The following is a 72089-nucleotide window of genomic DNA, read 5'->3' as shown; positions in this document are numbered from 1 at the left end:
TAGATTTTGTTGACTACAATGTCAATTGGTTACACAAAACTTCCAACCATGAACGTTTTAATAAAGATTTCGTTTTCGTAAATGCCATAATGTGCGTCTCGATTTTCGTAATCGGTACTCTTAACATGAGTTAGAACAGATACGTTTAGGACATTGCTAAGACCGCTGCAAAGAAGTTGGGCTCTCTCTACCATACTAGAATGTTACTTAAGCCTCAGAGTGTTCTGTACCACTACAAGGCCACCATTCGCCCATGTATGGAGTATTGATGTCACATCTATGTTGGTGCTTCTCTACTAGTCTCTCCTTCTTAGACAGGGTTAAAAAAAGAGTCGCCAACCTAATAAAACCCGGACTATCAGCTAGGCTTCAACGACTATCCCATCGACGAAATGTCGCACCCCTCTACCTGTGTTGCATAGGGGACCATATTAGAGAGAGAGAGAGAGAGAGAGAGAGAGAGAGAGAGAGAGAGAGACGGATGGAGACATGTATATAACAGAGACGGCGGACATGTATATTGATGAGGGCGAGAAGAGAGACATTTATACATTTTACAATTCTTTAGATGTTTCTTCTTTTACCACAGATATGTAGAGAGGAGGGTTATCAGTTCTTATGACACAGGAGGGAACTGTCATTACTTATGAGAGAGGGAGACACATTTCGTAGATGGTTTATACACAAAGTGCATTATAACGATGAGTGGACACAATGTTCATATAAAGGATGTCTCACATTACCTTTAATTGTTAAAGAATGACACAACACGAAGACGCAGTTACAAAATATGATGTGTTCTTTTATTACATTCGGTCGGTTGCAATTATGTACGTATTTTTTAAATTCTAGCACATTTTAGTCTATTTCTATATAACCACTTAGCTAAGAAAGATCAGCCCCCCCCCCAAAAAAAACTGCTTTAGTCAGCCCTTTTCAACTGACTTCATAATTTTATTATTTATTTATTTTTATATCAGACTTTCTCCGATCTTCCTGGCATTTACTTTTTGGATGTAGGGTATTCCTCCTATGATTCACGTCAGCTGCTTCATCCAGCCATTCTTATGCCGTAAATCGAGGTCTGATTTTACCTCTCTCGAAATCGAAGATTCTTTCGTCCAAAAGTGTCCCGATCGTTTCTTTCGCCTAGTTGTTCTACTAATTATGGCTTTGTTTCATTTTGTAACTATCTTATATTTTTGGGACATACTCAAAGCTCATTTACTTAAATCTTTGTGGTTGGCTTCCAATTCTATGGCTGACTGGGATAGCTCCGTATATTTATATCAGATCAACCTCTGCGTTCCATGTTTAAAAAGGATGTGTCCTCTATAGTATCAGACCTGACGGAATCGTTAATTGTAGGTATAGACCGTTTACTACCCTCGAAAATATTCCAGCAAAAACCTAACAGCTTGCCGTGGTTCTCTCCAGAATGTGCTGCTGCCATTGCGCACAGAAATTACTTTTTCCATTGCTTCCCACGTAATAGATGTACTGAGACTAAAGCCGCTTTAAGGACTGCCAGCAACCACTGTAACAAAGTAATAAAGAACGCAAGAGAGTTGTATGCTCAGTCCGTAAAGTCCAACTTAGCTGACCAGCGGCTTGGTTCCACCAGTTTTGGCAAATAGCAAACAGAATTCTGTGTTCTATCCCAACTCTCATAAATGGACCTGAGGTCATCTCGTCAGCACCAGACAAAGCCAAACTCTTTGCCAAGAACTTTGCAGCTAATTCTACCCTTTGCGACCAAAGCCGCCAACCTCCAATATTTCATCCTGTATCAGAAAACATGCTATATGATATACAAATATATGTACGTGATGTTTCCAAGCTAATCAAACACCTTGATTCCAGTAAAGCAACTGGCCCTGACGGTATTCCAATTATAGTACTCAAAAATCTTCAACCTGAACTAGCGCCCATACTTACAAAACTGTTTAAACGTTGTCTTAAGGAAAATTGCCTCCCATCACTTTGGAAAATTTCATCAGTATGCCCTGTATTTAAGAATTTAGGTGATCGATCATCTCCCTCTCAGTACAGGCCAATAAGTCTCCTTTGCGTCATGAGTAAGTTGCTGGAATCTGTGTTAAATAGAGTAATACTCAACCATCTCAGTAAAAATAACCTTCTTAGTGACACGCAATATGGTTTCCGTTCTGCTAGATCTACAGCAGATGTGCTTACAGTTATATCTCACAGGATTAGTGAATCTCTCGTCGGAGGCTACCTTTCTAGGGCAATTGCTCCTGACATATCAAAGGCCTTTGATAGAGTATGGTATGAAGGTTTACTTTACAAGATCCCCAGTTACTGTATAGCTGAAATGTCTTCTCAATTATTAAATCATTTCTCTCTGATAGGTCCATAAGAGTAGCGGTTGATGGGCAGAAATCAGAAGCTCACATTATTAATGCTAGAGTCCCTCAGTGGTCCATCCTGGGCCCAACTCTTTTCCTGATCTACATTAATGATCTTCCAAATCACATCCTTACATCATTCGTAGACATTTATGCTGATGACACTACTATCTGTGGTAGCACATCAAAGACAGTAAACGACCAAGTTCTCTCTGATTCTCTCTCCTTTGATCTTCAGCAAGTTGGTCAATGGGGAATGAGGTGGCTTGTTACTTTTAATGCATCCAAAACCAAGCTTTTATCTTTACATCATCAACGTTCTGAACCCCATCTGACATCAATTAAAATGAATGGCTCTCGTCTTGGGGAAGCCTAATGGTTTGACAAGCTTCTGGGCTTGACCTTTACTCCTGATACATTTAATACATTAATCTACTCCTGATACATTAAATACATTAAATACATTAAATCCGTTGCCAAGGCCGCTGGAAAAATGGTGGGATCCTTCTATCGATCCAGTAGATATCTCACTGCTGATGCAATTCTCTATCTATATAAGAGCCAGATACGTCCAGAGATGGAGTACTGTTGCCACATCTGGGCAGGAGCTGCTAGAAAGGACTTGTCCTGCCTTGATAGAGTTCAAAATACACTTCTTAACCTCGTAAGGGATGTCCTTTTCTCTTCCCTGCAGCCTCTTTCTCATAGAAGAGATGTTGCGTGTTTGTCTCTGCTTTATCGTTATTTTCATGGCAAAGGCTCGGCTGAGCTCCAATCTATGGTCCCCCCTCGCCAGACTCTTACAAGAAACATCCGTCTTGCAAAAAACACTATCACTAATTCCCCCCACTCTTTATCTGTGTCTAAACCTAAACGTAGATTCCATGAACAAAGCTTCTTTCTTAGGACTGCAAGCCTGTGGAATTGTCTTCCGTTTTCCTGCTTTCCAGCTGACTACAATATGGTTATCTTCAAGTCTAACGTAAACAAGTTTTTGATGAACCGTTCCATATAAGTAAACAAATTTACCGAAATTCCATTATTATCTATTACTATATTGTCCAATTTCTACTGTACACTCTCTACCCCTTATCCTCGAGTGGCCTTATCTACTGTACACTCTCTACCCCTTATCCTCGAGTGGCCTCTTGACCTTTATAAGTGGTGATGCCAATGTAAAAAAATTATTAAGATATACCTGTTCATCACACTGATTCGCTCGGATTTCATTGCTTGGACCCTTGCAACTTGATGAAGAGAACATCACCCTTAACTAAATAACCCCCATCCCTTGCGCCAGAAGTCCTATTTGAGCATTAAATTCTAACTATGGTTAGATTTCTGTGATTTTTCTTTTTTTTCATCAGAGCGTCCAAGATCCAGAAGAAATATCCCGCATTCATGCATCTCTAAAAAATATAAGGTTATATCTTCCTACGTACTTACGGCATATTTTACTTTTCTCTCACCCCATAATTCTATAAGTGATTTGCCTGTGGTACTGACTATCATAGTCCTTTTGGTAGCCTAAGGATTTTTCTTATCCTCCACCGCCTGCATTTTTAATATATTGAGCCAAGACTTATCACTCTGCTTGGAGCCATTACGTGCGGCCTGCTTTTATAAGCATCCGGTTTCGCAGGATCAATTATTTTTTCGAACAGGGCATTTCTAATGCTTATCTGACAGCCTACACATCTTGCGAAAAAAATTTTATGGACATTAAAAACATACAAAAAGAAAATATAAAAAAAACTCCCTTTCGGCTTATCACATCTGAAAAAAACTCTCCAAAATACCCGTTTACGTAATTTTCTATTTTGCCCCTCTCTAAAATTCTAACTTATTTCTAGGCCAATCATCTGTCTCCGTATCATTTGATTTTCCTATGACTTGGTTCTTTCCATTTTAATGGATTTACCTACTTATGACTTTGAGTTTCTGATGGTAAAATACAATAACATTATACATACAAAACATGTAAAAAAATACATTATACATTTAACTTAAAAAAATCTGTTACAACAACAAATTCCAATAAAATCCGTCTAAAGAAATGGTTTTAAAAAAAAACAAATAAATCACACGAAAAGCTGAAAATTTCAACTGTGAACACAAAAATGCCTTTTTCACAAAAGTACATATCTTCTCATAAAAGTATAGGCGACTTTTGAGTTTGATTGAACAACGTATAAACAATTCCGAATTGACACAAATTTTACAAATGACAATAATGACTCAAATTTCTCTGCTTGTGTGTATGTGTGTATTTTTAAAACAAAACAATTCTTTATCAATGAATTACGCCGAATGTCATAGTATTTTGCTGTTTTACGCAAATGTACCTTGTAACATTCGTATTTGTTTTCGTGTGTTTTTGTTTCTTATTTTTTCTTTGCGGCGTATCGACATTTTTCTTGCGAGAGTGTATACATTTTTATTGTGTATGTGCTGTATTTTGTCTCTCTGTGATTATGTGTGTGTGTGTTTTTTTTCTTAATTATTATTATTTTTATTTCGTCTAGCATATTTTTCTTGTTTTTTTCATTGGACCCTTACGTTGTGTTTCGTGGTAAACCAAGATTGTTTTTTTTTATTCTTGCAGAATAAAATGTGGTCACGGTACCAGAACGCAATATATTGCATTGGGGATATTCATATTTATGAGGGGAATACATAGAAGAAAGGAGAACGACATTTATACATTTTGCTGTCTGTGGTTCTTATAACATATATTTAGAGAGGAGAGAGAGGTGGTGATCAGTTTTTTTAACACAGAGAAGAGGACTGTCATTACTTATCATAGAGAGGGGGACACAATGTTCATATAAATTATCTTTAATTGTTAAAGAATGACACAACACGAAGACGCAGTTACAAAATATGATGTGTTCTTTTATTACATTCGGTCAGTTGCAATTATGATGACATCCTGCAATTAAAAAGTTGACTACATGATTAAAACTTTCTAACCCTTCGCTTCTAAAGGGGGACCCTCTTCTGACCAATATCAGCTCTGTCTTCCGTCTGTCTTACTCTTCTTCGACTCTAGCTCCTATATTGAGAATTCCTTTCTGCCATGATGTTATACGCATCTCTAAAACGTGCCGGACCTCGTGGAGAACTCAGGTGGTCTAAAAATACTTTGTTTGGCACGTTTCCAAACCACTTTTGCAGACAATGAATTTTCTCTAACCTATTTTCCGACCTAACTTATTTTTCAGCATATTTAAATTTGATATTGTTCGACTTCTAACTGACCCTACTTTCATTCAGTTTTCACAAAAAAGAATTGAATAATTAAATTTCTTTTCAAACAACATATCTAAACTATTTTATGTGAAAACTCAACAATGCGAAAATTCCATTTCTAACCCTATTTCTGAACCTTGCTTACGAGGTTCGAATCTCGGTCTATCTAATCTCATTTTTACTTATCTAATGCTTTTCTTACTTACAATAATAGTTATAATAGTTTCTACCCTGGGACTGGTAGATTTTTGAATTCACTTCCGGTTTCCTGCTTCCCCGACTGTACTGACATACGGAAGTTCAAGTGTAACGTAAACAGATATCTTACTGCTCGACTCCATGCATCTCTCTTTCGGGCAGTCCGTCGATTTCGATGATGACGCGGAGGTCGGTTAGTGTCCGTGTCGAAGGTGCGACGTGAGTCCGATCAGATCCGAAACCGCGGCCGCAGATGTGATACCTGATGGCAGGGAATCCGGGTAATGGCGACCGTAGTCGCGCTCTCCCTCTTGGGCAGTCCATCGATTTCGACGATGACGCAGTAAGAGCACGACCATCATACTCCAATCGCCTGAATGCAGAGATCACGCTGCGGCTTCCAGTCCATCAAACTTGCCGGTACGCCCTCACTCCATCGCCACAGGACTTTCACTTCTCTCCCAGCCTAGGCAAAGTAGGAATACGCAGCTTGCACAGTACTACTAGCACCCTCTCCGCTGAAAGCAAAAATACAGAGGCACATCCGATGGCTGAGGCAGACCCGAATCGAATTGTACATCACCCTCGTTGACTACGTCGGTACTGCGGTGCTGGTTCATCCGCTGCGCAATCCGTTGGGATTCCTTCCTCATCCGCCAAGAGCATCGTTGAGCAGGCTTGGATTTTTGTGACCCTAAAAAGGGGGGGACTAGTGGGTACTACACCTTGCCCAAGGGTGACCTAGCACTGCAACGACTAAGGGTTAGTGAAATTCTCCCCAAATCCAGGGCCTCGTTGCCGGATGTAGTTTTACGTCATACTCAGGACTACTCCCTACCTAATTTGTAGGGGTACTCCCTACATAGTACCCCTACAAATTATGTCCTAGATAGTAACCCTCTACATTAAAGTGGACTGTGCATTGTTTGGGGTAAAAATACTATAAAACAGTACCACGTCGTGTTCGTCGTCATCTTTTGGCATAAGATTGTTATAGCTTTATTAAGTTGGTTAGTGATGCTGTGTTTTTTAAAAGTATTAAATTCAAAATTAACATAACTAAAAATTTAAATGAAATTTTAACACACACACACGAATATATATATATATATATATATATATATATATATATATATATATATATATATATATATATATATATATAATGGGTTTAGAAATTCCATCAAGAGAAAGATGTATATTTAAATAAGCGGGTGGTCACCAACAATGTGTATTTTTTAACATTATTTTATTATTCTGTGTCTTGGTTTTTCATTGAGAATTATTTTTAGATCATTGTAATAATGTTTTTAAATAATTGAGATCATTTTTTAACGCGTTTCAGGCGTTCTATGAAGAGTCCTCTTCCGAAATTATTTAAAATGCTTATAATATATTCGAAATGTGTTAAGGATGTAAAAATAGCATTTTCGTAGTTCATTTGAAATGTTTCCAAGAGGTGGAAACGTGTAAGTGTCTATTATTCATTGGAATGTTCAATTTTTATTACTGTTTTATTGGGCTGTGGTCACTCCTGTCTTGGGTTTCTCTCTCTCCAGTGTTGTTGGTTTCGAGGTATAGTAGGGTTGGTATTGTTCAGTGTGTTGTATTAGAGATAGGGGTGTTATGTCTGTGTGTGGTTGTATGCGCGCGCATGTGTGTTTTAATGTGTCGGTTCTGATTTATGTGTGGGTGTGGATATGTATATGGATGTGCATGCGAGTGTGCCTTGCATTTCATGTTTTTGTATGTTGATATTAGGCTCTGTTTAGTTCAGGAGTGAATCTTGTTATGAAGTTTTTTTCTTGTGTAAGTAAATAAAAATAATTGTCTGTTTGGAAGATTGGAATTATTTTGAATAATACCAACCCTACTTAACCCTACTTAACCTCGAAACCAACAACACTTGGAAACACCTAGGACCATAGTGTAATATCTGTTCCAACACCTCGCTCCCCCTTCAGTCAGTGGAGGAGAAATCTCTCATGACTGAGACTACTATCATCCCTTCTATCATCCCCCTTCCATACCTATACCCCTCCAACTGGCCCCTCCCCTCTGGGGAACGAGATCTTCCCCACACTAGGAACCGATCCTGGGTCTTTTTTTTAATAGACAATTAATTCACTTCTTGTTTAAAAAATAATTACATTTGCATTCAATGAACGAGTTTTATTTTATTAAGTTTAATAGTTATCAGCAATACAATTATAACAAGAAACATAAGCAAAAACATCTACTAATTCAAAAGTGTAACATCTTTCAACGTTAATCCTATTTCTAATATCATCACTAATATTTTTCAACGTTAATGATATTTATAAAATGCTTACGTATATTTTCAACGTTAATGCTATTTATAATATGCTCACTAATATTTTTCAACATTAATGCTATTTATAATATGCTTACAGATATTTTTAAACGTTAATACTATTCCTAATATGCTCACTAATATTTTTAACCGTTAATGCTATTTATGATATAATCACTTATATTTTTCACGTTAATGCTATTTATAAGATGTTTACAGATATGTTCATCGTTAATGCTATTTATAATATGCCCACTAAAATTTTTCAACTTTAATGTAATTTCTAATATGCTAACTAATATTTTTCAACGTTAATGCTATTTATAATATGCTTACATATATTTTTCAACGTTAATGCTATTTATAATATGGTCACTAATATTTTTCTATGTTAATGCAATTTATAATATGCTTATAAATATTTTTAAACGTTAATGCAATTTATAAGATGCTCACTAATATTTTTCAACGTTAATGCTATTTATAATATGCTTACAGATATTTTTCAACGTTAATACTATTTATAAGATGCTCACTAATATTTTTCACCGTTAATGCAATTTATAATATCCTTACAGATATTTTTCAACGTTAATGCTATTTATAATATGCTCACTAATGTTTTCAACGTTAATGCTATTTATAATATGCTTACAGGTATTTTTAAACGTTAATGCTATTTATAATACGCTCACAAATATTTTTCAACCTTACTGCAATTTCAAAGGTGCTTATTACCATTTTTTGTACGTTAACGCAATTTCTAATATGCTTACGAAAATATTCAACGTTAATTGTATTTTTAATATGCTCACAAATATTTTTCAACGTTAATGCTATTTTTAATGTGCTTACCAATATGTTTCAACCGTAATGCTATTGCTAATATGCTACCTATCATTGACTAATAGTTTAGCTAGTACCAGTATTTTTCTAATATTTTCCTAACAGTAATGCTACGACTAATATCTTACTAATAGTTTGAACCGAAATGATATAATATTGAAGAACATATATATACATCATTACATTTGATTTCGTCTCTGAGTTTTGATTATGAAGAGAATTATACTTAATCAAATGCAATGGCAGAAAATATAACAAAGCCAAATATTCCTGAGATCTCGTTAATATACGTTTGGTTGTTATTTCGGCAAAAACTATCTCTCTTTTATTTACGCCCGCTTGCAAAAATGCTTCAATTTATCATATGCTTTCAAACTAAGAAAGAAAGCTGATCAGATGCGTTTTATTTTAGAATGCAACTTTTCAGTCGATGTAATCTCAGATCTATTCGAGTTGAGCAGTGTACTAGGCAGGTCCCATTTGATTTTATTAGTGAGATACTCAAGTCAATCAGCGAAAGAATTTTACGTTTCTGAATTTCTTAAGTTGGGAATTTATAATTTTTATAATTTGGATGGTTGGTTGTTTTTGTTTTACGGCATATCAACCTTTTTCAGGTTATTTAATGCCGAATCTAGTTATTTTGAGGAACGATTTTTAATGGAGTATATTTGTTTTTTAAGTCGGATTCTATTTAACCCATAGTTGGGACCCTAACAGGAACTACCACTCCGGGTCAGAGTGGACCTGGGAGAAATGGCAATTAAAGGGTGGCTCCACACTCCCCAAGGCCCGCAGGGTGGGGCCTCACCATCAGATATAGTTTTAGGTCATATCCAGGAACTTTATAATTTGGATTCTTCGGATTAATGTTCTCATCTTGAGTTTTTATTTCACAATGTTTCGGCCGATGTAATTTCCGACTTTCTTCATGTGTATCAGGGCGTACTCAGAAACCTTCACGGGATTTTAAACGGACCCCAAAATTTGATTAATTTGGATAACAATCTTTTTGTTCTTTCAGGCATGAAAGGATGGTAGTCTTAAATAATTCACAATTGCATGCTCAGTTTGGCCTTGAAAATTTAACCTTCAACCTCCAAAAAAGTTGCACTTAGAACTAAACGTTTCTTAGCGCGTTATCCACAAAGACTCGTAGGATAACGGATTAAGTAATACCAAACAAAACAAACAAACAAAAAACAGTTCCACGTAAACGTCTTTTGGAGGTTGCCGGTTAAATACCTAGTGCAGACAACACAAAGAATGCAATTGCATATCATTTATGACTTCGACCACGTCAAGGCTAAGGAAACAAGAGCAGTTCTACTCTTTTGATTACTATTTCCATCCAAAGTTTAGTGCACACTCTAGAGTTTGACAGAATTATAAACGAGTTCGACAACATACATTTGACCAAGACCGGAGGTTAAATTGACTGAAACTTTGCTCAAGATGAGAATAGCATTTTGAACAGTTCAAATAATACATTTTGTATCAGTATATATAATATATAATAATACATTTTTGTATTCAGCAAACGAAGATTTTTGCACTCTTTTTACGGCGATGCTTTCGACAACTTTATGTATCTGTCTGATATTTGTATAGAAACAAAATTTAGAAAATCTACTTCAATAATTTAAAAGTGTATTCTAATGGGAAATTTACCGGAGATTTGTTTGCGAATCTCTAATCCCATGCCTAAAACTACATCTTATGTTTTATAACATTTAAAACTATATCTCATGTTTTATAAAATTAAAATCATACGTATAAAATTGTCAGAGGAAGATAATAGAAGTAGTTCGGAATGTCTCCCTACCTTTTATTTACTGAATATCTACGTTTTCTAATCGCTAAGTGACCCATGAGGACAAAAGTTACTTAAAACCTCATACTCTTGATATCTGATTTGAATAAAATGGAAAGCATTATATATATAAGTTAAATCGCCTGTCTGTGTGCGAGTGTTTCTATGTGCGTGTACATTTCGCTATCAAACTACTCTGTCAATTTTAAGTCTACAGACTCGAGATTTGACATAAAGGGTATTAAGATTTGGGAAAATCTTGTTAATCGGTTTTCGACCAGAAATTTGGCTGTTAAGAGGTCAAGGTTCAACGATTTCACCATTGAAATGTTTACCAAACTTCTCCGTCAATTTTGGGTCTAAACACTTTTAATTTTTAGATGTAGGTTACTTGGACATGGATCCAACTTTTTAAGTTGATTTGAGCCCCAAACAATAAATTCTAAAAAGGTAATAATTAGAGTCAAAATGAAAAAATTGACCTCTGCGGTCTCTACCTAATTAATCAGCCAATTTTTGGTCTAAACATTTGAAAATTTACATAAAGGGTATTCAGACATGCAGCAGGCTTTTTAATCAGTTTTTGAGCCAAAATATAGCTGTCAAGAGGTTTGAAAGAGTTGATCTTTGCAGACCCTACCGAACTCCTCCGCTAATTTTTGGGTATAAACTCTTGAAATTTTATATGTAGGTTACCTGGACATGAGTCAAAATTTGTAATATATATACATATGCACATAAAGTTATGAGCAATACATAGGGCCCGAGCAAAGTCGGGCTGAACTGCTTATATATATATATATATATATATATATATATATATATATATATATATATATATATATATATATATATATAACACTTCCAATATTTCAGTTTCTTCCAACTATATTAGGGTCAGAACGCGAGGAGACGATTAGTAAACACACGGAATACACTTTTCCCCGATGTTACTATTACTTCGAAAACAAAATGTACATTCACAATTCTACTTTTTATCCTAGTCTTTGTCGAACAATATCTGTATTAATTCCAGTTGTTGCATTTTTCATTTTTACAAGAATAAATTGATTAAAAATTTATTATTTAAAAAAAAAAATTCTGCCAAGTAGTCTTATAAACGTAATCTACTTTCATCAATGAATTCCAGCATAAATTGGAATCGTAAGAGCGTAAACATCACACGACGATTTCATATGTTAAAGTCAACCATGATCGGGTAGAACTTTGAAGTAATTTTTTTTTATTATTCTTAACTAGCCTGAGTGCCTGACGTTGCCCGGTTGTTTGGATGTGTGTGTTGAGCAAAAATAAAAAATAAAAAAAGTTGTTGTAGGCAGGCTCGAACCCGTGACGCGAAAGCAGAAAATAACGTGGTGTGTGTAAGTGTATTGGTTGAGCAAAAAAAAAAAATAGGAAAAATTAAATAGGAGTTGTAAGCAAGTTTGAACCCGTAACGCGCTAAAGGAAAAAGAAGGTGACCCTCCCCCCCCAAAAAAAACCTCTCTTACTGATGTGCCTACCGTGGCAGTCCAAATAACGCATTTTGACCGACGTCTTGAACGCAAGGGTGTAAAAAATATGTCAGCGAAAAGAACGACCCTCCCTGTAGAAAAGTGCCTAGTTGATGGTGAACGAATTAATGTTTTTAGACAATTTTTCGATATTTGTCGTCTGAAGAGTCGAGCTTCAAAATGATACCGATCTCGTGAAGATTTCTCCCATCTGTCGAAAGTTTAAGAAGGCAGACATACAAACATACATACATACATTTAAACAAACAAGTGAGATATTATTACATTTAATGTTCATAATTTTTTTAAAATTTAGAATGCATCCATTGTACAACGAATTCAAGTACTTAACAATTGTGTCCCGTCATGGCTGATGACACGAGAACAATCTACCGTGATTTTAATGCAGGATTAAGTTAGATTTACATTTAGATTTAAAAGTTAAAAACAATGTACTCGCAAAAATATGGATATTGCATCAGCTGAAACGTCGTGAAAGTAACATGAAAGAGAAAATAGTAATACGTGTTGTTTAAATCATTTCCAGAATAACGCGTTATATATAAAGTGCTATCGTGCCTTTGGACAGAAATACAGATTCACATTTGTCTTTTTCATAGACACATTAACGGAAGTGGAATATTTCTGTAAAGAAAAGAAAAAAAAACAAGAAAAAATAGAAAACAAAACAAGAAACAAAAAACAAAAAAACAAAAACAAACAAGCAAAATCAACAAATCGATAGAATAACCAAAAGCTATCCCCGGAGAGGTTTGGTAAATATTGGCACTAAAGTTTAACAGTTATTTCCAGAAAAAAACCTCTTTGTCCATAAAATAGAATTGAGTTTTTCAGTATGGTTCTTAAGTACAAATCATAAAGAATTCTCAAAGAAGTTAATCAAATCGAGGAAACAAAAAACTGAACTTTTAAATAATCAATAATATGTTGTTTTTTTATATTAAATATAAAGACTATATGATTTTCTAAATTGTGAAATTATAAATCGGAGCGATTTCACCCGTAACTCACACACACACACACACACCCACACACACACCCACGCGCGCGCGCACATACACACACACACACACACACACACACACACACACACACACACACACACACACACACACACACACACTAGCAGGCTTCCTGGCGTTGTCCGGTCGTAAAATACGCTTGAAAATAATATTATGCTGATTTCGTATTTATTATTATAGAGCCAATTCTCTATTGGTTATTATATTGTACCCAATACATAATAGTAGCCGCTCGGCGTAACTCGGTCGTAAAATACATTCCTCGCCCTCGAATGATAAACGGGAATCTCATAGAACAAATACTCTTATATATAGTGCCCAATATATCGTAGTGATTTCAAAAGTAAAGAAAACCCTTATTTAGATGCTATTAGCTAGAATCGAAACCAAAAACAGCTAATATTTAGCCTGATTTTGAACATTCTGATCTAAATAAAACTCATATAAATACTTAAATAACTGGCTCTATTCGTGCATGATTAAAAAAAAAATTAATTCTCATGGATAACGACACCAACATTTCACTACTCCATAGTCTATTTTAGACAAACGATGCGAGAAAATGCCAATTACATTTGTTGGAAATTATTTATTACTTAGATGCGAACTTTTGAAGTACATTTTACTCCTTTTTTCGATTGAATATGAGGCGATGAATGTCATAACTCGGTAAGCGCCATTGCGGCAAAATATCAAGTTAGTATATCATTTTATTCCCCATAGTCTCCTCTAACACGTACAAGAGTAGTTATGATCGAATTCAGTAGAACTCAATCAATGTATAATATAATCACCAAACAAAACGTTGATAGTGTTTTTCTCCATTTTTTATTTGTGGCGCTTACCGAGTTATGACATTTAGCGCTTCATATAAAACATGGCAAAAGAAAAAGTATAAACATGTCATGAACGCATTGAAATATGAAAATTTATAAAAAAAAAACACAGACAAAATATTTGTTTTAGCAAAAATGCGAATTAAAAGAAAATGCAAAACAATATTGGATGAATTTCAACTTTTTCTCTACCTGACTGGTGAACTTTTTATTAACTTATCAAACGGCCCTTTAAAATCGGTTCTATTTTAATATTCTTTGAATGTATATGCTTGAGATGGTTAAAACCAATTCCTGGCGAATAAAAGTGCTTTTGGAATATATCATGAATTTTGTTCCCTGAATAAATATCACACGATACTAAATAAAGATTCTTAATCGTATAATATTGAGCTATGACATAAAAATGTGTGTTAAATAAGTTATATCAGCTCTCTATCTCATTATATACCTGTAGACCTTGCTTGTTTTCTTCAACGATCGGGCGATTCAATCTTTAAAAAAAGGATGACGGATTTATATATGTGTGCGTGAGTCACAGGCTAAGAAATGAAGGTTGATGGTTGTTTGTTTTTAATTCTAGCTGATGCCATCAATGTCTGTCACACACACACACACACACACACACACACACACACACACACACACACACACACACACACACACACACACACATATATATATGACTACTTTATTCAATCACATAAACTGATATGCGAAAATATAATTTTATGCGTAAATTTTCAGTATTTACTTCAACAGTGCTCAATACATAGGTAGAGCTAGGTAGGACGTTATAAAAAGTTGTTTAATTGCATATATTTTTATAACTTACTTTATATATATACACATTTATATATATATTTATATAAATATTTATGTATATATATACTTTTGAGCTCACTAAAATATATCAAATCTATATATCTATAAAAACAGAGATGTGTGTGCCACAGACGATTTCTGATTGGTTAATCCAATAATCACATCTCCTAAAAACTATGGTTCCTACGCTCTTACCTTTACCATAAAATATTATGGCTTTATTTATTGTCCATCTTGGAAGGGTTTAATTTTTTCATAACTTGTTATTTACAAATTAAAAAAATACGAAACTTACACAATCTAACAATCCAACCTACGACATCACGACCGCCATTCTGGTGCTAACCGCAGACACGTACACACAACACGAAAACAATGTTTTGAAAATCTAGCAAAAATTAATTTTCCTGAAATTTTTCAATAATTAAAAATAAATTATGCCGGCTGATAAAATTTTAAAACTTTTTTTTAAAGCTAGAAAGATAAAATTTAAAAATACTTATTTTTATATAAAACGCGCGTTCACTCGTGGTCTTTTCATTTCGGGTTTGTATTACTGTACACATAGATTCGAAAAAGTTGTCAAAAAACAAATATATAACAAATAAATGTTATTAAAGGCAAGATAAGTTACTTTTCTATCAAACTGGATATATTTTTCGTTTTTTTATTTAATGTAACATATTTATTCAGCTCGAAAAACGGGTTTGTATTACTGTACACATAGATTCGAAAAAGTGGATAAGATACGAAACAATATGCATAATATAAACACAGCACAAAAACACGCGCACATACGCACACACACTCACGTCCACTACCGTCCTTGGCTACGTCACGTTGTTATGACAATACGATAAACACACAGTAAATTTGATTTTCTTCATTTCTACGCAAATATTACGCAAACATAAATCATATAGAATATCTGTATGAATATAATTACACGTAATAGTAAAATACAGATGATCATCGTATAAGAGAACCGAAAAAAAAAAACTAATAGGGAATTAATTAAAAACGATAAAAAATATGCACATTAGCTAGATCTTTAGTAGATGAATGCAATTCCACGACTCATAAATTACAAAGTTGTATTTTCTTTTTAAATAAATAGAAAAAAGGGGTGTTGATAAGACTATCAATACACACAAAAAATATAGATTTATTTTTGGGTAAAGTTCCCCCGGGTTTTCCTTTCACTTCAGTAAATAATGGTCTTTTGTTATATATATGGCGTACTATTATCCTTATATATATGATGTTTATGTTTATATATATATATATATATATATATATATATATATATATATATATATATATATATATATATATAAGTGATAGTGTCTGTGTATGTCTCTGCGTCTGTGTGCATTTCCCTACGCTAAAACTCTGTCAATTTTAAGCCTACAGATTCGAAATTTGATATACAGGGTACTGAGATTTGGGAAAATCGATGTGATAGGTTTTCGACAGAAATTTGGCGATTAAGTGGTCAATATTCAACAATTTGACCTTTGAGAACTCTACCAAACTCCTCCTAAAATTTAGGGTCTAAACACGTGATATTTTATATATAGATTCCTTGGACATGGATCTAACTTATTAACTTTACTCGATCCCTAAACAATAAATGTTAAGAGGTCATAATAGGGGTCAAAGTTTAAAAAAATTGACCGTTTTTTTTTTCTCAGCATACACTTCAAAACACCTGGGTAACGCCGGGCACCGATTGCTAGTTCAATATAATAATAGAAAGAGAATTGTCTCTATGATAATAAATACGTGATCTACTTGAATTTAAATATTATATTAAAGCACATTTTACGACCGGGCAGCGCCAGGCGACCTGCTAGTATATATATATATATATATATATGTATATATATATATATATATATATTGCTTTAAAAATTGATGAAAAAGTGAAATGAAAATTGGGTTTATTTTCTCGTTTATTTTTGATGAAAGATGGGAATTCTCTTCTGGAGGCCTTTGCAAAATTTCTTAAATCTATTATAAACAAAAATGTCCGTTTTGAGAAAAGCCGAAACAATCGAATAAATATGCTATTTAAAACAAATTCAGGGCATTAATTTAATTTACACGCACACACACACACACACAACACACACACACACACAACACACACACACACACACACACACACACACACGCATGCACACACACGCACACACACACACATATATAGTTATTTTTTACCGCAGGCAATACATAATTTCACAAGGTGATACTGTGATAGGAGCCATATTTATAAGGAGAAATTTTGTGTATTGATTTGGGCAGTAAGATGTTTGTTCTCATTACATTTCAATTTCTGCAGAATTGTTCTTCCTAACGTAAGTAATAAAGTGTAAGAAGATACCGTAAAAATCTTTTAACAAATTAGGATCTCCAAAGTGTAGAGGTGGGATTTTGCTGCCAGTCAGGTTGATCAGGGTATTTTTGCTGAGATGGGCACAAATGAAGTAATTTTGTCGAAGCACATTTTGTTGAAGTTATTATAAAGAAGACACAAGGATATAACACTGCGGATATGCGACAGGAAACTGTTCAAAAGCTTGAGGCTAATAGTTGATGTACCAATCTAGATGTAGCAATTTTTAACCATCTGTTTCTGTACAGTTTTTTAATAATAATTTTTTTTACATAGGCATCACCACATTATCAAGACCAAGAGGCCACTCAAGGATAAGGGTTAAAGAGTGTACAGTAGAAATTGGACAATATAGTAATCATTAGTAATGAAAATTTGGTAAATTTGATAACTTATATGGAACGGCTCATCAAGAACTTATTTACGTTAGACTTGAAGACAACCATATTGTAGTCGGCTGGAAAGCAGGAAAACGGAAGACAATTCCACAGGCGTGCAGTTCTAAGAAAGAAGCTTTGTTCATGGAATCTACGTTTAGGTTTAGGCAGAGATAATGAGTGGGGGGAATTATTGATAGTGTTTACAGCTAGACGAGTGTTTCTTGTGAAAGTTTGGCGAGTGGAGACCATAGATTGAAGCTCAGTCGAACATTTCCATGAAAATAACGATACATCAGAGACAAACTCGCAACATCTCTTCTGTGAGATAGAGGTTGCAAGGAGGAGAAAAGGACATCTCCTACGAGGCTACGAAGTCTATTTTGAACTCTATCAAGGCAGGCCAAGTCCTTTCTAGCAGCTCCTGCCCAGATGTGGCAACAGTATTCCATCCTTGGACGTGCCTGGCTCTTATATAGATAGAGAATAGCATCAGCAGTGAGATATCTACTGGATCGATAGAAAGATCCCACCATTTTTCCAGCGGCCTTGGGAACAGATTTGATGTACATGTTCCATTTAAGATCAGGAGTAATGGTCAAGCCAAGAAGCTTGTCAAAACTTGAGGCCTCCTCAAGACGAGAGCCATTCATTTCAATTGATGCCAGATGTGGATCAGAATGTTGATGATGTAAAGAGAGAAGCTTGGTTTTAGATGCATTAAAAGTAACCAGCCACTCCTTACCCTATTGTACTACGTGCTCAAGATCAGAGGAGAGAGAATTGGAGAGAACTTGGTCATTTACTGTCTTAGATGTACTACCATAAATGGTAGTGTCGTCAGCATAGATGTCTACAAATGATGTAAGGATGTGATTTGAAAGATCATTAATATAGATCAGGAAAAGAGTTGGGCCCAGGATGGATCCCTGAGGGACACCGGCATTAATACTGTGAGCTTCTGATTTTTGCCCCTCAACTACTACTCTTATGAACCTATCAGAAAGAAATGATTTAATAATTGAGAAGATATTTCCAGCAATACCATAGCTAGAGATCTTATGAAGTAAACCTTTATGCCATACTCTATCAAAGGCCTTAGATATGTTAAGAGCAATTGCCCTAGAAAGGTAGCCTCCGTCGAGAGATTTGCTAATCCTATGAGATATAACTGTAAGGACATCAGCTGTAGATCTAGCAGAATGGAAACCATATTGAGTGTCACTAAGAAGGTTATTTTTGTTGAGATGGTTGATTACTTCTGTATTTAACACAGATTCCAGCAACTTACTCATGACGCACAGGAGACTTATTGGCCTGTACTGAGAGGGGGATGAGCGATCACCTGAATTCTTAAATACAGGGCATACTGATGAAATTTTCCAGGGAGATGGGAAACTATTCTCCTTAAGACAACGTTTAAACAGTTTTGTAAGTATGGGCGTTAGTTCAGGTTGAAGTTTTTTGAGTACTATAATTGGAATACCGTCAGGGCCAGTTGCTTTACTGGAATCAAGGTTTTTGATTAGCTTGGCAACATCACGTACAGATATACGTATATCACATAGCGTGTTTTCTGATACAGGAGGAAATATTGGGGGTTGGCAGCCTTGATCGCAATGGGTAGAATTAGCTGCAAAGTTCTTGACAAAGAGTTTGGCTTTGTCTGATGCTGACGAGATTACCTCAGGTCCATTGATAATAGTTGGGATGGAGCACACGCTTCTGTTCAGGATTCTGTTTGCTATTTGCTAAAACTGGTGGGAACCAAGCCGCTGTTCAGCTACTTTGGACTAAACAGATTGAGCATACAACTCTCTTGCATTCTTTATTACTTTCTTACAATGGTTGCTGGCAGTCCTGAAAGCGGCTTTAGTTTTCATACATCTATTACGTTGGAAACAGTGGAAAAAGTGATTTCTGTGCGCAATGGCAGCAGCACATTCTGGAGAGAACCATGGTAGGCTGTTAGGTTTTTGCTGAAACTTTTTCGAGGGTATGAAACGGTCTATACCTCCCATTAACCATTCCGTCAGGTCTAATACTATAGAGGACACATCCTTTTTAAACATGGAATGCAGAGGTAGATCAGATATAAATGTACGAAAGCTATCCCAGTCAGCCTTAGTGTATCGATATACTGTACGATGGAGAGGTACATCTGGGGACTTATTATTATTATTAAATATATTGTTATACTACTTTATACCCCTCGCACACACACACACACACACACACACACACACACACACACACACACACACACACACACACACATATATATATATATAATGTTACGTTTGAGTATGTATATATGCTGAGTGGCCATACTGTCGTATGTATGTAACGAAGGGTTCATTTGAATGTGTGTACGTGTCACTAAATGTCTGACCCACCTCTCTGTCTGAGATGTGACCCACCTCTCTGTCTATAAGTTCACCCAACTGACCTTTAGAAAAACTTCGGCTCGTGTCGTCCAAATCTCCGAGAGGCGGTGACATCACATTCCTGATATGCTGAAAACGAATAACACCGGACGCTTGAATTCTATTCTACTGAAGATTAATTTCACAAAATATACTACAGACTTTTTACAATATATTGTTCAGTTCTTAGCAAGTTTTAAAAGTCTCAAATCTTTAGTCTTCACAGACGGCACTCAGACAGGTAGGGGTAGGGGCGTGATCAGTCATTGGGAACGGCGAGATTCCACGCAATCTGTGCCCCTTGGAATCAAACGGGTTAACATTATACAGTGGGAGGGTGTCGGAGTTATGACACGCAGTTTTGGGATATCCGCCGTTGCCCGGGATCTATTTAAGCTATCGCAGCATAGTTATCCGGTCCTCCTCAGGTCCCTCGGAAGTCGGATCCTCCCGAATTGGGAGCAAAATGCTCCCCTAGGTCAATTAGGGCACAAATGGTGGTTCTTCACTAATTGAACCCTAGCTTATCCTGTTGCATCAAAGTGGGTGTTCTTAACATTATCTTTGTGTATAATTAATTGTTTCCTTTCCACCCTGCTATGATCATCAGTAGTGTCTCTTTTAGTGCGTATGTGTGTATGCGTGTTTACATATAACACGAATACATAAACGTGCTATACCTGGTTCTGCTGCTACCTTTTCTGGGAGGTTCTTCTATCATCTTGAGGCAGTTGATTCTCTTAACAAAAAGACGCATGCAAGATACTTAAAACGATAGTTATGTTTTTATATTTATGTATTCATTTCTAGGCATGGCATCCAGCAGAGGAGTGTTCAACGACTTTACTTGGGTGGCTAGTTCTTACACATCCCCTGTTTGAGACGCTACCCTCTCCTTTGAGAGGAGACCCTTTTCAGATTATCTTCTTCTATTGACGTTCTCAATCCAACTCATTTGTTAAACAATGTCCAAACGATCTACTTTCCATTTTTTTATACAAAGCGTAATTACATAATAATGTTTGATTATCATAAAAAGCTTTACATCATCCGATCAGTAAAAATGTTGATTGGAAATCATTCTGATGTCGCTTAGGTAAAACTTCCAACTTTAATTATTTTCTAATTAATTATGGCAAGTCAAATGTTTCATTCTCTCAACGGAAATAGTACAATTTTAAATACATGTCTAACATGGATATCAGTTTGAATTCGAAGAATATTTACCTGCCATTGATTTTCCAGTAATAAAACAGAATACCTTTTTCTTAAAAAAATTGCTACGCTACATTTTTCCATAAATAAATATAGATGCGACATGTTCCTCACACTGAAAGAATATTAAGTTGACAAAAGAAATTAATATTACAGAAAGTGTAAACATTTTTTCTTTCATAGTATTAATCCTAAGAGACATTTATTATTTTAAAAAATATTAACAGTAAATTTTACAGATTAAAGTAGAAAGCACCGTGGAATTTACACGAAATTCCGCTAATTCATATAAAATGCCTCTTTGCGTATATATTGTGAGAAAAAGAGATATATGTCACACTTTCTAATGGTCAATATGGTAGGCGGCTGACCATTTCCGCTATCAAAATTGCTGCCCTGTTTTATGCTGAAGCGTTTCGACGTCTATGTTAAGCGAACTTAGCACTTGGAAATCTGGCTGGGTGCCAAGTCAGGAATCAAATTTTATGAGCAATGTAGAATACCGGCTTCTTTTCTTTAACCAAGCTTCTCTATTCGCCTCATTTCGTTACAGAATAATTCAAGAAAATTTAAACAATTAGAGTGTTCCAAATAAAATATTTGATTCCAATTACTGAGGTAAGTTTTGCATTATCCATTAATCTTTCCCATATACACTAGTTGAATGTACTCTATGCTGACTACTCTTAACGGAATGCAGTCATGCGAACCTTCTTCCGGGCCAACTCAAGTCCAATGCTAACAAGTTATTCGATTAGGTACTCAAAATTTGTCCGCTTCAGCCATCGTCTTCAAACCCCATATATATATATATATATATATATATATATATATATATATATATATATATATATATAGTAAGTTATGAAAATATATATGGCAATTAAGCTACACAGAATATTTCGCATATAACTCTCGTGAATATTCGTCAGGCTTATGCGAGAAGTTGTGGTTATCGCGTATTTTTATATATACGCACATGCTATTGAATTTTCTAGTTAGCCAACCGGCTTCCTAATTGCCACCGCGCCCATCATAATCAGCTAATGGGCGGGCACTTACAAGACAACGGTACAGTTTACCTCAGATTCATCACTTCTCTTTGTGTGTTTCATGATAAGGGTAGATATCCTTTTGTTATAGAAAGCTGACTTATTTTCAACTTAGATATAGTTAGATATGTTATTTTGTGTTTAAGTCTATATTTCGGATATTTTGTTGTTTTTTATTATATATATATATATATATATATAATTATTATTGAATATGTATTATATATATATATATGCAATACCCATATATATATATATGCAATACTCATATATATATATATATATATATATATATATATATATATATAGTAAAATCCAAATATTCAGTACTCAAAATTAAGAAACAGGAAGTGGACTCACTTCACCTGAGTATGAAGCGGAAGTCACTAAGCATGAAACGAAATACGAAACTAGATGGAAGCACTTGTTTTATAATGAAACAATAAAATATATTTAACTTTAATTTTTTACTTTTTTATAAATATTTTTTTAATATATTTAAAATATATTATATAGGAAATATTAATAAAAACCTCCAATACATTATCTATGACAACATTCCCTTTATTCATTTGTAGAAACTCGTGTTTATACAAATGAGTTGTTTGTGATAACACAATAAGTTTTTATAAAAACTTTCATATATTATTTATGACAAAATTCTGTGATGAAATTTGTGAAAGACATAGATATAATATTTTAAAAAGAAACCATTTATAGATATGTAAATAAAAAATTCTCATAAGTTTTTTTCATGATAACACAAGTATTAAAACAAAAAATATATATTTATATAAATGTAAAAAATGAAAGTTGATGTTTTACTGTTTAATAATAGCACAAGAAGTTTTAAAACTAAAATAATATTTTGAAATAAATTCTTTCTACATAGTTTCTATTTTCGTTTCATTTTTAGTGACTTTCGTTCCATTCCATATTTAAATAAAACGAATCCACTTCCAACGTCTTAACTTTGGATATTGAATTTTTTCACTAAACTATATATATATATATATATATATATATATATATATATATATATATATATATATATATATATATATATGCGTATGCATGTATTATGTATATATGCATGTTAATAGCAATATATGTAACTAGCAGGACCCGTAAACCGGCGTTGCCCAGTGGAAGCATGCCCCTCCTTCGTAAAAAATTAAACTACCGTTGTTGTTGTTGGTGGCCAATCGCCAACGTCATAATGTTAAAAACGGCTTTCGAAATAGACACCCCAATAGCCCCATATTGAAAACGTCGTATGGAATAGACACGCCCAACCTCGCCATTAAAGAATGGCTTTCGGAATAGACACCCGATTTTATGAGAATGGGGGGATTGTTAAAGTTTGTCAACATAGCTACCCGCAAAGACTATAAACAAAAAAGAAATTGAGGGATGGCAGTGTCGTGCGGAGAGAAGTAGACTTTTCTATTGTGGGTGCGTAGAACAGTTAATTACAGTGCATAACACTTGTTATTATATCTGGAAAACTACTTGTCCCCGCTAAAGGGAAAAGAGATGGTTTTATAGTTTAACACCTATAGAAGTCGTCAGTTTAAAGGAAAATTTGTAGGTGGAGCTAAGGTAAAATTTACCAAAAAATGTTTATGTGTGAACAGTGTCAAAAATGAATCCTGAAAAGAGAATTAAACAAAAAAAAAACAATTACAGTAAAACAACAAATATATAACAAATAAGCCTATCCGTAGGCAATGTAATAGAGGGACAATTTGTACTTTAGCGGTGAAAATTATTTGACAGACAAAAAATAATAAAAGTTGGCCTAAATGTAGTCAGATACAAACTGAATCAAAGTTAATAAAAATGAGAATGTGTCTTGATGTAATTCAGGCTTTGTGTGTATAAATGTGTTTTATATAATAAAAAATAATTTTTGTGATTTGTTGTCAGCAAACGAAGCACCCGCAGTAGTATTAAATAATAAAAAAGCAGGAAAATAGAATCCAAAACTCCCCCGAAAAACAAAGGAAAATACCCCACCCATAAGCATGATCCTGTAAACGTTTTGAAGACTCTCCAAAATCGAAAAATAATTTTTTGTTTTGTTTTTGCCTAATCACCTCAATTTAGGTGCCACTTTGATGTAGGGGCTACTGCATCTATGTTTTATTAACAGATTCATTCATATTTTCATCTCATAAATTCGGACGCCTCATCAAACGATATATTTTTTTTTATTAAATCCAAACATTAAAGGAAAAAAGCTGGAACTGATTGTTTTTGTTAATGACAACCGTTTTAAAAACGCTACCATAACATGTACTGTTTAATTAAAAAAAAAGAAAAGAAATAGTTGCCGAAGCTTATTTTGTAGATGTTTTCATATAAAAGAAAATATTGTTGATTCGTCATTTTTTTTTAGAACGGTACCTCTGTCTTATCAAAAAACCGTTGATTTTATGAAATAATTTTACATAATCACTTGAATTCAAGTTAAACATACAAAAGTCAAGTACCATGGTCCAATTGTTCTCTACAAAGAAACATTCATTTCGAGCGCGCATTTGTCTTTATTATATACATCTGAAGTTGATTTTATAGGCTGGTCTTTTCTGCTAGTGCAGTAATAAAACACGTTTGATGTGACATTAGCTTGCATAAACGTGTTACCTTTGGTCTATATCGGATTTCCTTGTATAATCGGAATTTTTCGATTATCGATAATCGATGCTTATCGGACACATTCAAATACAAATTCTAAGTAAAAACATTCGTAGACACATGTTTCATTGTGAGGTTTTAGTATGTGTGAAATTTAAAAAATCGACATAGTAGTTTCCGAGTACATAGGGAATGAACTCATAAAAAACACAAATAATATTTCAATTTCAAAGATATCTCGGTTGCTTTATGATTTGAGTCGAATTGAAGAGGTGATTTATTTGTAATCCAAATCGTACATCAAGTGGCTTCACGTCTTGTCTTGAGCGATTTTCGATAAGAATATAAAGAGATTAGCATGGTTTGTTTAGACTCTTCACAAAAGTGTTTTAGAGAGCTTTAGAATGATGCTTAATTTTTGATGATGAATTAGTTTTAGCGTTTGTTACTAACTAATCCGTATTAGGCATTAAATTAATAAGTGGAATATGCCATCGTGTTATTTTACTAGTATTTGTTCTTTTGCTCTCCAGTCTGTTACAAAAACTACAGCAAACCAGTTTCTTGTTTGCTCGACTTTTCCAACATGCATAACATTTAATACGCAAAAGAAAAATATATTTCTAAACAGTTGCCCACTTAGGATATCTCACGCCTTATGAACAATATTCCCTGTTTGTGGCGAAAAAAAAACAGTACGAAGTGAGAATTAATGAATAGGATTCTGAACTCATATGCATATGTAATAGACAATCAATTAGTGACATTTGTTTTAAGAATGTTAGGCGCTGTGCTATCTAGTTTGGACGGAGTAGTTTACTGGGGGAGCTTTATTCTAGTGTATAACTATCTCTCACAAAGATAACGTAATCCCTGAAGGAATAATATTAGTACTAAACAGATACTATATAATTCTTCCCCCCTCCCCCCAAAACTGTAATGCCTAGGAGGATGCTATTACGAGGAACACACATAGACTACACTGCTCCCACCAAAGGAGAATCTCACGTCTGCAAGGGTGGTATCATGACGAACACCAAAGGTGGGCGTAATACTCGAGGCCATGGTCATCTGAAAGCAGAACACATACTACACACTATCTTCTTCAATAGGGTGTAATTTGTGTGAGGATAGTCACGACAACAGAACAATCCCGTCTTCTCAACAGAAGAGTATAAAGTGAATCTTGGCTTTATTTTCAACATCCGCGTAACTCTTGTTTCCCTTATTTTGCCCTTTAGTCCTCACATTTCACAAGCGATGTTTCTGTCAAAAAGGGAAATGTTGCTGTTTACTAGGTCAAAATCTATTCTATCTTACACTTATCGCTGGCAAGTCTTTGATCTTGAAGTAGTATTTTTATTTATTTGTTAACTTTTCATCTCCAGTAGCTTCATGTTTTGTCTGGAGCGATTTCTATAAATATCATCCAAAAGGAGGTAATATCTGGACGTATAATATCAAGATAACAGAAGAACTACGACACTACACTCCTTGAATTGGAGGCATTATCGTAATACATCAGTCTGAAATAGTATAGTACTTTGAACATTAAAATATGTTACTTCTATTAATATTCTATAGTACTATCATAATTTCGCCCTCAGACATACATATACCAAATCTCCATTAGTAATAGAAGTACAACAGAACATTAATGGAAGTAGTAACGTAGTTTCGTCTTCCAACAGATGCCTACTTCCCATTAGTCGGAAACGTCAGATTATCGCCTAATTATACAACCTTTGCCCATTTCATCGGGAGTTGAGCTAAAAGGTAAGACAAAAAATGACAATACTATATATATATAGAGCACTTTTAATTTGTGTTCATATTTTTTTGCTCCTGAAAAAGCCCATAGTAATCCCATTTTTGTTTATATATATATATATATATATATATATATATATATATATACACATATATATATATATATATATATATATATATATATATATATAATTCTCTTAACGGGAAAAGCATGTGAGAAACATTTACCTTTGCTGTAGTTACGGAAAACCCATTTTTCTTTCACTTCAAAAATGCTCTATTGTCAAAAGTGTGTTTATTCATAAAATCTGAAGAAATGCTGGATTCGGAAAATTTTCAAACGATATAATGTTTGAAATTGTTCGACTGGACATGGGAGCAATTATAACGTTAAATGAAATACACTTTTTGTTGCCATCAACACCCTTTTTGAAGTCTTGATTTTGCTTCCACAGTATATTAATGCTCAATTATGGAATATGATAATTTTGTAGCTTACTCCTTAAGTCAACTCTTTTTGGCTTAAAACTCATTGGCATATGAAGACTTACTGAGATACACGAACACAATATATTACATATATATATATATATATATATATATATATATATATATATATATATATATATATGCATACATACATACATATAAGCTTTTTTAATCGCAACAATTTTTAAGTGTAACCGGGGTTTCCTGCGCTACGTGTGCGTCTGCTTTTGTTTGACCAGTATACGCTGAAATTCATGAAATAGCAGAGATGTAAATAGACAAATAAAACTGACTTCGATTTGCAAATAGGAGAAAGCCAAGACAATAACTTTGCAGAACTTAAAGGATTAAACAGAATATAAAGAAGAACAGAGAAAGCAGGAAAATTAAATTAAAGGTTTTTTAACGAGGAAATAAAGAAAAATAATTGAATTAGTCAACAATAATAACCGAGTGAAATGGAATAATCAAGCTAAAAGCAATAAATAGGAAAGAAGAAACAGAAAAACAATGCTAAGAATTAAGACAAAACATGTTAAAATCTAAACTGTCTAAAAATACTAAAAGAAAAAAAGGGACAGTTTTTTGTTTGTTTTGCCTTGCAGCGTATTTGCTTCGTAGAACTTAAAAAAATATATTACCGGACATTGTTTTTTGTTTAAATCATAGAATGACTTACTGGAGCCAGCAAAGACATTTCTGTCGGGTCAGCAATTTTAGGAAGTTGAATCTAAACTATCATAAAAATAATCACATTCAGTGTCTTCCGACATTTTGAAAACCTTAAGAACAGGAAAAAATAGAGATAGCGAAAATTTATATAAGAAAGAAAAAAGAGGGCCTGAAAGAAACAAACAGATGCAAACAAATCCATAAAATCAAATCTAAAGTCAGCAAATAAAAACAAAAAAACAGAGAACAGGGAAACATAACAAATAAAAGGAGGCAAATTATAAAGAATGGGTGAAGGCGACAGAAAAAAAAAAAACTACAAACAGGAAAGGTAATAAATTTTCTCAAAAATAAATAAAAAAAATAGAATAAAAATTGAAGAGAAATTCAATAATAAAAAAAACGACGAAGGGAATGAAATTTAGCAAAAAAGAAAAAGAGATAACGAAATGAGAAAGAAAATTACAAAATATAAAAATGAACGAAAAAGTAAATAAACTAAAACTGAAACTAAAGCGTCGAACGTAAAATTCGATATATATATATATATATATATATATATATATATATATATATATATATATATACTAGCAGGGGTTACCCGGCGTTGCCTGGGTGATCGGCCCCCTTCCCACTCCGAGGGGTAACAAAAAAGTCACCCCTCTGGATTTACATGCTTGGTGCCGGCCTCCCCCCTTCAGGGAGAGATACTCCCCAACCCCACCTTCAGGGAGGAGGGTGCTTGGAGGCTTCTCTTCCCCCCAAGGCCTTTTCACCCCCCACCCTTGGGGGGGACAACGGCTCCCTCCTTTGGGGGGAGAAACTGCCAAGCTCCCCCCTTTCGGGTGAGAAAATGTCAGGCTTTCCCTTTTGGTGGGGGGATGGTGGCCAGCTCCCCCTGCTTGCCCGTAGATGGGTGGAGGATCGGATGCCCTTCCGTTAGGAACCCACCCTTGGGGGGAGGTGGAAGGAAAGGGTATAGTCCCTCCCCGCTTCGGATAGGATTTAATAAGCAAATAGAATGAAAACAAAAAGTAGAATCGATCAGGATCGAACACGCAAACTAACGGTTAACAGTTTAGTATGCATATCCGAATTACTCTCTTACCTTTAATAAATAAAAAAATAAATAAATGTGTTAAATAATAAATGTGTGTCTAGTTGTGTCACTGTTGAATGTTTCAGTGGGGGGGGAGAAAATGCCCGAAGGGGGGAGAAAATGCTTGCTCCCCCGTTCGGGGGAAGGATGTCCGAAGGCCCCTCTGGGTCAAAGCCAATAAAAAAATTTTCATCACATCCGATTACCCTGTATCTCAAATTTTGAGTGTTTAGACTCCAAATTGACATAGTAATTTGGTAGAAAACGTATAAATGTAATATGTATAAATTTGACCGCAATTTTTGTCTCTTAGCAGTTATGTTTTTGCGCTCGAAGCAAATGAAAAAGTTTGACCCAGGTCCAAGTAACCTACATGTAAAATCTCAAGTGTTTAGACACAAAATTGGTAAAGGAGTGTTGTATAATTCAAAAAGGTCAAATATTTGAACTTGGACCGCTCGGCTGTGAAATTTCTACCCAAAATCTATTTAGATTGTGAGACCAATGTCTGAATACACTGCAAGTTAGATTTCAATATTTTAGGCCCAAAATTAGCAGAGTAGTTTAGTAGAGACCATAAAGGTCAAATATGTTAACTTTGACTCCATGGCAGCGAAATTTTCGGTCCAGAACGAATAAAAAAGATTAAACTCATTATGACTATGCTTTATGTCAAAGTTCAAGTGTTTACACCAAGTAGTTTGGTAGAGACCACAAAGGTAAAATATTTTTGAACTTTGACTCTAATGTTGACCCCTTAAAATGTATTTTTTCGAGCACAAACTAAAATATAAAGTTGCATCCAGGTTCAAGTAATCTTCATTTAAGATTTCAAGTGTTTGGACACAATATTTACAGAGAAGTAGAGTAGAGATAGCAATTTTGACCCTTTAGCCGTTATCCTTTTGGGGTCAAAACAAATGAAAAAGTGTGACCCCGATCCAAGTAATTTATATCTAAAACTTCAAGTATTTAGACCTAAAATTGTTAAATTTCAAGTGATTAGACCCTGTAGTTTGGTAAAGATAGCAAAGGTCAAATATGTTAAAATTTGACCATAGATTTGACACCTTAAGATTAGTTTTTGTCGGGCTCAACGGAAATTAAAAAGTTCGATTCAGGTCCAAGTGACCTACACATAAAATGTCAAGTTATTAGAGTCAAAATTGGTGGAGGAGTGTGGCAGAGTTCTAAAAAGGTAAAATCGTTAAACTTTGAGCCCTTGGGTGCAAAATTTCCGCACAAAATGTATTTAGATATGTAGCCCAATGTCTGAATATAGTTTGGTATATTTTGCAATGTTAATGTTATAATTTAAGCTGATCAATTTTCTTTTTTTATTTCTGTTCGATTTTTTATTTCGATATTTTAATGTTTATTTTGGTTTAAGGAAAAAAATAATTTTTTTAAGTTGTAATTGCTTGAAATATTACCGTAAAATGTGTAATAAAAAAACAAAATTAATAATGAAAAAAAATTATATGAATTTTTTCTCATTATTAATTCGATGAGGAAATTATATAACTTGCTAAATTTTAATTTACGATTTTGACTTTAATATTACAATTAATAAGAAAAAATCTGTCTTAACTTAAATAAATAAAACATATTTGGCTGTTTTTTTTTTGTAAAAGTTCAATTTTTTCTAGTTTTAGTTGCTTTGATGCTATTTAAATGCTCATTTGGATCCGTATTTTTGGTAATTCCAATATTTTGTTTCAAAGTAAACTTCATTAATTTTGTTGAGGCTATAAATTATTATAGTAAACTGTGGTGTAAATTTACACCTAAATGAACGGCGTAGCCACCACACAGTGGATGCTACAGACCAGCAACAACTAATATTCCAGTTATGTATTGAAAAATCACAAATTTAAAAAAATATACAGTCACACACGGTCCTGGTGTAGAGGATTTATAGAACTTCAGTGTATACAACGTTCTTTGTTTTGTTGTTCGGCATGAATCCATACAGACTATTTTTGCTACGCACTCGAGAACATCCAACATAAAGTTGTCCATGAGAGAAGCAAGATTCTTTCAAGTGCATTCCAGCCACGGACAATGGCTGACCTTGGGATTTATTTATTGACATAGCAAATGCAACCCGAAAAAGGAAACTGTATTCTTCTGAAAACGTAGGGCGCTTCTCTTCCTGATGTAGTCAATATGACCTTAGGTATCAAGACATCCTCTCCTTTTCCACATCCAGTAATTATTGTAGCATCAATGGCGTTTTCGGACATTCTATTGATAACAAGTCTAGTACCATTGCACAATTTCGGTGGTGTTATATTTCTTAAGAGAATTATGGGAATCCCATCTTGAGGAGCAAAACAGGATCGGGAAGACCGGAAATATCAAGACTATTACGAAATTCAATGGGGAATTTAACATTGTCAAGTGGATCCATATTTGCATTGATTGATTTAAACATTTTAATCGTACCAAGAAGACTGTCTAGCATACGTCGATTAATTTCTCTTACAACTGAATTTGTGGGTGCCAATATAGCTCTTTCACTGAGCCAATCGCGATTGCGAAAATTGTCAATCAGATTTGGGAAAACTGATGTTATAAGATCGTCGAGAGTATTGACATGGCTACATATATTGTTAATTTTGATGTGGCCAGTGGAATCTGCTGGAACTTTTCCGTGGCCAATTTTCAGAAGGTCGTGGGAAAACTTTTCCATTGTTCCATCTCCATTAAGTTTAACACGCATGTTAGTTGTTAACGGAAGTGTTTTTACTTGTCTCCATAAATAGGATGATTTTAGGCAGGCACGTACCTGATCAGCTCTGGTTCCCTTTGGGACTACAGTTAGTGTTTGGCGAAAGTCACCTGAAAGTAGAAGGGTAACACCACCCATGGATCGTTGGTCATCTCTTATATCCCGAAGAGTTCTATCTAAAGCCTCAAAACCCCTTTATGAGCCATGGTGCACTCATCCCACACAATAATTTCTGTTTGTCGAAGTAGCTGTGCTCTGGGACTATCTTTGGTGATATCGCAAACTGCCGTTTGAGCTGAAATTAAGTCAAGTGGTATTTTAAGCATAGAGTGTGCTGTTCTGCCACCAGGAAGAAGAGTAGCAGCGATGCCAGAAGACGCGACTGCAATGGCAACAGTATTAGTTTGCCTAACTTTGGCCAAAAAGTATTTGGTAACAAATGTTTTTTCCGGTGCCTCCAGGTGCATCCAGGTGCATCAAGGATGAAAATTCCACCAGCACGTCTGAAAACGGTGGTGGTAACTGTGTTGAAAGCGAACAGCTGCTCAGGAAGTAGCTTAGGCATCATTTCATTGATGTAGCTTGTTAAAGAATCGATATCATAGGATGTTTCCTGAAGTATTAGAGTTGGAATTTGCTCATTGTTGGTACGTTCAGTTTGTGGCAAACCATATGATTGCAAATATTTTCCACCTATAAGAATAAGTCTGTCCTCTATATCTATTAATGCCCTATTGTAAAACTCATCACAATAATCAAGTTGAATTTCTGGAAGGCGCACTTGAGCCTGATGCAAAAAATCTTTGGAAAGGCTATTTCTGAATTTCAACCACAAGTTAAATGCGTTTCCAACACTGCAGAAATGTAATATCTTAACAAATATTTTTCGAAGTCGTCGAGCTGAATATGAGGCAGCAATTTCAGCTAAGGTGGCTTCCCAGCGAGTGTCATCCTCAAGTAAACCTCGAGCCATACAGGCTTTCCTGTAGGTAGGCCAAACTCGGTTACCGAATTTACGAAGATCTTCAAAGCTTGTTGCTAATGTAACGCCCTACCTGATATTGTAGGACTTTATCTCTTGTATTGTCGTTATGGAGACCAAAGGAGGCGGCATCAGAACCCTTATTGATGTACTTACAAACATATTTGATACAATGAACAGAAGCACAAAATTCGACATTTATGTGGGCATCAAAGGTGCTGATAAGAATTGGGCAGTATGGTATGACCCATCTGTTGTCGATCTCGTAATTTCTTACGGTCGCAGTGAAGCCACCATCTTCGGGTCTTCGTCGTCTGTACAATGGATATCCATCAGTATCAGTCTGTGTCTCACTAATAAACTGGCGAGGATACCTTTTTGTGCATATCCTGTTGTCTTTAACACATGGTAAGTCTCTTCTAAAACCAGGGCCGCATGGTCCATGAATCATATGCACCGTTATCATGTTATATAAATCCCTGTCAACAGACGGATCTGGTAGTTCTGCAGAGATGATTTTATCAATGTCATTCGAACATATATTATCCACGAGCCAAATTAGGATATCAGCATGAGGAAGACCTTTTTCTGCCATTCGATTGTATACATGTTTCCTCGGACAGGTCCAAAAATCTCATCTAGTTTTATCAAATCCATAAATTTTTTAAGTTTCAAGTGAAATACTCTTGCTAAGATATCATGACGGTTTGTAGTTGATTGGCCCTTGAAAAGTTCAACGTGGGCTTCCTTCCAATTTGGATTACATCTGAAGGCTATAAACAAAGCAGGCCTACCGTAGTGCCTCACAATTGTCATCGCATCCTGAGTCCTTTCGTGCATATAGCGGGGTCCACCAGTAAATGTGGAGGGCAGAATACAAAGCTTACCTAGATTGTTTGGATCTGCATCTCTGTTAAGACCATCCCTCAAATGTATGTAGCTGTCGCAACGCAATTTTGCCTGATTATTTCTGATGTAGCATAGGCGTTCTGATTCCATTTTAGCACACATGTCAGTAGCATACTGATTGTAAAGGTCTTGAAACCGATGTAAATGATTGAAATAAATATTTCTATTGTTGTTATTATCATTATTATTATTAGTAGTAGTATTATAATCACCAGTATCATTATTCTGGTCACTGTTATCCTTTTGGTCCCGAATCATAAATCTGTAAGCATAGAAATCCTTACAAGAAACTGTTTTGGAAAAATTATATTCCAAAGTAGATGGGTCAAATTGAGGAATTCCAAAGTGGTAACCATCTTCTCCACGAACAAACATTAAAGGATATTGAAGCGCATCGTATGATCTGTGAGTTTCGTTTATGCGCTGGAGACCAGCATCCCGGTGTCTGATGACAATATCTCGAGAATGGTGTTGGTCACCACTAAGAAGTATTGCGATTTCATTAAAAGAAGGAGCATTAAACCGACCTGCATGTTCAGTGGATGGTCGGTTGTCTGCATCGATGACAATGCTAAAATTATCAGCAGGATTTAATTCTAGAGCATATTTGAAGCTCCGTACATAGTTGTTGTATTCATGAAGCATACTTTGAAGGTCCCAAATCAATTTTAGTCGATTGTTGGAAGTGATTGTGTCATTGTTGCAGGCAAATGCAAATGAATTCCTTCTTTGAGCTTGTTTCAGATAGTCTGACATGAAGTAAACTTGAAGAAATTGAGGTGCCTCATTTTCAGTTGGCTGAAGAGATCCAATCAGATGGTACACCTGACCCTGTACTTTGAATGTTGGCATAAACCCCCCTTCATATTGGTAACTGAATCCGAAAGACGTCATTTGAAAGGCAAAATTGTATTGCCTTATTTCTTTCAAGAAGGTTCTTGATTCAGGATTTGAACCTGTGAGTAAGCGTAGTAGCGGTTGTGGAGGTTCTTCAAGAAGTGGGAGTTTCACCTTGCCATTTGAACAGCATATTCCCGCTGGCTCACTTGGCCATCTTTTCGCGAGACAATGGAAGCATTTCTTATACATGTGAATGTTACTCCTTTAATTTAGGTAAATGGGGAGATTGGCGTGCAGTGAACCGTCTAATGTTGCGATTAAGAAAGTACTTGTTGAAGGCCCAGGCAAATTTAAATTATCATCAATTGCCGTCGAAGCTGCAAAGAAGGAAGAAGCACCCCTAACCGAATGACCCAAACGACCATTTTCAACAAATACGTCCCTAGCATTCCCTGGGTGTTCGGCAATGTCGTAGGGCACATTAACTGTTGATTGTTGCGCCATGCGACGTCTTTTCATTAGTTGATGCCTCGATGCACTTATCGATGACTTTCCCTTTTTGGGCATAATTGATAGTAATGTTCTCCAAATTAACAGCAGTAATATAAGTGTAATGAAAGTAATGCAAAATGGACTGACGAAAGTATTCAAATCAATCGTTTGGTTAAATTCGTTCAAAAATATTTAAAAATATTAAATACAAGAGAATTTCAAAATCGAGATTAATATTTTTTTAAATCTGTAAATAATGTAAGCAAGCAGTCAGTAATAGAAAGTTGTAAGTAGAAAATATTTTAACATAAAAATTAACAAAAGTATGGTCAGTAATTTTTTAGAAAACTGGTAATACCTTGCTTAATTTGCAAGATTGTGTTGAGTCTGTAAAATGAAAGAAAGAAAGGGAAAATTAATTTTATTTCGGGGGTTTAGGTACAATTCATGTGAACTCTAAAATAATATTTGTCTGTTTTATTACTGCGACAATTGTTAAGGGTTGATAAATTTTTAGTTACAACGTCATACCAAATCGATCCCCCGTTTTGTAACCAATAAACATATTGTGGTTTTTATACAATGTTGTTTTTCTAAAAGGTGAGTTTTTTTTTGTTACTTATTAGATATAACTTTTTTTGGCGAACATATACAAAAGAGGTCTCTGCATGCCACCTGCCGGCTATCATGTAGAATGCGCCCTACTTATAGGGCCACATGTTGGCTAGAACTGATTTTTTTGTGTTTTTTTTGTGGATAAATAATATGACAACAAAACCAAATTAAATTTCGAATTGTTTTTAAATGTTTGGAACTTGTGGGTATTAACCCCCCCCCACCGCAGCCGCTGAAATTTCGGTATTAGTTTACTGTAACTCCCGTATAGAAACGTATAGAAATATATATATAGTGTTGATGGTAGATTTACAGTTTCCGCCGCGAAGAAATTGTATTCATGATATGAAGAAATCACGTTTTGAAAATTTAATTTGGTTTTGTTGTTATGTTATTTATCCAAAGCAAAAAAATAATATAATAACACCTGAAGCAGTCAACCGAGCAGAACAACGCAATAAAAAAAACCCAAAAAAGCACTTGCATTTAGTGTTGTCATATTGGTGATCCAGAAAATAAATATATATATATATATATATATAACAACGAAAGCAGCCAACCAAACAGAACAACACACAAAAAAAAAACATAAAAAAAGAACACCAGTTGTAGCCAAAATTTGCTGGGCGCGTTGTACGTGAAATAGTTAATTAGTACACAATCAGTGGTTATCCAGGGAATTAATAGCAATAAGAAACCGTGAAAAAAAAGTAAAGGGGAGGGGAATGATGGTTTGGCAGGATTGGCAAATCATTTTGTACTGTACAAAAATAGTGGTAATGTTTTTGTTGTAAATAGCAAGCAGTCGAAAAGTATTAAAAATTGCAAAAAAGAAGGAGTTTTGTTAGGAAAGATGATGTTATTGTCTGAAATTTAAAGATAATGTGCTAAGTGAAAAAGTAAGTTTAAAAAAAGTATAATAAAAAAGGTGTATGTGATTGTAAAAGAACGTGTTGTTTAGTAGTGGTGTTGGATGGACAGTCGGCAATTATATTGGTGTAATTTAAGCTGGTCAAGGTTTATTATTGTGGTTTCCAGTAGGGTTTGTCTAATAGTAAGTTGTGTTATAATGTATGTAATCAGGTGTAAGATAAGAAAAATAAAATAGGTTGTTATTGACTAAACGGTAATTGTAAAGTGTTTGATTAAACGCAGGTTAAACAGAAAAAATGAATGAAAGTGTTAACGGAAATAAAAATATTATCAATATGTTATAATAAAAAAAATGTGCAGACTATAAGATGTAAGTAAGTGATAGTTAAAAATTTTTTTGATAGAAAGGCAGACTATAAGATGTAAATAAGTGATAGTTAAACATTTTTTTGATGGAAAGAAAATATTGTGTAGATAATGGTAAAATAAAGTAAATTTGCAGACAATACGTTGTAAGTATGTGATATGTAAAAATAAATTGGCAGAAAGGAAATATTGTAAAAATAAAGGTGAAAATAAATTTTTATAAAGTAGGCAATAATTGATATTTTTTGTAGATTAAAATTGAATGAAATAAGTTGTATGTAGATTAGAACAAAAAACAATGAATAGGAATGGCAGAAAGGAAAATGAAGAAAAATTTTGCAGACGATAATGGGTAGATGAATGATATATAAACACAAGAAAAATTAATTTATCGGAATACCGGAAGGTTTTATAACAGTCGAAAACTATAATTCACAAAAGTATTTGGGAGTCTTGTCATAAAATGTAGTAAAAGAAAGTATAAGCAAATGAATGGATAAACGGAAACATACCAAATAATAAAATGAAGAAAATCACATTTACTGTGTGTATTTATCGTAAGTCAGCGGGTTTGGTTGCCATAACAACGTGACGTAGACAAGGACGGTAGTGAAAGTGTGTGCGTGGTGCGCGTGTGCTGGCTCGTAGTACTAATAATTTTGAAGGACAGCGTTTGTTTTCGTGTTGTGTGTACGTGTGTGCGGCTAGCGCCAGAATGGCGAACGTAGTGTCGGAGGTTGGATTGTGATTGCTGATGTAAGTTTCGTAATTTTGTAATTTGTAAATGGCAAGTTAGGAAAAAAAACCCTTCCAAGATGTACAATAAATCAGGCCATAATATTTTATGGTGAATTTAAGAACGTACGAACCATAGTTTTTTAGGAGATGTGATTATTGGATTAACCAATCAGAAATCGTCTGTGGCATATATATATATATATATATATATATATATATATATATATATATATATATATATATATATATATATATAGGGTGCGGAGTAAAACTGTAAAAATGTTAATTTAACAACTAATAAAAGATGAAATCAAGCAAAAATCATCACACAATATCATAGTAACTAATTAAACATTTCTACGGAATTATTTTTCAATATATCCGCCTTTGTAGCGCAGGTCTCGTTCCTTAAGAATAACCAGACACAAAAGTACAGAGGCTTTATATCTGGAGATGAAGGAGGCCACACTTCTTTCCTCCAAAAAGCAGGAAAATGACTCACAATCACCAATCCTGCGTTTTGTTTGCAGTGTGAGAGAGCGCACCGTCCTGTTGAAATGTAAAGAGCGTATCCTTGAAATGCTTCTTCATTTCGACATCTGCAGGAGTCAAAATATCCTCGATCTACGAGTTTGCGTTAATTTTTGGTCCTTCTTTAACAAAAGTGGTAGGTGATCTCGAACTCTCAGAGATGGCAGCCAAAACCAATATCGAGGTAGGGTTTTGGCGACGGAAAACAGGTTTTACGGAATAGAGAATGCAATCCGCGCACTTTGCCAAAGTTCTGTTGTTCTGTGAGTTGAATCTGGCCTCGACAGTGAACATTTTCACGCAAAAAAGATGATTTCACCAGCGTCCGTGCCTTCATTTGATTCAATAGAATCTTGGCTCTTTACAACCTCTTTTGTTACTGCAATATCGTGGGTTGTTGTCTGCTCGTCATCTTCAAGAAAGACAACTTAAGATCTTCTTTAACAAATGTTCTAACGCTTTTTTCGTCAATTTCCAAGCTCTTGGTCATTTTCCTCATGCTTCTTTTGGGGTTCCTCCTTATTCGCCCCCTGATGACCTTAATTTGCGTCCCCAGCTGGGTCGATCATCTGTTGTCTCTGTAACGTTTTACCTCTTCCCAAAGTGTCGATTTAGGGTTTTTTAAGAGCTTGACAATCTCTGGGTTTCTCTTTTCCATGCAATGTAACTGGATAATAGCCTCATGTTGACTCATTTCTACACAACAGATATTAAACTTAGAAAAATCTGGAGCCGAAACATAAAAATATATGTATCTGCAAAGACAATGAGCATAAAATAGATAACTTTAGAAAATAAATAATATCATTTGATATATCTACTGATTTGAAGAATCGATCGGGGATTTTCTCTGCACCCTATACAGATATATATATATATATATATATATATATATATATATATATATATATATATATATATATCGGGTGTAGGAAAAGTAACTTGCTTTGTTACTGATAGCATCTAGCCAGTCTCCATCCATGGAGATTTACGAAGCATGACGTGCTTTCAATAAATGACTAAAATTTTTAAACAAAAAAGAATCTCTTAAATAGTCAGATTCTGACCCGATATATTTTTGTTTCCCCCTCTTTCTTTCGCCATGCATTTACCATTAACATCTGCCATTCCTATGCACCCTCTAAACATGCTATGCGTGTTTGCAATGCTCGACGATTCTATTAGTGTCCTATGACCGAATTTACTCTCAATATACGAATATGTACTAACTGAATGAAAATTCCTTTAAAATAAAACCAAAACTGATTTTAAATATATACATAGAATGTAAAGAAAGTAACTCAATCATTTCTCCTAGCAAACACCCCGGAAACTTTAGTACTGAATGAAACCTACACTCCTTCATCCCTTCTAACCATTTTAACATGCTTATTTATCCTCCACTTTACCGTAAGGATCAGACAAACATATGCACACATTTAGAATCTATATTCGACCCCCCCCCCTAGCCGTTTATGTGCTTTAGACTTAACATGCAACATAACATTAGCTATTTATATTTGTTCTACCGCTCTCGCTCGACCCAGGACTGTACCCTAATAAGCAAAGTCTCTGACAGCATAGGCACAACGCTCTCTTTCTCGATCCTAGCGCAGAAGGCCATGTATTTGGTGACTTCAATGTCCACCACAGTAACTGGTTTGAATATTCTACTTACACAGACGCAGCTTCCCAGACCAGCAAGATAAACATGCTTCAGTTTTAAATCTATTTCTGACCACAGTTCCCGATGGTTGTGCAACGAATGCTCACAGTTCACTCGGAAATGCTGATTACGCTGTGATAATGGTAAAAATCGCTCCAAATTCTCAACCCAAAACTGAAGAGTCATTACTCAAAACAACAAGGTTTTATAAAAAACCGACTGGAAAGTCATCAAGCATCTCACCAGATTTGCCCTGTGGAGCAATATCTATTCTCTCCCCGCTGAACAGTGCGCAAATAAGACCACTGAATGGTTCAAAACGACAATTGAAGCACATGTTCCCACGCGGAGATTCTATAGCTAGCCCCACTCTCCCCAATGGTTTACTTCTATTGTGCAGCTGTCATTGCTATAAGGCAGCATGCGTACCACAGATTTAACCGACATAAATCCAGTTCAAACAGATAAAAGTTTATAGAAGATAGAAGTAATCGTAAGAGAATAATAGCGATAGCTAAGAGAGAATATACCGAAACCACCAGAGAACGCACCGAATCACAGAAATTAGAAAATCTAAAACAGTGTAGTAAATAATGGGAAATCAACAATTCTCCCACTATCTAATAATCATGAGATAGTTTGCACGGCAACCGAGAATACTAACATACTTGCCAGTCGGTTTGCCTACAAATTGACTTTGGACCCAGCAAACCATTCCCTCTCTGATTTTCCTTTGCGGACAGACGTCACACTAGATGATATGAAAATCACCTCTTCTCATGCGAATGATATCATAAAACATCTTGATACCTCAAAAGCATGGACATTCGATCTTATCCCGGCTTTGCTATTAAAAAACATGCTCTGCCGAATTTTCTCCAGTTGTCGCCAAACTTTACAACAAATTCCTTAACGAATCTTGGTTTCCTGACTGCGAGAAAGCTGCTTCTGTGGTACCAGTTTACAAGAATTCTGGCGAAAGAACTGACCTATTCAATTACCGCCCCATTAGTCTCTTCCGGCTTTCCGCCAAAATATTTGAGTCAATAATTAACCAAGCTCTAGTCTATCACCTTACATATGCTAAACTTCTGACCGACAATATGGATTTAGGCAAGCCCGTTCTACAACATATATCCTAAATGTAAATGCTTTTAACAGAGTATGGCACGATGGACTTCTCAGGAAAATCAGATCATACGGTATCACTAGACAAATACTTAACATAATTAAATCCTTCTTAAGTAAGAGAAGAATCCATGTTGTCCTCGACGGTCGTATATCTAATCAATATGATATAAATACAGGAGTACCTCAGGAATCTATCTTTGGATCTTTATTATTCCTTATATTCATAAATGAACTCACTGATGAAATTGTTTCTAAGATGGGTATATTTATCGATCACATAAATTTACCTCTCTGACAATTAAACCTTCAGCCCCCCATAAGACTATCGCCTGTACAGATAATGCTTTTTTATGATAAATCTTAATCACTTAACATGTGATTAAGATTTAACAGGCACGAGGGCAAAACAAATGAGTATATATATAAGGACAAATGAACACATATCTACGAACTTTTGTGGAGATCAGATTTTGGTAAACTATTTGTATGTTGTTCCCCAGATATAATAGGGATAAAAATCATAAAACGCTTTCTTGAAATTTGTTTAGGGTAAAGTTTTTTTTCCTATTTTGATTAGATTAAATAATCAAATTCCCAAGTTCAACAAGATGCATCTGAACAAGATCGGGGTTACATCGATCAAAACGCTGTAAGAATATCATTCAAGATTAAATCAGTAGTTTGAATAATCCAAATGATGCCGACAGATTGTGTCTTTCATAACAGTTAAGTTTTTCCAGCATTCTTGAATCGACATCATCAACAACTTAACAGACAATCGCACAGAATATAGTTTTCTTTAAATGAATTTCTACTAAAAGGAGATAGATTCTTCTCGTCCTGGCAGCTATCACCGGGTAGACGTGTTGAGTAATCTTTACTTTTTCATTGTATCGCCTGTACAGATAATTAAACCTTCAGCCCCCATAAGACTGTCACTTAGAACTGATCATTATATAGCAATTTATTAGTTGTGTTGTGGTTTCATATAGACCTGTGGCGCAACGGATATAAATGCTTATAGCAAAGTCTACTTCTTGACAGATTCCGGAGTTCGACGTGAGGCTTCTAGAGTTTAACAATACGAAGCTGGAAGTCGGAGGTATCATCGGCTAAAACGCTACGAATGTAATATCCAACACGAGAACAGTAGTCTGAAGAATCCATATAATGCAGACATGTTTTGTCTTCTGTAAAAGACCAAATTATAAAGTTTCAACGAAAAGATTTAAGAAAATCTTGATAAGTTGCGTTTAATGTTCTTTTCCTGTTATTTTTTTATTTTGTTTTTTAGTCATAAAACTAAAATTTCGATTTTTCTTTTGAAATCATCTTTTAAGCGCAGCCATTTTTGTCGAAAGAGAAAATGCGTTTCTTTCTTGTCATCAACTACTTCAAGTATCTTCATCCAGATTAATATTTTTAATTATTGCATCACTTTGAAGTTCTTTTTTTGTTTTAAACGGCTTTTATGAATGCTTTTTTATGATAATTTCCACCTTCTTCAAAACACTTATGAGATTATATTAAAAAAAAAACTAATTTTTTTAATTAAGGGAAAAAATCAATGAATTGATTTCTGTTATTAATTTGTTCTCGTGGTTGAAAGATTTATAAAGATATTTGATTTAAAATTGTTAATCTAATGAAATAAATTTCCTTGTCCCGACACTATTTAAGACACTGCGATATCTCAAAGACAGAAATTAAGAAATTAAATGTAAAATCCTATAAACAGTCTTCTATGACAACATTATATGTTCGCAAAATTATTTGTAAGAATTGGTAGTATATAGTAAGCTTTAATACTGCATATCAACCTTGCTTGAATCCATTAATTTTCGAAAAAAATTTGTAAGATTCTTTATTGTTTCCAATATTTATTCGTGAGTTTAATTTAGCTGACTTGTAGATAGAATTGTTGCTTTTTGTCTGCAGAACATGATTGAATTTTGAAAAATGAAAAAGAAACAAACAATGACATTCATGTTTGGTTAATATTAAACCAGGAAGCTAGTTTCTTCATACAGCATGATCTATTAGCAATAGATGATTGATTAAATAGATAATTTTGTGAACGAATGCTTAAATGTAAAAGGGGTTTGTATTCATAAACGATCTTCCGAAAAAATTGAACAGGCTTAGCACGCCTGTTAAGCGTATATGCATCGTGAAGTCAAAACGCTTCATCATTAAATTTAAAATCAAGAACTTGCATCTGGATTTGCGAAACAAAGGTTATATAACGCATTTAAAGAGACTTTCACGCGGCAAGAAACCATCTCGGGCAAATATGCTAAATAATGCAGATGTGGCGAACCTGACGATCATGAACCCGATTCGAATGGCGGAAGTTGCATACTACTTAGTCCATCCTATCTTTTGAAGTCTAAATGAAAACAAATATCGATTGTTGGTTCAATAAAAATTAATTCGACTCACATTGACCATTTCTCTCATGTCAACTCTAATGGTTGCGATTTTCGGTATAAAATAGCTGAAGCAGTGTATATTTTTTTTTCAATAAAAAATACAACTTTTATTTAAAAACATGTAGAAAAAGGTAAAAAAAAGAAAGAAAAAGAATGGGATGAGAAAATCGATTGTAACAAGCTAGTTTCTATAATCACGTTTCTTACCTCTGCCGTCGTATACATCCTTCTTCCATCATTATAAGAAATCATACCAACGGCGAACCTATTTAAAACCAATATTTTTATATGAAATGTGTGTGAGGGTTTTAGGGGAATACAAATTTTCTATAGAAAGAAGGATAATATATACGATGGAAAATAGTGTTAGTAAAAAGACCCTAAGTTGCGGTAGCATATACAAAGTGGGTTGCTAACAATATTTTGTATATATTTTTTAAAAGTAATTTGCAAAACTTTGAATATTTAAGAGCCAACTCGCGGCCATTTCTCTTATTCTATTATAACACTAGACACTATATGTTTTTTGAACCGAACAAACGTTTCAAAGTAAGTAGAACAATTAAAAACGTTTCCATATATGTATAAGAGTAACTTATTCTTGATTTGATAACACTTATTTCTTATACAGTAGAACCCCGGGATACGGCGGCCATAGGATACGTTTTTTTTCAGGTTACGATGTGAAATACGATATGGTGTTTCTGAATGTGGAATACGATGTTTTTGATGCCCTTGTTACGGTGTTTGCCCCACCATACGGTGTTATTTATAATATCATTTGATTATATACATGTGTATTATAAACTTCACTGTATTATGTTGCTAACTGTTAATGCCGTATCTCCGGGGTTTCACTGTATATTTGAATTTTTTACCACATTTCCGAATCTGTGTAGATTGAAAAACAAACCCAAACAAAGATATAAAGGATATCAAATCAACCAATTAAAATAATGCTGGTTGTAGGCAAGATTATCTGCTCTTATTGACTTTCAGTTACTGTTCTGCCGACGGGTACACGGTGACAAGTAAGATATGGTTTCTTTTGCCTAGTGATTAGTAAACTATCAATATCATAATAGTACATTTTATTTCAATGCTTTCTCCGAATTGAAAATGTACGAAGTTTTATTTTTATGAAATACACAAACAACTTATTTTGTCAGAGTTTTAATTTTTTTTATTAAAATATGTAATAATAATCGGTTGTGTTTAATTATTTTAATAAAATATGTAATAATAATCGTTTGTGTTTAATTTTTTTATTAAAATATGTAATAATAATCGGTTGTGTTTAGAGTCTTTTAAACAAATTGGTCCGCTTTTAAGATTTAAAATATATTTTTCTTTAAAAATAGTTTTAGTAAAAGTACAACGCGGCGGAGACCGCAATTTTCACCAGTATACAAGTGTAATTCAAAGAGGTTTCTATTTCGAGACACCCAATAAAGTCAAATGCCGTGGTATTTAGGCGGTTCTACGATGGTGGGGTTGATGCGAGACTCCGGGTTTTCCTGCCTTAAAAAACAATATAGAAAAAACAAAGTACACAACTCAGTCTTGTGCCATATTAACGGGCGCTGAATTGGCCAATCTCTGTTCTGCTTGTAATCTGCTGAAAGAAATTACTTCATTTGCGAGATAATCATGAATCCTGTACGCGACAAAGAACTGACTCACGAAGTAACTTGGGGTTTTTGGTTTGTAAGGATTAATTATTAAATAGATTCCGAATACAAGAAAAAAAAAGTTATATTTACAGTTATGGACAGGAAAAAAGAAAAATATATGGAATGTATTTTTATTTCAAGAAGCGGTCTGTTTTGACAGTAACTCAACGGGATCATTTTTTTTTCGACAACCGATTGTCTCTTCTCTCTTTATCGGACGATCAGTCAACAGTAGGTTTGGCGCGGGTGGAGTGGACGGTCCCGACTTTCGAAGTTGAGTGGGAATTCCTGCTTTCGATTGGCGAAAAATCGCTTCGTGCATCCTTTTATTAGGAAGTAACGTTGTGGAGCGTGAGGAGCCCGGATTTCTCATCCAACCAATCCCTTCTCATTACGTCATGCTCTGAGACACCTTGATTGGCTAATTGGCCACATCACTTGTGCATATTAATTAGGTGATTTTCCTAGCAGAAATTAAATTTTCCATTATACGCACAACTGAAAGCCTTGACTCCAAGATCATATCAAAGACAATACTATATTAACTATACTATAAAAACTATACTATATAACACTGGTGTAATGATTCCCATTACAAAGCAACATTATTATAAAGGTTATTATTATCAGACTTCTCATTCTCAAAGTTATTTGTCTCCTCTTGTATTTTACGTCTATACCAACAATTTGGCCAACAAGGTCGCTGACTATTGCCCTGAATTGTTCATATAATAAAGAGCTTTGATTCAGCTCTGATTCATCCGTTACTGAGCCAATTTAGACCACCACGGCTGGTTGGGTCCCAAAAGTAGTTTACATAAAAGAGTCTTTGATTTTAATTCTTTATATTACAAATATCCAAATGAATGATTATTATAAAGTTTATGAATGGTTGAAAAGTCCACCTGTCCTATATTAAGAAAGTCTTGCTTTTATAATTTTTTAAAAAGCGATTTTTAACACAGAGAAATAGGGCGCTTTCACTTTATCGAGTTGAAATTGATTTATCAGAAGAGATCATATTTGGTTTGTCACCGTATAGCAGAAACCAGAAGTAAAAAAAGCAGGCAATATTGTCTAACAATAAATATTTGCAGATATTACAAAGTTGAAAATATGAGAAAAATATATATTATTTTTATTTTTTGTAATCCATTATAATGAGGCTTCATAATTTCTGTATTCATTTTTTGCGGACCGTTATCCTTAACTTCATAATTGTTGTTATTTCACGTTTTCGCCAACTTATCTGGTTTTAGGGCCCGTTACGTAGTGCCTACAAGCGTTGAGTCACTACATTGTCTGAAGATAGCGGTCTCAATCCTACCCAAAGTAGGACAGAGGATTAGTTGTCGAAAGCGTTACAAGACAACAACTATGGAAGGCAGCAATTACTTGGGATACAGTTACAAGACTCAGTATTTCTATCCCGTCGCGGTTAACCACTTGAAGAAAGCCAGAGGATGAGTTGGCCAAAACGTGGTGAAACAACAACTACGAAGATGAGGAAAACAGTACGCAAAAAATGAATACAGAATCGGGGAAAAAATAAAGAAAATATTCCTATCGAAATGTTGGTTGGTTGGTTGGTTGTTTTTGTTTTACGGCATATCAACCATTTCAAGTTATTTAATGCCGAATCCAGTGATTTTGAAGAACATTTTTTTTATAGAATATATATATATTTTTTTTTTTCAAGTCGGGTTCTATTTAACCCATAGTTAGCAGGTATACTACTCCGGTTTAGAGTGGACCTGGGAGCAATGGCAATTAAAGGGTGGCTACAAACTCCCCAAAGCCCGGAAACTGGGCCTCACTATTAGATATAGTTTAAGGTCATACCTGTCGAAATGTGGGAAAGTTCAATCCGTAGTAATCGCACAAAAAAAGTTTAGCGACTTTCCCTATAAAAATAAGCGACCGTCAAGCCTCGCAGTTATAGAGAAACTCTATTTAAATTCATATTCCCATTCGACTAATCGCCAATCATGGAATTTTGTAAAAGTTTTGATAATAACAATCTGCAATAATTTTTTCCGCATTATTCAGCTTTTTTAAAATTTATTATTGTTTTTTCTAATTTATTATTGTTTTTATTTTAATTTATTATTGTTTTTTAAAAAATTATTATTGTTTTTTTAAAATTTATAATTAAGCTATGTTTTCTTTTAAATTTAAAATTAATTTTATTCAGCTTGGTTTTTATTTTGATTTAAAGTTCATTTTATTCAGCTTTGTTTTTTTAATTTAAATTCATTTTATTCAGTTTTGTTTTATTTTCATTTAAAGTTCATTTCATTCAGTTTTGTTTTATTTTAATTTAAAGTTCATTTTATTCAGTTTTGTTTTTATTTTAATTTAAAGTAAATTTTATTCAGTTTTATTTAATTTTAATTTAATGTTCATTTTATTCAGTTTTGTTTTTATTTTAATTTAAAGTTCATTTTATTCAGTTTTATTGTATTTTAATTTAAAGTTCATTTTATTCAGCTTTGTTTTTATTTTAATTTAAAGTTCATTTTATCCAGTTTTGTTTTTATTTTAATATAAAGTTCATTTTATTCAGTTTTGTTTTTATTTTAATTTAAAGTTCATTTTATTCAGTTTTGTTTTTATTTTAATTTAAAGTTCATTTAATTCAGTTTTATTTTATTTTAATTTTAAGTTCATTTTATTCATTTTTGTTTTTATTTTAATTTAAAGTTCATCTAATTCAGTTTTGTTTTTATTTTAATTTAAAGTTCATTTAATCCAATTTTGTTTTATTTTAATTTAAAGTTCATTTTATTCAGTTTTATTTTATTTTAATTTAAAGTTCATTTTATTCAGCTTTGTTTTTTTAATTTAAAGTTCATTTTATTTAGTTTGGTTTTTTATTTAATTTAAAAATCATTTTATTCAGTTTTGTTTTATTTTAATTTAAAGTTCATTTTATTCAGCTTTGTTTTTCTTATTTAAAGTTCATTTTATTCAGTTTTTTCTTTTTTCAATTTAAATTTAATTTTACTCAGCTTTATTTTATTTTAATTTAAAGTTCATTTTATTCAGTTTTATTTTATTTTAATTTAAAGTTCATTTTATTCAGTGTTGTTTTTATTTTAATTTAAAGTTCATTTTATTCAGTTTTGTTTTTATTTTAATTTAAAGTTCATTTTATTCAGCTTGGTTTTTATTTTAATTTAAAGTTCATTTTATTCAGCTTTGTTTTTTTATTTAAAGTTCATTTTATTCAGTTTTTCGTTTTTTAATTTAAATTTCATTTTATTCAGCTTTATTTTATTTTAATTTAAAGTTCATTTTATTCAGCTTTGGTTTTTTTAATTTAAAGTTTATTTTATTCAGTTTTTTTTTTTAAATTTAAAGTTCATTTTATTCAGCTTTGTTTTTATTTTAATTTAAAGTTCATTTTATTCAGTTTCGTATTTATTTAAATTTAAAGTTCATTTTATTTAGCTTTGTTTTTTTTAATTTAAAGTTAATTTTATTCAGTTTTGTTTTTTTAATTTAAAGTTCATTTTATTCAGCTTTGTTATTTTTCAATTTAAAGTTCATTTTATTCAATTTTGTTTTATTTTAATTTAAAGTTCATTTTATTCAGCTTTGTTTTTTTAATTTAAAGTTAATTTTATTCAGCTTTGTTTTTATTTTAATTAAGTTCATTTTATTCAGCTTTGTGTTTATTTTATTTAAAGTAAATTTTATTCAGTTTTGTTTTTATTTTAATTTAAAGTTCATTTTATTCAGTTTTGTTTTTATTTTAATTTAAAGTTCATTTTATTCAGTTTTGTTTTTATTTTAATTTAAAGTTAATTTTATTCAGTTTTGTTTTTATTTTAATTTAAAGTTCATTTTATTCAGTTTTGTTTTTATTTTAATTTAAAGTTTATTTTATTCAGTTTTGTTTTTATTTTAATTTAAAGTTCATTTTATTCAGTTTTGTTTTTATTGTAATTAAAAGTTCATTTTATTCAGTTTTGTTTTTATTTTAATTTAAAGTTCATTTTATTAAGTTTCGTTTTTATTTTAATTTAAAGTTCATTTTATTCAGCTTTTTTTATTTAAAGTTCATTTTATTCAGTTTTGTTTTTATTTTAATTCAAAGTTAATTTTATTCAGTTTTGTTTTTATTTTAATTTAAAGTTCATTTTATTCAGTTTTGTTTTTATTTCAATTTAAAGTTAATTTTATTCAGGTTTGTTTTTATTTTAATAAAAAGTTCATTTTATTCAGTTTTGTTTTTATTTTAATTTAAAGTTCATTTTATTCAGTTTTGTTTTTATTTGAATTAAAAGTTCATTTTATTCAGTTTTGTTATTATTTTAATTTAAAGTTCATTTTATTCAGTTTTGTTTTTATTTTAATTCAAAGTTCATTTTTTTCAGTTTTGTTTTTATTTTAATTTAAAGTTAATTTTATTCAGTTTTGATTTTTTTAAAATTTAAAGTTCATTTTATTCAGCTTTGTTTTTATTTTAATTTAAAGTTCATTTTATTCAGTTTTTTATTTTAATTTAAAGTTCATTTTATTCAGTTTTGTTTTATTTTAATTTAAAGTTCATTTTATTCAGTTTAGTTTTTAATTTAAAGGTCGTTTTATTCACTTTTGTTTTTATTTTAATTGAAAGTTCATTTTATTCAGTTTTAATTTTATTTTAATTTAATGTTCATTTTATTCATTTTTGTTTTTATTTTAATTTAAAGTTAATCTTATTCAGTTTTGTTTTTATTTAAATTTAAAGTTCATTTTATTAAGCTTTGTTTTTTTTATTTAAAGTTCATTTTATTCAGTTTTTCTTTTTTTAATTTAAAGTTCATTTGATTCAGTTTCGTATTTATTTTAATTTAAAATTCAATTTTATTCAGTTTTGTTTTATTTTAATTTAAAGTTCATTTTTGTCAGTTTTGTTTTATTTTAATTTAAAGTTCATTTTATTCATTTTTTTTTAATTTAATGATCATTTTATCCAGTTTTGTTTTTATTTTAATATTAAGTTAATTTTATTCAGTTTTGTTTTTATTTTATTTTAAAGTTCATTTTATTCAGTTTTGTTTTTATTTTAATTTAAAGTTCATGTTATTCAGTTTTGTGTTTATTTTAATTTAAAGTTCTATTTTATTAAGCTTTGTTTTTATTTTAATTTAAAGTTTATTTTATTCAGTTTTGTTTTTATTTTTATTTTAAGTTAATTTTATTCTGTTTTGTTTTTATTTTAATTTAAAGTCAATTTTATTCAGTTTTGTTTTTATTTTAATTTAAAATTCATTTTATTCAGTTTTGTTTTTATTTTAATTTAAAGTTCATTGTATTCAGTTTTGTTCTTATTTTAATTTTAAGTTAATTTTAGTCAGTTTAGTTTTTATTTTAATTTAAAGTTCATTTTATTCAGTTTTGTTTTTATTTTAATATAAAGTAAATTTTATTCAGCTTTGTTTTATTTCAATTTAAAATTCATTTTATTCAGTTTTGTCTTACTTTAATTTAAGGTTCCTTTTATTCAGTTTTGTTTTTATTTTAATTTAAAGTTAATTTGATTCAGTTTCGTTTTTTTTAATTCAAAGTTCATTTTATTCAGTTTTGTTTTTATTTTAATTTAAATTTCATTTTATTCAGTTTTGATTTTTTTAAAATTTAAAGTTCATTTTATTCAGCTGTGTTTTTTTTAAATTAATGGTTCATTTTATACATTTTTTTATTTTAATTTAAAGTTCATTTTATTCAGTTTTGTTTTATTTTAATTTAAAGTTCATTTTATTCAGCTTTTTTTTTAATTTAAAGGTCATTTTATTCACTTTTGTTATTATTTTAATTTAAAGTTCATTTTATTAAGATTTTATTTTATTTTAATTTAATGTTTATTTTATTCAGTTTTGTTTTTATTTTTATTTTATTTTCATTTTATTCAGTTTTGTTTTTTTTAATTAAAAGTTCATTTTATTCAGTTTTGTTTTTAATTTAAATTTAATTTTATTCAGTTTCGTTTTTTTAATTTAAAGTTCATTTTATTCAGTTTTTTTTTTAATTTAAAGTTTATTTTAATTTAAAGTTCATATTATTCAGTTTTGTTTTTATTTTAATTTAAAGTTCAATTTATTAAGCTTTGTTTTTATTTTAATTTAAAGTTTATTTTATTCAGTTTTGTTTTTTTTTAATTTAAAATGAATTTTATTCAGCTTTTTTGTATTTTAATTTAAAGTTCATTTTATTCAGTTTTGTTTTATTTTAATTTAAAGTTCATTTTATTCAGCTTTTTCTTTTAATTTAAAGTTCATTTTATTCAGTTTCGTATTTATTTTAATTTAAAGTTTATTTTATTCAGTTTTGTTTTTATTTAAATTTAAAGTTCATTTGATTAATTTTTTTTTTAATTTAATGTTCATTTTATTCAGGTGTGTTTTATTTTAATTTAAAGTTCATTTTAATCAGTTTTGTTTTTAATTTAAGGGTCGTTTTATTCACTTTTGTTTTTATTTTAATTTAAAATTCATTTTATTCAGTTTTTATTTTATTTTAATTTAATGTTCATTTTATTCAGTTTTGTTTTTATTTTAATTTAAAGTTCATTTTATTCAGTTTTGTTTTTATTTTAATTTAAAGTTCATTTTGTTCAGTTTCGTTTTTATTTTAGTTTAAAGTTAATCTTATTCAGTTTTGTTTTTATTTTAATTTAAAGTTCATTTTATTCAGTTTTGTTTTTATTTTAATTTAAAGTTAATTTTATTCGGTGTCGTTTTTTTTTAATTTAAAGTTTATTTTATTCAGTTTCGTTTTTATTTTAATTTAAATTTCATTTTATTCAGTTTTGTTTTTATTTTAATTTATAGTTCATTTTATTCAGCTTTGTCTTTATTTTAATTTAAAGTTCATTTTATTAAGCTTTGTTTTTATTTTAATTTAAAGTTCATTTTATTCCGTTTTGTTTTTATTTTAATTCAAAGTTCATTTTATCAATTTTTTTTTATTTTTATTTAATGTTAATTTTTTTCAGTTTTGTTTTTATATTTATTTTAATTCAATTTTATTCATTTTTTTTTAATTTAAAGTTTTTTTTATTCAGTTTCGTTTTTATTTTAATTTAAATTCAATTTTATTCAGTTTAGTTTTTATTTTAATTTAAAGTTCATTTTATTCAGTTTTATTTTATTTTATTTTAGAGTTCATTTAATCTAATTTGTTTTTATTTTAATTTAAATTTCATTTTATTCAGCTTTATTTTATTTTAATTTAAAATTCATTTTATTCTGCTTTGTTTTTTTATATTTAAAGTTCATTTTATTCAGTTTTGTTTTTATTTTAATTTAAAGTTCATTTTATTCAGCTTTGTGTTTTTAATTTAAAGTTCATTTTATTTTGTTTGGTTTTATTTTAATTTAAAGTTAATTTTATTCAGCTTTTTTTTTTAATTTAAAGTTCATTTTATTCAGTTTTGTTTTATTTTAATTTAAAGTTCATTTTATTCAGCTTTGTTTTATTTAATTTAAAGTTCATTTTATTCAGCTTTGTGTTTTTAATTTAAAGTTCATTTTATTTTGTTTGGTTTTATTTTAATTTAAAGTTCATTTTATTCAGCTTTGTTTTATTTAATTTAAAGTTTATTTTATTCAGCTTTGTTTTATTTTAATTTAAAGTTCATTTTATTCAGCTTTGTTTTATTTTAATTTAAAGTTCATTTTATTCAGCTTTGTTTTATTGTAATTTAAAGTTCATTTTAATCAGCTTTGTTTTATTTTAATTTAAAGTTCCGTTTATTCAGTTTTGTTTTATTTTAATTTAAAGTTCATTTTATTCAGTTTTGTTTTATTTTAATTTAAAGTTCATTTTATTCAGTTTTGTTTTATTTTAATTTAAAGTTCATTTTATTAAGATTTTATTTTATTTTAATTTAATGTTTATTTTATTCAGTTTTGTTTTTATTTTAATTTTGTTTTCATTTTATTCAGTTTTGTTTTTTTTAATTTAAAGTTAATTTTATTCAGTTTTGTTTTTAATTTAAATTTAATTTTATTCAGTTTCGTTTTTTTTATTAAAAGTTCATTTTATTCAGTTTTGTTTTTTTTTAATTTAAAGTTTATTTTAATTTAAAGTTCATTTTATTCAGTTTTGTTTTTATTTTAATTTAAAGTTCAATTTATTAAGCTTTGTTTTTATTTTAATTTAAAGTTTATTTTATTCAGTTTTGTTTTTTTTTAATTTAAAATGAATTTTATTCAGCTTTATTTTATTTTAATTTAAAGTTCATTTTATTCAGTTTTGTTTTATTTTAATTTAAAGTTCATTTTATTCAGCTTTTTCTTTTCATGTAAAGTTCATGTTATTCAGTTTCGTATTTATTTTAAGTTAAAGTTCATTTGATTCATTTTTTTATTTTAATTTAATGTTCATGTTATTCAGTTTTGTTTTATTTTAATTTAAAGTTCATTTTAATCAGTTTTGTTTTTGATTGAAAAGTCGTTTTATTCACTTTTGTTTTTATTTTAATTTAAAGTTCATTTTATTCAGTTTTTATTTTATTTTAATTTAATGTTCATTTTATTCAGTTTTGTTTTTATTTTAATTTAAAGTACATTTTATTCATTTTTGTTTTTATTTTAATTTAAAGTTCATTTTGTTCAGTTTCGTTTTTATTTTAATTTTAAGTTAATCTTATTCAGTTTTGTTTTTATTTTAATTTAAAGTTCATTTTATTCAGTTTTGTTTTTATTTTAATTTAAAATTAATTTTATTCGGTGTCGTTTTTTTTTAATTTAAAGTTTATTTTATTCAGTTTCGTTTTTATTTTAATTTAAATTTCATTTTATTCAGTTTTGTTTTTATTTTAATTTATAGTTCATGTTATTCAGTTTTGTTTGTATTTTAATTTAAAGTTCATTTTATTAAGCTTTGTTTTTATTTTAATGTAAAGTTCATTTTATTCAGTTGTGTTTTTATTTTAATTCAAAGTTCATTTTATCAGTTTTGTTTTTATTTTTATTTAATGTTAATTTATTTCAGTTTTGTTTTTATATTAATTTTAATTCAATTTTATTCAGTTTTTTTTTAATTCTAAGTTAATTTTATTCAGTTTCGTTTTTATTTTAATTTAAATTCAATTTTATTCAGTTTACTTTTTATTTTAATTTAAAGTTCATTGTATTTAGTTTTATTTTATTTTATTTTAGAGTTCATTTAATCTAAGTTGGTTTTATTTTAATTTAAATTTCATTTTATTCAGCTTTATTTTCTTTTAATTTAAAATTCATTTTATTCTGCTTTGTTTGTTTTTTAATTTAAAGTTCATTTTATTCAGTTTTGTTTTTATTTTAATTTAAAATTCATTTTATTCAGCTTTGTTTTTTTTTTAATTTAAAGTTCATTTTATTCAGCTTTGTTTTATTTTAATTTAAAGTTCATTTTATTCAGCTTTGTTTTATTTTAATTTAAAGTTCATTTTATTCAGCTTTGTTTTATTGTAATTTAAAGTTCCTTTTGATCAGCTTTGTTTTATTTTAATTTAAAGTTCCTTTTATTCAGTTTTGTTTTATTTTAATTTAAAGTTCATTTTATTCAGTGTAGTTTTAATTTCATTTAAAGTTCATTTTATTTCGCTTTGTTTTATTTTAATTTAAAGTTCATTTTATTCAGCTTTGGTTTTATTTTAATTTAGTGCATTTTATTCAGCTTTGTGTTTATTTTATTTATTTCATTTTATTCAGTTTTGTTTTTATTTAAATTAAAAATTCATTTTGTTCAGTTTCGTTTTTATTTTAATTTAAAGTTAATTTTATTCAGCTTTGTTTTTGTTTTAACTTTAAGTTCATTATATTCAGTTTTGTTTTTATTTTAATTTTAAGTTCATTATATTCAGTTTTGTTTTTATTTTAATTTATAGTTCATTTTATTCAGTTTTGTTTTTATTTTAATTTAATGTTCATTTTATTCAGTTTTGTTTTATTTTAATTTAAAGTTCATTTTTTTTCAGTTTTGTTTTATTTTAATTTAAAGTTCATTTTATTCAGCTTTGTTTTTATTTTAATTTAGTTTATTTTATTCAGCTTTGTGTTTATTTGATTTAAATTTCATTTTATTCAGTTTTGTTTTTATTTGAATTAAAAATTCATTTTATTCAGCTTTGTTTTTATTTTAATTTAAGTCAATTTTATTCATTTTTGTTTTTATTTTAATTTAAAGTTAATTTTATTCAGCTTTGTTTTTATTTTAATTTAAAGTTTATTTTATTCAGTTTGTTTTTATTTTAATTCTAAGTTAATTTTATTCTGTTTTGTTTTTATTTTTATTTAAAGTCAATTTTATTCAGTTTCGTTTTTATTTTAATTTAAAGTTCATTTTATTCAGTTTTGTCTTTATTTTAATTTAAAGTTCATTTTATTCAGTTTTGTTTTTATTTTAATTTAAAGTCAATTTTATTCAGTTTTGTTTTATTTCAATTTAAAATTCATTTTATTCAGTTTTGTCTTACTTTACTTTAAGGTTCCTTTTATTCAGTTTTTTTTTTAATTTAAATTTAATTTGATTCAGTTTCGTTTTTATTTTAATTCAAAGTTCATTTTATTCAGTTTTGTTTTTATTTTAATTTAAAGTTCATTTTATTTAGTTTTGATTTTTTTAAAATTTAAAGTTCATTTTATTCAGCTGTGTTTTTTTTTAATTAATGGTTCATTTTAAACATTTTTTTAATTTTAATTTAAAGTTCATTTTATTCAGTTTTGTTGTATTTTAATTTAAAGTTCATTTTGTTCAGCTTTGTTTTTTTTAATTTAAAGTTCATTTTATTTCGCTTTGTTTTATTTTAATTTAAAGTTCATTTTATTCAGTTTTGTTTTATTTTAATTTAAAGTTCATTTTATGCAGCTTTGGTTTTATTTTAATTTAGTTCATTTTATTTAGCATTGTGTTTATTTTATTTATTTCATTTTATTCAGTTTTGTTTTTATTTAAATTAAAAATTCATTTTGTTCAGTTTCGTTTTTAAAGTTCATTTTATTCAGTTTTTATTTTTATTTAAAGTTCATTTTATCCAGTTTTGTTTTTATTTTAATTTAAAGTCAATTTTATTCATTTTTTTAAATTTAAAGTTAATCTTAGCCAGTTTGTTTTTTTTAATTAAAAGTTTATTTTATACAGTTTCGTTTTTATTTTAATTTAATTTCATTTTATTCAGTTTTGTGTTTATTTTTAATTTAAAGTTCATTTCATTCAGCTTTGTTTTTATTTTAATTTAAATTCAATTTTATTCAGTTTTGTTTATATTTTAATTTAATGTTCATATTATTCAGTTTCGTTTTTATTTTTATTTAAAGTTTATTTTATTCAGTTTTGTTTTTATTTTAATTAAAAGTTCATTTTATTCAGTTTTGTTTTTATTTTAATTTAATGTTCATTTTATTCAGTTTTGTTTTTATTTTAATTTAATGTTCATTTTATTCAGTTTTGTTTTTATTTTAATTTAAATTCAATTTTATTCAGTTTTGTTTTTATTTTAATTTAAAGTTCATTTTATTCAGTTTCGTTTTTATTTTAATTTAAATTCAATTTTATTCAGTTTTGTTTTTATTTTAATTTAAAGTTCATTTTATTCAGTTTTATTTTATTTTAATTTAAAGTTCATTTTATTCAGCTTTTATTTTAATTTAAAGTTCATTTTATTCAGTTTTATTTTATTTTAATTTAAAGTTCATTTAATCCAATTTTGTTTTATTTTAATTTAAAGGTCATTTTATTCAGTTTGATTTTATTTTAATTTTAAGTTCATTTTATTCAGCTTTGTTTTTTTAATTTAAAGTTAATTTTATTTTGTTTGGTTTTATTTTAATTTAAAGTTCATTTTATTCAGTTTTGTTTTTATTTTAATTTAAAGTTAATTTTATTCAGCTTTGTTTTTTTTCATTTAAATTTCATTTTGTTCAGTTTTTCTGTTTTTAATTTAAATTTCATTTTATTCAGCTTTGTTCTATTTTAATTTAAAGTTCATTTTATTCAGTTTTATTTTATTTTAATTTAAAGTTAATTTTATTCAGCTTTGTTTTTATTTTAATTTTAAGTTCATTTTATTCAGCTTTGTTGTTTTATTTAAAGTTCATTTTATTCAGTTTTTCTTTTTTTAATTTCAATTTCATTTTAATCAGTTTGTTTTTATTTTAATTTAAAGTTCATATCATCTAGCTTTGTTTTTTTTAATTCAAAGTTCATTTTATTCAGTTTTGTTTTTATTTTAATTTAATGTTCATATTATTCAGTTTCGTTTTTATTTTTATTTAAAGTTTATTTTATTCAGTTTTGTTTTTATTTTAATTAAAAGTTTATTTTATTCAGTTTTGTTTTTAATTTTAATTTAATGTTCATTTTATTCAGTTTTGTTTTTATTTTAATTTAATGTTCATTTTATTCAGTTTTGTTTTTATTTTAATTTAAATTCAATTTTATTCAGTTTTGTTTTTATTTTAATTTAAATTCATTTTATTCAGTTTCGTTTTTATTTTAATTTAAATTCAATTTTATTCAGTTTTGTTTTTATTTTAATTTAAAGTTCATTTTATTCAGTTTTATTTTATTTTAATTTAAATTTCATTGTATTCAGCTTTTTTTTAAATTTAAAGTTCATTTTATTCAGTTTTATTTTATTTTAATTTAATGTTGATTTTATTAAGTTTTATTTTATTTTAATTTAAAGTTCATTTAATCCAATTTTGTTTTATTTTAATTTAAAGGTCATTTTATTCAGTTTGATTTTATTTTAATTTTAAGTTCATTTTATTCAGCTTTGTTTTCTTAATTTAAAGTTAATTTTATTTTGTTTGGTTTTATTTTAATTTAAAGTTCATTTTATTCAGTTTTGTTTTTATTTTAATTTAAAGTTCATTTTTTTCAGCTTTGTTTTTTTTTATTTAAATTTCATTTTGTTCAGTTTTTCTGGTTTTTATTTAAATTTCATTTTATTCAGCTTTGTTCTATTTTAATTTAAAGTTCATTTTATTCAGTTTTATTTTATTTTAATTTAAAGTTAATTTTATTCAGCTTTGTTTTTATTTTAATTTAAAGTTCATTTTATTCAGCTTTGTTGTTTTATTTAAAGTTCATTTTATTCAGTTTTTCTTTTTTTAATTTCAATTTTATTTTATTCAGCTTGATTTTATTTTAATTTAAAGTTCATATTATCTAGCTTTGTTTTTATTTTAATTTAAAGTTCATTTTTGTCAGTTTTGTTATTTTTTAATTTAAAGTTGATTTTATTCAGTTTTGTTTTATTTTAATTTAAAGTTCATTTTATTCAGCTTTGTTTTTTTTTTATTTAAAGTTCATTTTATTAAGTTTTGTTTTTTTTTTATGTAAAGTTCATTTTATTCAGTTTTTCTTTTTTTAATTTAAAGTTCCTTTTATTCAGCTTTGTTTTTTTTTATTTAAAGTTCATTTTATTCAGCTTTGTTTTTTTTATTTAAAGTTCATTTTATTCAGTTTTTCTTTTTTTAATTTAAAGTTCATTTTATTCAGTTTAGTTTTATTTTAATTTAAAGTTCATTTTATTCAGCTTTGTGTTTATTTGATTTAAATTTCATTTTATTCAGTTTTGTTTTTATTTTAATTAAAAATTCATTTTATTCAGCTTGGTTTTTATTTGAATTTAAAGTTCATTTTATTCAGTTTTGTTTTTTTTAATTTAAAGATCATTTTATCCAGTTTTGTTTTTATTTTAATATAAAGTTAATTTTATTCAGTTTTGTTTTTATTTTAATTTAAAGTTCATTTTATTCAGCTTTGTTTTTATTTTAATTTAAAGTTTATTTTATTCAGTTTAGTTTTTATTTTAATTTAAGTTAATTTTATTCTGTTTTGCTTTTATTTTGATTTAAAGTCAATTTTATTCAGCTTTGTTTTTATTTTAATTTAAAGTTCATTTTATTCAGTATTGTTTTTTTTTAATTTAAAGTTCATTTTATTCAGCTGTGTTTTTATTTTAATTTAAAGTTCATTTTATCCAGTTTTGTTTTTATTTTAATTTAAAGTTCATTTTATTCAGCTTTGTTTTTATTTTAATTTAAAGTTCATTTTATTCAGTTTTGTTTTTATTTTAATTTAAAGTTCATTTTATTCAGTTTTGTTTTTTTTTAATTTAAAGTTTATTTTATTCAGTTTTGTTTTTATTTAAATTTTAAGTTAATTATATTCTGTTTTGTTTTTATTTTTAATTAAAATCCATTTTATTTAGTTTTGTTTTTATTGTAATTTAAAGTTCATTTTATTTAGTTTTGTTTTTATTTTAATTTAAAGTTCATTTTATTCAGTTTTGTTTTTATTTTAATTTAAAGTCAATTTTATTCAGTTTTGTTTTATTTCAATTTAAAATTCATTTTATTCAGTTTTGTCTTACTTTACTTTAAGGTTCCTTTTATTCAGTTTTTTTTTTTAATTTTAATTTAATTTGATTCAGTTTCGTTTTTATTTTAATTCAAAATTCATTTGATTCAGTTTTGTTTTTATTTTAATTCAAAGTTCATTTTATTTAGTTTTTATTTTTTTTAAATTTAAAGTTCATTTTATTCAGCTGTGTTTTTTTAAATTAATGGTTCATTTTATACATTTTTTTTATTTTAATGTAAAGTTCATTTTATTCAGTTTTGTTTTATTTTAAGTTAAAGTTCATTTTATTCAGCTTTTTTTTAAATTTAAACGTCATTTTATGCACTTTTGTTTTTATTTTAATTTAATGTTCATTTTATTAAGTTTTGATTTTATTTTAATTTAATGTTTATTTTATTCAGTTTTGTTTTTATTTTAATTTAATTTTCATTTTATTCAGTTTTGTTTTTTTTTAATTAAAAGTTCATTTTATTCAGTTTTGTTTTTATTTTAATTTAAAGTTACTTTTATTCAGTTTCGTTTTTTTAATTTAAAGTTAATTTTATTCAGTTTTGTTTTTTTTAATTTAAAGTTTATTTTATTTAAAGTTCATTTTATTCAGTTTTGTTTTTATTTTAATTTAAAGTTCAATTTATTAAGCTTTGTTTTTATTTTAATTTAAAGTTTATTTTATTCAGTTTTGTTTTTATTTTAATTTAAAGTGAATTTTATTCCGCCTTTTTTAATTTTAATTTAAAGTTCATTTGATTCAGTTTTGTTTTATTTTAATGTAAATTTCATTGTATTCAGCTTTTTCTTTTAATTCAAAGTTCATTTTATTCAGTTTCGTATTTATTTTAATTTAAAGTTCATTTTATTCAGTTTTGTTTTTATTTTAATTTAAAGTTAATTGTATTCAGCTTTGTTTTTATTTTAATTTAAAGTTCATTTTATTCAGTTTCGTATTTATTTTAATGTAAAGTTCATTTTATTCAGTTTTGTTTTTATTTTAATTTAAAGTTCATTTTATTCAGCTTTGTTTTTATTTTAATTTAATGTTCATTTTATTTAATTTCGTTTTTATTTTAATTTAAAGTTCATTTTATTCAGTTTCGTTTTTATTTTAATTTAAAGTTCATTCTATTCAGCTTCGTTTTTATTTTAATTTAAAGTTCATTTTATTCATTTTTTTTATTTTAATTTAATGTTCATTTTATTCAGTTTTGTTTTTATTTTAATTTAAAGGTCATTTTATTCAGCTTTGTTTTTTTTAATTTAAAGTTGATTTTATTCAGCTTTTTATTTTAATTTAAAGTTCATTTTATTCAGTTTGGTTTCATTTTTATTTAAAGTTCATTTTATTCAGCTTTGTTGTTTTTTATTTAAAGGAAATGTACAGTTTTTTTTCAGAAAAAAATTAATAAATCCAAATCGTATATTCGGAGTATTCGAGAAAAAGATAAACGCTCAAAGTTTAGAAATGCTTGAAGTATTTAATAGTTGAAAATTCTCTGACGCCACAGTTAGAAAATAGATCAAAGTTGACTCTTGTGTAAAGCTTGCGAAATATTGCTACATCGCGATCCCAACTTTGTCAGGAGTCAAATAACACACGTCTAAACTATACTATAAAAAAGTTTACTTGAACTCTATTAAAGGTAACAAGTATTAAGCTTCCTAAGAAGCATAACCGTCATCAGAATATTTAGCCCCCCCCCTCCGCAAGGAACTGATGTTATTAAATATCTCGTAACAGACACATATGCAAATCACTTCCTTCCAGCTGCAGATATAAAATCAGGAACGTGGCTAGGTTTTCCAAAGTCAAAGGTGAAACTGATCCTACTCCTGTCACCAACATGACATGTAAGTCGTTTTAACTTATTTTTTTCACATAAGGTTCCCCAAGTATCATATACTATGTACTATTTTGTGTACTCTTAGTTGGTTTGAGAATCGCAGAACATAGATATAATATCAAAGAGAGAGAGAGAGAGAGAGAGAGAGAGAGAGAGAGAGAGAGAGAGAGAGAGAGAGAGAGAGAGGGAGAGAGAGAACAGCATCATGATGATCCGCGTCGGATTTAAAAGAAATCGATAATCTTAGCTGTAGCTTAGTGATTCTTAAATAACTTTAACGCCGTTAGATATGAGCTAGATAATTGCGACGGTGAGGTGGATGCAGTAGCTAACAGAAATGATTATATCTTTGAGATTCACGACAGGTGATTTTGACACTGGCGAGAGAGGTGAGCGTACGAGTGGCGATTATGAAGGCAGCGCTGAACTAGAATGTTCCTAAATCCTCATGTAACAATCGTTAGGACAAATCACTCACTGCAAAGGCGTAAGAAACCAATCTATAAAACCCAAGAAACTCAGAAACGACGCCCAAATCCCGATTGAACCGTTTCTTCTCCAAATATGTGCAGCGCAGTTGGGAATGAAGACTTTCTCAAGTAAGCTTCATTCAATAAAAGCTTATCTAAGTAATACACTTTGAATATTGAGAATGCAACAAATATTGACGAAGACATGAGCTTTATTTAAACAGTATCCAACATTTTTCGAACACTCTATATTTGCGAGGGCGGTTGAAAAAGTTAAGCCTCCTATTAGCCTAACATATGAAGAAATACGAAGAAAAGAGTGGTACCATTAACACGAGCGACATTTTGTGTTCCAAAATACATTTTCTACATAGTCACCACTATTCTGAATGCATATTTGCCAGCTTTAAATGATGGCTGTGCATGAGCGTCTGGAGCGCGCTTTCTAATACGACCGTCGTTGCAAAAGTAAAGCGTCTTATATTTTAAACTAAAAAATTGAACAACCACGAAGACGGTAGTGGTGCTATTAAAATGAGTGACCTTTTTTTACCCAAATTTATTTTCTACATAATCACCACCATTCTCAATGCATTTTTCTCAGAAATTGCATGAAGTATCTTTGCTTCCGACGTACGCACATGAAAGGGTTGGTTTCTTAGAGTTTCACCCCATCAATATCTGCAACAGAGAGATGAAAATTTCAGGTAATGAATGCATAATTCAGTCATCATAACAATGTATTCAGGCGGAATAAAACATAGGAGGCACTACTCGTGGAACACCCCTCGTGGTTATTTTGCTATAGTTTATTAAAGACCCGTTAGCTTTGCCTGCTATCGTATAGCCATTTGATTTTCATTCAATAATTGAAATTATTTAAACGGCATTTTTGATACGAAGAAATGTGAAAAATGGCATATCAGAATGGAATTAGGAAAAAAAAAAAATGAAAACTAAATTTCAAACCTGTAGTATAAAAATTCACTGAGAGTATAGATTGAGAGCTGTCCTCACACACAAACACATTCTAACTTTTATAGGTATATACATAACTTTACTACGAATGTGCATTCTCCATAAGTTCGCGTTTTACCGCTTTTATTTCCATCGCCTCAATATACTTTCTTTTCTTCCGTTTGACCTTTTCTTTTTCTTTTCATCTTCTACTTTTCCTACATTTTCTTCTTGATAACGTTGCAAAATTCAAACAAACATTTTCAGTTTCGCATATTATCTCTCGCTGTGGCAATGTCAAATGACCACCACTTTCCCCAGACTTGATTAGCCCCGACTTTCTCTTATAGGAATATCCCAAAGAAAGAATCAATGTTAACAAACTCAAAACCCTGAAAGGGTTGAAGGAAAATATGAAGAACGAAATAATGGAGTTAAATCGCAATCCAGAGATTCTGCAGTCTGTCATGAATAATGTTTTGAAAAGAGCACAAAGATCCGAATCTGAAAATGGGCAACATTTAAAACACATTATTTTTTAATACATTGAATTTTGTGTTGTTTTAGGAGAAATTCCTGTCTTAGTCAGATTGTGTCAAAATTACAGTAAAATATTATCAAAAATAAAGAATCTATTTAAGTTCAAAATCTGCAGTCATTTTCTGGACAGCCTGCAGAAGTAAGGTAACACAAAAGCAAATAACAACGCATATGAAAGTTAAAAATATATGTTTATACAAACCGCCTTTGCTTGTATAATATATATAAAAAAAAGAAGAAAAAAAACGAGGTTACAACTGTCGGTTTTATTGATATAAATAAAACCGACAGTGGTACCCTCGGGTATTTCCAAGAATTATTTCATCTTTTAATATAAATTGCATTTTAACAAATAATCTTATGCCTACTTGTGTATTCTTAACTCTTTCTAAAAAAAATAGCCATAGTTCGTATTCGTTCAGAAAATAGAATCATTCGTTTGCGTTTAACTATTAAAAACTGGCGACTGTTCTTATCAGAAATATATTTCGACAACACTGCAAGGCTTAGCACCGTTATTTGGCTTTGTAACTAGAAGTAATCTTTTTCTTTTTTTCTCTCTTTATTTTCATTGTTTTCAACATCTCTATGTTGGCAGATGAATGGAACAGGTTCAGCATAGAATATGAAGTCACTGAAGCCAACACCGATTTAGACGTAAACAAATCACATATATGTAAACTTCACTTATTCTCAAAATAACATATTTATTACTAAATACACAGAAGACTATTTTAAATAATATATATTTATATTTTCATATATCTTTTTATTAACCACAAAGGTTCACACCATAGATAAATAGTGCAATACCTCATTAATAAATTTGTGATATTTCATAAATCTTAGTTGATAAAAGAAAACACATTTCCACAAGTTAATCCAAAAATAATTTTTATTAACTGCAGTATATATATATATATATATATATATATATATATATATATATATATATATATATATATATATATATATATATATATTTTTTTTTTTATTTTAAAATATTTTTATAACGCGTTTCAAGCTTTGTTTCGCTATCTTCAGATATTTTCGTAAAAAGTTTTTTTTTAAATGAGAGTTTGAAATGTTATTTTTACATCTGCTGATACTAAATGTGTTTTTCAGAGTGATGTGGTCTCAGACATTCTGTCTCCAACAGTAAGTGTTGGTAGTGTCCAGTCAACGTTCAGTTCAAATAGGGGTGTTTGGTTCAATTGGTGAAGGTTTTTATGGTTTTTTATGATTTTCTTTCCCCACACACATATATGTATTCACACACATATGTGTGTACATACACATACACACGTATAATTTCTAATTGTTTGTTTAGTTTAGGGAAATGGTATTATACTGGATATAGAAGTTTGCGCCCGTGAAAGTGTGCGCGTGCTTTATTGTGCTTGTTTTGTTTCGTGTGTGAGGGTGCACATCTACCTAAGTATGCATGCGTGTAAATGTATTCTGTGTTTTGCCTACCTATGTGTATAATTATTGAGAGATGTTTAAGGCGGGGCTGAACTTTGAAGTTTTTTTCTTGTCTTAGTAAGTAGAAGTAGTTGTCAGTTTGGAATATGGGTATTATCTCGAATCTGCCTCCACTGCAAGTGTGTATATGCTGTGAAACATGCAGGTTTCTATTTTCCGCGATTTTGATGTTTGATCGGTGTAGGGCTACAATATTACTAAAGTTTGTGGCGCCTATGTAGGATTTATCGCATGCTGCATATTTTATTGCATAGACCACGTTTTTTGAGGTGCAATTTAGATTTTTTTTTAAATTTTAAATGTTTGTATGGGGTTCGTGAATATGTATGTGTTTCCCTCTAATATTATGTTGCAGACTCCACATCGTTGTTTGTTGCATTTTGTGACTCCTTTTGTTTGGTCTTTATTTAGTTTGGATGAAGTAAGAATGCGTTTTAGGTTTTTGGATTGACGTTTGCTTTTTATTATTTTTGTTGTTTTAAGAAAGTTGTTTAGTTTGCTGTTTTGGTTAAGTAGGACGAGGTTTTTCGTTATCTGTGAAAAGCTCTGGGTTGTTTGTGTTGTGTGTGGAGACGTATGTTAGGATTTGTTCTCTGTTTCGTTCTCAAATCTTCTACTGGTGTATTTATCGCAAGTTGGATCCCTTTGTCTATAAGTTGTGGTGGGTATTTTCTTTTTCTTAGATTTATTTGTAGTTCCTTGAGTCGGATTGTCCGAAGGTTTTTGTCCGTGATTATGGTGCATATTCTACATGCTAGGGTATATATATATATATATATATATATATATATATATATATATATATATATATATATATATATATATATATATATATATATATATACTGTTTCGCAGCCCATCAGTGCGGCTAGACAGGAAACTACCTCACGCCAGGATAGAAACCCGACCGTCTGTACGGCAGTCAAGGCTCCTAACCATTACGCTATTGGCGGCTGCTGAACGAGTAGTGAATTTAACGATTCTTTGACATCGTCCGAAATACCTCCGCTCGATTTGTTTACAAAAAGAGCATCGCTTATATGCTAATGGTAATTCGTGTATCACTTCTCAATATGCCCAACTCACGGTGAGGAGCATTATAGTCATCCACATGCAGTACTATATAGGTTGGATTCGCTAAAGAAACTTATGGATCCAACCAAAACAATTTTGAGATAAAACGCAAAAAAATACTTATTCGGAGATTGAAAAAGGTAAAAAAAGAACATAGTGAAACAGAACAATTCCGTGTTTTTAATAACACTAGTCACACACACACACACACACACACACACACACACACACACACACACACACACACACACACATATATATATATATATATATATATATATATATATATATATATATGTTCAAATGGACATAGTACCTTAGATATCGAGTTAAAAGTGCAAACCCAGACGAAAATATTAGATTTTCTTAAGTTTTAATAAACTTTACTAGCTTTCACAAAGTATATTTGATCTGTGAGGAAGTTTGTGGATTCCGCTGAGTATTTTATGCATCTGCCGTTGAAGACTTTCTTGTGAGAGTTCATATTGTTATCCTAGCTTCAGTTGGAACCTTTAAAGATTCTTAGTTATGATTCGTTGTATTTGAAAGAGCGAGAGAATAAGAGAGAGAGAGAGAGAGAGAAAGAGAGAGAGAGAGAGAGAGAGAGAGAGAGAGAGAGAGAGAATGCGTTGTAAATCAAACGACGTACTGAGGCACCGGTGAAAAAATATGACCATTAAAGCAGTTTTATATTCTTACCCCCTCCAGTGTCTATTAGCGCAATCTCGTTAAGGGCAAGCTTTATTTCCTATTTATCAGCCAGGATATTTATTTTATTTGCATCAAGCAGCGTCTCACACGAACGTGTCTCTCTTCTTTTATTTTTATTAACCATATATATATATATATATATATATATATATATATATATATATATATATATATATATATATATATATATATATATATATATAATATATGTATATATATATTATGATATATATATATTATGATATATATATATTATGATATATATCATAATATATATATATTATGATATATATATATATATTATGATATATGTATATATATATATATATATATATATATATATATATATATATATATATATAGGCGCATAAGCCTGACGAATCCTATAGTGGATTAAACTCAGAATATTCAGTGTAGCTTAATCGCCATATATATTTTATAAATTACTATATATATATATATATATATATGTGTGTGTGTGTGTGTGTGTGTGTGTGTGTGTGTGTGTTTCATCTGGTTGTCTTTTGCAATTGCGGAGTGAAAGCTGAAAATGGATGGATTTACTGAATAAATCATAAGAAGAAATAATAAAGAATGAAGTAACAAAGCGATAGCGAATACTGAAACGCGTCTAAAATCTCTTTTCACAGAAAATATGTTGCTGGACAGTTTCTGCTGAATCATTGTGTTTCTTGTTTGTGCTCAGCCGAGCTTTAATCTATAGTACATCCTGGAAAATATTCACAGCAAAAAGTGGTCTATCTGCAATTACAGCAAAGAACTTAATTTCTTCTTTAACTTTAACTCAACGAAACTTTCATTGAGAAAGTTTCGTTCCTTGAATATATCATCTGTGGAGGAAAATACCATGTTATTCACAACTGACTACAACACTGTCGACTACAAGTTAAATTTAAACTAGCAGAACCCGTTAACCGGCGTTGACCGGTGGAAGCCTGACAGATCCAGAACAGAATCGTCAAAAAAACCCTCCTTCAAAAAAAAAAAAAAAAAAAAAAAATTAAACTACGGTTGTTGGTACTGCCGTCCCTGGAAAATAGCAGACTCTGGTGGCCGTGGCCCAAATGAAATAATCTGACTTTCACTGTCGGGCATTGTTTTCCAGTGGCAGCTAGTTGAAGCCACTGTCTGTGATTGTCAGGACTGACGATTGGTGTTTGTTTGGGGCGATAACCTGCAGGTACTGGCTGATTCTAAAGAAATCATTTATTGACTGTTTGGATGGAGCTAAAACAGTGGTAGATAACTGCCTTTTATCGATGTTAAGTCAGCCATCGTATTTATATATGCGTGTTTCCGTAGTCCCCCCCACATTACATTTAAACCTACCTGCATAATATTTTTAGTGTTTTAACTTATTTTAAAGAGTTTATTCAGTTCTAAAAAGAAAGTGTCGACATGATAAATCACATCATTGAAGCCTAGGTAATCAGTCAAGAATATAAAATTTAATTTAATCGTCAACAAGAATAAAAAAAAGGACAAAAATATAGCATCATTTAAACCTTGATAATTGCTTCAAAATAGAAAATTAAATATTGGTACCGGTAAAAGAAACATTTTAAATGCCGTTTTGGGATTGGGGTGGTGGCGTGTGGGTATTTTGTGTATCTTTACATTCCTGAACCTATGCTGTGTTTACATTTTGAGAGTGTTCCGTTCAAGCAAGGAAAGAGAAATATGTGTTTGATTAGATTTTATGTTGGTTTCATGTGCGCAGGGAAAGAGTTAGCAATACGTGTTAAAATGCCACTGCATTATGTGTCCAATGGTCATTGTTTGATCAACGTTCAATTATATGCAATGAAAACTTCAGTGATCTTCTAATTTATAGAATGTATAACTCAGGATCAGCTTAGCACTAGCAGATATTATACCATTATCGTTTGATCAATAGTTCTGTCTAAAATGTAATGTCTATCGGAAGAATCAGTAAACTATTCCTGAACAGATTAGAGCCACCAGATCCCAAATAAATGTGGTGCCAAGAATGAAATGTATCTTTTACTGGCACTTTTCACGCTGTATAAAAAGTGTGATTATCATTAGATAATGAAACAAAAATTGTCAGATATTCACAACCAAAAGTTGGTTAAAATACTAGGAATCAACTACAGCTTATTTCTGCCTCATTCTGAAAGGATTATAAATTGTATCATCCATTGTATAAATATAGTTTTTCATTTGAAGTCATTCTATAAGATATAAGTTCGTCTTTTTAAATTAATGCTATCGTTATTATTAGTATCCACATAAATATTTTTTTTATTTTGTTTACGTGCTGCAGCTGTTTCTTTAAATTCTTTATCTCTTTCTTCCTGATTCTATTTCTACATACTTATATTTTTTAATATAAAAAACAAACACTTTATTTAGAAACATACCCACATTTATTATACAGTTTCATATATAACAAAACGTATTTGCAAACTGATAAATTATATTTAAGTCTTATTCAACTTAAATATTATTCTCGTTTTTGACTATTAATAATAAAACTAATATAAACAGTTGAACGTCTTCTTTAATGTAAAGGATTGTGTACATTCAATGTCTAGACATGTTAATGTTTAATGGCATAGGACATATAAGATATAATTTCCTGGTATAGTCGAAGCAGAGAAAATCTCCATAATTCATGGTGTTCTTGTAACTGAATTGATCCGGCAGAATATTGTCTACTAGCAGGACCCGTTAATCGTCATTGCCCGATGGACGCCTACTGCCCCCCCCTCACAAAAAAGTAGCAAAAATGTATGGGCCGATAACATGAAGGTACTTTTTGAATTTTAAAAAAGGAATCAATGAATGCAGAGATCCGTATGAATTGATAAAAGTACGAAAACTGGTGCATTAGAATAATAATGGAAAGTAAAAACAGAAGTTTTAGAGGTTAGTGATTCTCACTGTATATGGACTGAAATCAGTGGTAGCAGTTCAAGCTGTTTCTGTTTGTTGTTCAAGTCTTCCTCTTCTTTTTGACTCTTCCACCAATAGTATTAAAGTAAATTCCAGTTTTTGTCGGCTGTTTCTAACGTTTAAAACAAACCAATTGCGACTTTTTTCACTTCACTTCTTTGAAATTGTCATGGTAAAAACGGCGTTTGTAATAGACATCGCAAACTCCCCATATTAAGAACGGCTTTCGGAATAGACACCACCAACATCCCTATAGTAAGAACGGCGTTTTGAGAAGACACCTCCAGCATCCTTATGAAAATTTATTAAGGTGAGGTGAGATGGAAAAATAATTCCCCCAAATTTAAACGTGATATTTGTTGTCAGCATACCCACCCATAAATGGTTAAAAAATGTTGGTTGGCAATGTCAGTAGGAGAGAAGTAGATAAAAATGAAAAATATCTAAACAGGTAATTCTGCAGAATTTGACCCGGATTCTCGGCATATCCAGTCCATCATGAACCGGGCGCAACCGGCAATCATCTGATTAAGCCGAGCTTAGTAACAGACGCAGACTAATTTAAAAACAAACAACTAACCCGAAAAAATATAAAGACACTAAATAAAAGCAACGAAAACCTACCGTATATGCACTAAATACAAATGTTTTTCTTTCAATATTTGTTTTTCTGGAAAATATTTATCAACAAATTTTATTTTTCAAGAAAAGTTGAATGTTTTAATTTTAACTGTAAATTGTCAGATGTAAATACAGTTTTTATTTTTTAAAAGATTTTTATTATTAATTTTTTGGTTTGCTCAACATAAGTTTTTTTTTTGTTTCAGGAAAGCTGAAAAAATTGTTTACGAAAATTGTAAATTGTCACGTGAGCAAGCAAGAAAGAGAAGAAATAAATGTTTATTTTTTTTCTTCGAACGAGAGAAAGAGCATTATTTTTTTTTTCACAGAAGTTTTTTTTTTGTTTTAGAAAAGCTAAAAAAACTTGTTTACGAATATCGTAAATTGTTAGGTGGGCGAGCGGGCGAGCGACAAGAAGAAATAAATGATTGTTTTTGTCATTGAAGCGAAAGAGAGAGAGAGCGAGAGATAGAGAGAGAAAGAGAAAGAGAGAGAGAGAGAGAGAGGGGGGGAGATAGCAGTGTCTTTAGGAGAGAAGTAAATAAAAATGGAAAATATCTAAACAGGTAATCCTACAGAATTTTACCTGGATTCCAATCAATCATGAACCGGACGCGACTGGCAACAATCGAATTAAGCCGAGCGTAGTAACAGACGCAGACTAATTTCAAAACAAACAAATAAACTGGAAAAATAGAAATACACGAAATAAAAGCAACAAAAACCTACCGTATATTTACTTAATACAAATGTTTGTTTTTCTGAAAAGTATTTATGAATTTTTTTTATTTTTGAAGAAAAGTTGAATGTTTTATTAAACTGTAAATCGTCAGATGTAAATACAGTTTTGATTTTTTATAAGATTTTTATCATTAATTTTTTGGTTTGCTCCACAGAAGTTTTTTGTTTGTTTTAGGAAAGCTGGAAAATTTGTTAACGAAAATTGTAAATTGTGAGGTGAGCGAGCGATAGGGAGAATTAATAAACGTTCATTTTTTTGTCTTCAAACTAGAAAGAGCATACATTTTTTCTCCACAAGTTTTTTTTTTATCTTAAGAAAGCTAAAAAAAAAAAAATGGTTTATAAACAGAACTGCTAGATTTTGGAATTCCCTTTCGGGATTCTGCTTTCCCACAGACATGTAGAAGTTCAAGTATAATGTGAACAGATATCTTGCTACTCATTTTCCTTCATAATATCCCTGCAACTCATATCTACGATAGTAGCACACTAATTAATTCAAAATGGCACTGTGCCTCATTTGGGATGAAAATTGAATAAAAACAAAGAAGAGACTGAGAGAGAGAGAGAGAGAGAGAGAGAGAGAGAGAGAGAGAGAGTTGAGAAGAAAATATACAGCGGAGAATCCAGTAGATCGCACAGGTATAAATAAAGTATATATAAATGACTTATCCACAAAAAACGTAACTATGTTTGTAAAAAGTATAATTAATTACCGAAACAAAGGTACAAATCGAGCGAGCTATGTTTGAATGATACATTAGCGTTTGTTTAGCATGCGAATACCGGTATTCTGGAATATAGGAATGGCTAGAGGCCAGCCAATCAGAAACGAGTGGTATTAATCTGTGAAGAAATTGTTTTATTTTTTTGTAACGGAAAAGGGAAATATTATGTTTTGTCAATGACTTGATGATCCAGTTACAAAGGTTGAAACCCCATATGTGTCCCAAGTGCAGAATAGCCCCCGGTGATAACTGGGAGCGGAAAGAGTACTTGTTATTTAGTGGGGAAAATAGGAACTACTTCCTCTTAAGATGGTTGCGATTGTGATCATGTTGGTCCTAGGATCTAACGTAGGATTTTATTATAACGATTAAATGTATCTAAAATGGCATTCTGAAATTACAAAGAATAGTGGCTAATATTTTAGACATAATAAATTTTTATGTGGCATATGTTGTTGGAAATCCACCGTACTTTGGTCCAAAGAGGAATGTCTGCAACAAGAAT

The 72089-nt window shown here is 30.5% G+C and overlaps 1 protein-coding gene across 1 annotated transcript; it reads right to left on the bottom strand.

Annotated features, from left to right (window-relative positions):
- Positions 1-32907: 32907 nt before the first annotated feature.
- LOC145281321 (uncharacterized) lies at positions 32908-34862 on the bottom strand. Its single transcript, XM_080132202.1, has 2 exons — positions 33986-34862; positions 32908-33368 (listed from the first exon to the last, which is right to left on the bottom strand). Exons 1-2 carry the CDS (start codon positions 34860-34862, stop codon positions 32908-32910), a joined length of 1338 nt encoding a protein of 445 aa, XP_079988328.1.
- Between the last annotated feature and the right edge of the window lie 37227 nt (positions 34863-72089).

Source organism: Euprymna scolopes, chromosome 1 (assembly GCF_053919585.1).
Source record: "Euprymna scolopes isolate OS-2025 chromosome 1, ASM5391958v1, whole genome shotgun sequence".
In the NCBI taxonomy this organism is placed as follows: domain Eukaryota; kingdom Metazoa; phylum Mollusca; class Cephalopoda; order Sepiida; family Sepiolidae; genus Euprymna; species Euprymna scolopes.
This window is presented reverse-complemented; position numbering and strand designations above follow the sequence as displayed.

Bases quoted from the DNA above. Each gene is read 5' to 3' on its own strand.
- LOC145281321 (XM_080132202.1), bottom strand. From the start codon at position 34,862: ATGTATAAGAAATGCTTCCATTGTCTCGCGAAAAGATGGCCAAGTGAG. The intron at 33,369-33,985 runs GTGATTATAATA...TCATCTCTGCAG, and splicing joins TGACCAGAATAATGATACTG to AACTACCAGATCCGTCTGTT.